Source organism: Apodemus sylvaticus, chromosome 1, assembly GCF_947179515.1.
Source record: "Apodemus sylvaticus chromosome 1, mApoSyl1.1, whole genome shotgun sequence".
Taxonomy (NCBI): Eukaryota; Metazoa; Chordata; class Mammalia; order Rodentia; family Muridae; genus Apodemus; species Apodemus sylvaticus.
Genome location: NC_067472.1, coordinates 21,444,493 through 21,502,761, shown reverse-complemented (window position 1 = coordinate 21,502,761; position 58,269 = coordinate 21,444,493). Strand labels below are relative to the sequence as shown.

At 39.8% G+C, this 58,269-nt stretch overlaps 1 protein-coding gene and 1 pseudogene across 2 annotated transcripts; one reads left to right on the top strand and one right to left on the bottom strand.

The window, feature by feature from the left end:
- Positions 1-25,451: 25,451 nt before the first annotated feature.
- LOC127676629 (uncharacterized) lies at positions 25,452-25,548 on the top strand (annotated as a pseudogene).
- A 10,012-nt stretch (positions 25,549-35,560) lies between these two features.
- LOC127676783 (cytochrome P450 2C70) lies at positions 35,561-57,451 on the bottom strand. Of its 2 annotated transcripts, XM_052172315.1 has the most exons (9): positions 57,284-57,451; positions 55,117-55,279; positions 51,566-51,715; positions 47,677-47,837; positions 45,700-45,873; positions 44,693-44,834; positions 42,097-42,284; positions 38,696-38,841; positions 35,561-35,951 (listed from the first exon to the last, which is right to left on the bottom strand). In XM_052172315.1, the coding sequence occupies exons 1-9, from the start codon at positions 57,449-57,451 to the stop codon at positions 35,774-35,776; spliced, it is 1,470 nt and encodes a 489-aa protein (XP_052028275.1). In that variant the 3' UTR covers positions 35,561-35,773. The 2 variants fall into 2 exon arrangements, with proteins under 2 accessions (XP_052028275.1, XP_052028276.1); XM_052172316.1 differs by lacking the exon at positions 45,700-45,873.
- Between the last annotated feature and the right edge of the window lie 818 nt (positions 57,452-58,269).

Genomic DNA, 58,269 nt, shown 5'->3' with positions numbered 1-58,269 from the left:
ACTAAGGAATCACAAAGGGAGACAACCTTGGAGATAGAAAACCTTGGGAAGAAATCAGGGGCCATAGTCGCAAATATCAACAACAGACTACAAGATATAGAAGAAAGAATCTCAGATGCGGAAGATACCATAGAAACCATGGAATCAACAGGGAAACAAAATGCAAAAAGCAATAAGTTGTAACCCACATCCAGGAAATACAGGAAACAATTAGAAGACCAAACCTAAGGATTATAGGCATAGATGAGAGTGAAGATTTACAACTTAAAAGGCCAGCAAATATCATCAACAAAATTATGGAAGAAAACTTCCCTAACTTAAAGAGAGAGTTGCCCATGAATATACAAGAAGACTGGACCAGAACAGAAATACCTCCTGTCACATAATAATCAAAACCCCAAATGTACTAAACAAAGAAAGAATATTAAGAACACTAAGAGAAAAAGGCCAAGTAACATATAAAGGAAGACTGTTTAAAATTACACCAGACTTCTCACCAGAGACCATGAAAGCTAGAAGATCCTGGGCTGATCTCATGCAGGCTCTAAGAGAAAACAAATGCCAGCCAAGACTACTATACCCAGCAAAACTCTCAATCACTGTAGATGGAGAAACAAAGATATTCCATGCTAAAACCAAATTTACACAATATCTTTCCACAAACCCAGCCCTACAGAGGATAATAGGTGGAAAACACCAATATAAGGAGGAAAACTACACCCCAGAAAAAGCAAGAAAGTAACCTTCTTTCATCAAGCCCAAAAGAAGAAAACCACTCGAATATAAAAATAAAATCAAAAATAACAGGAACTAATAATCACTACTCCTTAATATCTCTTTTTTTCAATATAAAATAGATCTTTATTTTTTTATTTTTTATTCGATATAATTTTTTATTTACATTTCAAATTATTTCCCCTTTTCTAGCCCCCCACTCCCCGAAAATCCCATAAGCCCCCTTCTCTTCCCCTCTCCTCCCACCCACCCCTTCCCAATGGAGTACTATTCAGCCATTAGAAACAATGAATTCATGAAATTTTTAGGCAAATGGATGGAGCTAGAGAACATCATACTAAGTGAGGTAACCCAGACTCAAAAGGTGAATCATGGTATGCACTCACTAATAAGTGGATATTAACCTAGAAAACTGGAATATCCTTAATATCTCTTAACATCAATGGACTCAATTCCTCAATAAAAAGACATAGATTAACAGACTGGATACATAAACAGGACCCTACATTTTGCTGCTTACAGGAAACACACCTCAGGGTCAAATACAAACACTACTTCAAAGTAAAAGGCTGGAAAACTATTTTACAAGCAAATGGTCTCAGGAAACAAGCCAGAATAGCCATTCTAATATCAGATAAAATTGACTTTCAACCTAAAGTCATCAAAAGAGACATGGAAGGACATTTCTTACTGGTCAAAGGAAAAATCCACCAAGAAGAACTCTCCATTCTGAGCATCTATGCTCCAAATGCAAGGGCACCCTCATTCGTAAAAGAAACATTACTAAAGCTCAAAGCACACATTGCATCTAACACAATAATTGTGGGCGACTTCAACTCTCCACTCTCCTCAGTGAACAGATCAAGAAAACAAACTAAACAGGAACACAGTGAAACTAATTGAAGCTTTGGACCAATTGGATTATATATATATATATATATATATATATATATATATATATATATATATATATATATATAAATTTAATCCTAAAGCAAAAGAATATACTTTTTTTTCAGCACCTCATGGTACCTTCTCCAAAATTGACCATATAATTGGTCACAAGACAGACCTCAACAAATATAAGAAGATCAAAATAATCCCATGCCTCCTATCAGATCACTATGGAATCAGAGTGATCTTCAATAGCAACAAAAACAACAGAAAGCTCATTTACACATGGAAACTGAACAATACTCTACTCAATGATACCTTGGTCAAGGAAGAAATAAAGAAAGAAATCAAAGACTTTTTAGAATTTAATGAAAATGAAGGCACAACATACCCAAATTTATGGGACACAATGAAAGCAGTGCTAAGAGGAAAACTCATCGCCCTGAGTGCCTCCAAAAAGAAACTGGAGAGAGTATACACTAGCAGCTTAATGGCACACCTGAAAGCCCTGGAACAAAAGGAAGCTAATTCACCCAGGAGGAGTAGAAGACAGGAAAACATCAAACTCAGGGCTGAAATCAATCAAGTAGAAACAAAGAGAACCAAAACAAGAATCAACAAAACCAGGAGCTGTTTTTTTGAGAAAATCAACAAGATAGATAAACCCTTAGCCAGACTAACCAAAGGGTACAGAGAAATTAACAAAATTAGAAATTAACAAAATTAGAAATGAAAAGGGAGATATAACAACAGAAAGTGAGGAAATTTAAAAAATCATCAGATCCTACTACCAAAGTCTATATGCAACACAACTGGAAAATCTGGAGGAAATGGACAATATCCTAGACAGATACTAAATACCAAAATTAAATCAGGAACAAACAGATCAACTAAACAGTCCCATAACACCAAAAGACATAAAAGGTGTCATAGAAAGTCTCCCAACCAAAAAAAAAGCACAGGAGAAGATGGTTTTAGTGCAGAATTCTACCAGACCTTCAAAGAAGACTTAACACTAATACTCCTCAAATTATTCCACAAAATAGAAAACAGAAGGAATACTACCCGACTCGTTCTACAAAGCCAAAATTACACTGATACCAAAACCACACAAAGATCCAATAAAGAAGGAGAACTCCAGGCCAATATCCCTTATGAATATCGATGCAAAAAATACTAAATAAAAATCTTGACAATTGAATCCAAGAACACATCAAAATGATCATCCACCACGATCAAGTAGGCTTCATCCCAGGGATGCAGGGATGGTTCAATATAAGGAAATCCATCAATGCAATCCACTACATAAACAAAATCAAAGAAAAAAACTACATGGTCATTTCATCGGATGCTGAAAAAGCATTTGACAAAATTCAGCATCCTTTCATGCTTAAAGTCTTGGAAAGAACAGGAATTCAAGGCCCATACCTAAACATAGTAAAAGCAATATACAGCAAACAAGTAGCCAACATCAAACTAAATGGAGAGAAACTTGAGGCAATTCCGCTAAAATCAGGGACTAGACAAGGCTGCCACCTCTCTCCATATCTTTTTAACATAGTACTTGAAGATCTAGATAGAGAAATTAGACAACATAAGGAGGTCAAAGGGACACAAATTGGAAAGGAAGAAGTCAAACTATTACTATTTTCAGATGATATGATAGTATACTTAAGCGACCCAAAAAAACTCCATTAGAGAACTCCTACAGCTGATAAACAACTTCAGCAAAGTGGCTGGTTATAAAATCACCTCAAGCAAATCAGTAGCCTTTCTATACGCAAAGGATAAGCAGGCTGAGAAAGAAATTAGGGAAATACCACTCTTCACAATAGCCACAAACAATATAAAGTATCTTGGTGTGATCTAACCAAATAAGTAAAAGATCTGTATGAGAAGAACTTCAGGTCTCTGAAGAAGGAAATCGAAGAAGACCTCAGAAAATAGAAAAATCTTCCATGTTCGTGGATTGGCAGGATTAATATAGTAAAAATGGCCATCTTACCAAAAGCAACCTACAGATTCAATGCAATCCCCATTAAAATCCCAACTCAGTTCTTCATAGAGTTAGAAAGTGCAATTCTCAATTTCATCTGGAATAATGAAAAACCCAGGATAGCTAAAACTATTCTCAACAGTAAAAGAACTTCTGGGGGAATCAGTATCCTGCACCTCAAGCAGTACTACAGAGCAATAGTGTTAAAAACTGCATGGTACTGGTACAGTGACAGGCAGGTAGATCAATGGAATAGGATTGAAGACTTAGAAATGAACCCACACACCTATGGTCACTTGATCTTTGACAAAGGAGCTGAAACCATCCAGTTGAAAAAAGATAGAGCTGAAAAAATGAAAAAAATGAAAAAAAAATTGATACAATGGAGCTGGCTCAACTGGAGGTCAGCTTGCAGAAAATTGCAAATCGATCCATTTTTATCTCCTTGTACTAAGCTCAACTCCAAGTGGATCAAGGACCTCTACATAAAACCAGACACACTGAAACTAATAGAAAAGAAACTGGGGAAGACCCCTGAGGACATGGGCACAGGGGAAAAGTTCCTGAATAGAACACCAATAGCTTATTCTCTAAGAACAAGACTCAACAAATGGGACCTCATAAAATTACAAAGTTTTTGTAAGGCAAAGGACACTGTCAAGCAGACAAAACATCAACCAACAAATTGGGAAAGGATCTTCACCAACCCTACATCTGACAGAAGGCTAATATGCAATATAAACAAAGAACTCAAGAAGTTAGACTCCAGGGAGCCAAATAACCCTATTAAAAATGGGGTACAGAGCTAAACAAAGAATTTTCACCTGAAGAACTTCAAATGTCTGAGAAGTAGCTTAAAAAATGTTCAACATCATTAGTCATTAAGGAAATGCAAATCAAAACAACCCTGAGATTTCACCTTACACCCATCCGAATGACTAAGATTAAAAACTCAGGAGAGAGTAGGTGTTGGCGAGGATGTGGAGAAAGAGGAACACTCCTCCACTGCTGGTGGCAATGCAAGTTGGTACAATCACTCTGGAAATAAGTCTGGATGTTCCTCAGAAAATTGGGCATAACACTTCCAGAGGACCCTGCAATACCACTTCTGGGCATATACCCAGAGGATTTCCCAGCATGCAATAAGGACACATGCTCCACTATGTTCATAGCAGCCCTATTTATAATAGCCAGAAGCTGGAAAGAACCCAGATGTCCCTCAGTGGAGGAATGGATAGAGAAAATGTGGTATATTTACACAATGGAATACTACTCCGCAATTAAAAACAATGAATTCATGAAATTCTTAGACAAATTGTTGGATCTGGAAAATATCATCCTAAGTGAGGTAACCCAATCACAAAAGAACATACATGGAATACAGTCACTGATAAGTGGATATTAGCTCAGAAACTCTGAATACCCAAGACACAATTCACATATCAAATGACTCCCAAGAAGGAGGAAAGAGAGGCCCCTGGTCCTGAAAATGTTTGTTCCAGCATTGTAGGGGAATACCAGGACAGAGAAGTAGGAGAGTATTGATAGGAGAATGGGCAGAGGGAAGAGAGCTGAAGAAACTTATGGGGAAGGGGGAACCGGGAAAGGGAAAATCATTTTGAATGTAAACAAAGAATATTGAAAATAAAAAATTATAAAAAGAAAAAAAAGAAGCATATACTTTCTTCTCAGCACCTCATGGTACCTTCTCCAAAACTGACCATATACATGATCACAAACCAGACCTCAGCAGATATAAGAAGCCTGAAATAATACAATGCACCCTTATCAGATCACCATGGACTAAGGCTGGTCTTCAATAACAAATAAAAACAGAAAGCCAACATATACATGGAAACTGAACAACATTCTATTCAACAATAACTTGATCAAGGAAGAAATAAAGGAAAAATTAAAGACTTTTTAGAATTTAATGAAAACAAAGGTACAACATACCCAAACTTATGGGACACAATGAAAGCAGTGCTAAGAAAACTCGTAGCTCTGAGTGCCTCCAAAAAGAAACTGGAAAGAGCATACACTAACAGCTTAACAGCACAACTGAAGGCTCTAGAACAAAAAGAAGCAAATACACCCAAGAGGAGTATATGGCAAGAAATAATCAAACTCAGGGCTGAAATCAGCCAAGCAGAAAGAAAAAGAACTATACAAAGGATCAACCAAACCAGGAGCTGGTTCTTTGGGGAAAAAAAACAAGATAGATAAACCCTTAGGCAAACTAGCAAGAGGGCACAGAGACAGTTCCCAAATCAGCAAAATCAGAAATGAAAAGGGAGGCAGATAATGAGGAAATCCAAAAAAAATCAGCAGATCCTGCTACAAAAGCCTATGCTCAACAAAAGTGGAAAATATAGATGAAATGGACAATTTTTTAGACAGGCACCAGGTACCAAATTTAAATAAGAATGAATGATCTAAACAATCCCATAACACCTAAAGAAATAGAAGCAGTTATAAATACTCCTAACCAAAAAAAGCCAAGGACCAGATGGGTTCAATGCAGAGTTCTGTCAGACGTTCAAAGAAGACCTAATACCAATACTCTCCAAACCATGCCACAAAATAGAAACAGATGGAACACTACCCAATTTGTTTTATGAAACCACAATTACTCTCACACCTAAAACACACAAAGACCCAACAAAGAAAGAGATCTTTCGACCAATTTCCCTTATGAATATCAATGCAAAAATACTCAATAAAATTCTTGCCAACTGAATCCAAGAACACATCAAAATGATCATCCATAATGATCAAGTATGATTCATCCCAGGGATTCAGGGATGGTTCAATATACAGAAATCCATCAATGTAATCCACTATATAAACAAAATCAAAGAAAAAATCCCACATGATCATTTCATTAGATGCTGAAAAAACATTTAACAAAATTCTCTTCATGATAAAAGTCTTGGAAAGATCAGGAATTCAAGGCCCATACCTAAACATAGTAAAAGAAATATACAACAAACCAATAGCCAACATCAAACTAAATGGAGAGAAACTTGAAGCAATCCCACTGAGATCAGGGACTAGACAAGGTTGTCCACTCTCTGCCTACCTGTTCAATATAGTTCTTGAAGTCCTGGCCAGAGCAATTAGACAACAAAAGGAGGTCAAATGGATTCAAATTGGAAAGGAAGAAGTCAAAGTATCACTATTTGCATATGATATGATAGTATTCTTAAGTGACACACACACACACACACACACACAAAAAAAAAAAAAAACTCCACTAGAGAACTCCTACAGCTGATAAACAACTTCAGCAAAGTGGCTGGATATAAAATCAACTCTAGCAAATCAGTAGCCTTCCAATACTCAAAAGATAAACAGGCTGAGAAAGAAATTGGGGAAATGACTCACTTCAAAATAGTCACAAACAATATAAAATATCTTGGGGTGACTCTAACCAAAGAAGTGAAAGATCTGTATGACAAAAACTTCAAGTCTCTGAAGAAAGAAATCAAAGAAGACCTCAGAAAATGGAAAAATCTCCCATGCACATAGACTGGCAGGATTAATATAGTAAAAATGGCCATCTTGCCAAAAGCAATCTACAGATTCAATGCAATTCCCATCAAAATTCCAATTCATTTCTTCATAGAGTTAGAAAGAGCAATTCTCAAATTCATCTGGAATAACAAAAACCCCAGGATAGCTAAAACTATTCTCAATAGTAACAGAACTTCTGGGGGAATCAGTATCCTGGACCTTAAGCAGTACTACAGAGCAACAGTGATAAAAACTGCATGGCATTGGTACAGTGACGGGCAGGTAGATCAATGGAATAGAATTGAAGATCCAGGAATGAACCCACACACCTATGGTCACTTGATCTTTGAAAACAGAGCCAAAACAATCCAGTGGGAAAAAGATAGCTTTACAACAAATGGTGCTGGGTGAATTGGCAGTCAACATGTAGAAGGATGCAAATTGATCCATTCTTTTTCTCCCTGTACAAAGCTCAAGTCCAAGGACCTCCACATAAAACCAGATACACTAAATCTAATAGAAGAGAAAGTAGGGAAGAACCTGGAGCACGTGGGCACAGGGAAAATTTTCCTGAATAGAACACTGATAACTTATACTCTAAGATCAAGAATTGACAAATGGGACCTTATCAACTTGCAAAGCTTCTGTAAGGCAAAGGAGACTGTCAATAGGACAAAACAGCAACCGACAATTGGGAAAAGATCTTTACCAATCCTACATCTGATAGAAGGCTAATATCCAATATATATAAAGAACTCAAGAAGTTAGACTCCAGAGAACCAAATAACCCTATTAAAATATGGGGTACAGAGCTATACAAAGAATTCTCAACTAAGGAATACTGGATGGGTGAGAAAGACCTAAAGAAATGTTCAACATCCTTAATCAACAGGGAAATGCCAATCAAAACAACCCTGAGATTCCACCTCACACCACTCAGAATGGCCAAGATCAAAAACTCAAGGGACAGCAAATGCTGGAGAGGATGTGGACAAAAAGGAACAAAAGTCCTCCATTGCTAGTGGGTTTACAAGTCTGTAAAACCACTCTGGAAATCATTTTGGTGATTCCTCAGAAAACTGGGCATAGCACTACCTGAGGACCCAGCTATACCACTCATGGGCAGACACCCAGAAGATTCTACAACATGTAATAAGGACACATGCTCCACTATGTTCATAGCAGCCTTATTTATAATAACCAGAAGCTGGAAAGAACCCAGATGTTCTTCGACAGAATGGATACAGAAAATGTGGTACATCCTCACAATGGAGTATTACTCAGCTATTAAAAACAATGAGTTCATGAAATTCTTGGATGAATTCATGAAATGGATGGAGCTAGAAAATATCATCCTGAGTGAGGTAACCCCAATCACAAAAGAACACACGAACAGTATGCACTCACTGATAAGTGGATATTAGCCCAAAAGCTCAGAATACCCAAGATACAAACAACTCACAGACCACATGAAGCTCAAATTGAAGGAAGACAAAAGTGTAGATACTTTGATCCTCATTGGAAAGTGGATTAAAACACCCATGTCTCATAGCCAACCAATAGAATGAGCATAGGGTCTCCAATGGAGCAGCTAGAGAGAGGACCCAAGGAGCTGAAGAGGTTTGTAGCTCTGCAGGAGGAACAGTAATATGTACCAACCAATACCCACCCCCCAGAGCTCCCAGGGTTTAAATCACCAACCAAAGAGTACACAAGGAGAGACCCGTGACTCCAGCTACTTATGTAGCAGAAGATGAGCATTGGAGTACTACTCAGCTATTAAAGCAATGACTTAATGAAATTCTTAGGCAAATGGATCGAACTAGAAAATATCATCCTGATAGAAGTAACCCAATCACAAAAGAACATACATGGTATGCACCCACTGATAAGTGGATATTAGCTCAAATGCTCAGAATACCCAAGATACAAGTCGCAGACCACATGAACCTGAAGAATAAGAAAGACCAAAGTGTAGATATTTCTGTCCTTCTTAGAAGGGGAGAAAATTACTCATGAGAGGAAATATGGAGAAAAGGTGTGGAGCAGAGACTGAAGGAAAGGCAATCCAGAGACTGCCTACCTGGGACTCCATCCTATCTACAGTCACCAAACTAGACACTATTGTGGATGCCAAGAAGTATGTGCTGACAGGAGCCTAATATAGCTGTCTTCTGAGAGGCTCTGCCAGAGCCTGACAAATATAGATGTGGATGCTTGCAACTAACCATTGGACTTAGCACGGGGACCCCAATGGAGCAGTTAGAGAATGGACTGAAGGAGTTGAAGGGGTTTGCAAACCTTAGGAAAAACAACAATATCAACCAACCAGACGAGCCCCCCCCCCCACAGAGTTCCCAGGGACTAAACCACCAACCAAAGAGTACCCATGGCTCCAGCCACATATGTAGCAGAGAATTGTCTTGTCAGGCATCAATGGGAGGAGATTCCCTAGGTCCTGTGAAGGCTCGATGTCCCAGTGTAGAGAAATGCCAGGGTGGGAAGGCGGGAGTGGGTTGGTATGTGGGGGAGCACCCTCATAGAAGCAGGAGGAGGAGGCAGTATGGGATAGGGGGTTTCAAAAGGGTAAAACGGGAAAGGGGATAACATTTGAAATGTAAATAAACTATCCAATGAATTTATAAACAAATAAATAGCAATACTGAATAATTTTCATTATCTGCAATGTAGTAAAAAGTAATGAACCTTAGTATAAAGCAGGGAAATTAAGAGAGGAGTATTAGAGTTCAAAAGCACAAGAACCATTAAAACTTTGTGAAAGTCTAAGTTCTATGACATTTAGAAATATGTGTCATTCTTCTGGAGTGCTGTCTGTCATGCTAGGTCCCTTTTAGTGAGTGCTCCATAGCCTCAGTAATAGTGTCAGGCCTTGGGACCTCCCCTTGAGCTCCATCCCACTTTGGGCCTGTCACTGGACCTTCTTTTGCTCAGGCTCTTCTCCATTTCCATCCTTGTAATTCTTTGAAACAGCAACAATTAGGGGTCAGAGTTGTGACTGTGGAATGCCTCCCCCCTCAGCTGATGCCCTGTCTTCCTGCTGGAAGTGAGCTCTCTAAGTTCCCTCTCTCTACTGTGGAGCATTTCATCTAAGGTCCCCTTCCTTTCAGTCCTGAGAGTCTCTCACCTCCCAGGTCTCTGGAGCATTCTGAAGGGTTCCCACAACCTCCTACCTCTTGAAGTTGCCTGTTTCCATTCTTTCTGATGCCCTTGGGGCTTCAGTCCTTTTCCCTCACCCAATACCAGATCAGGTTCCCCCTCTCCACCCTCCTCCCACTCTCCCTCCCCCATCCACTTTCTTTCCCAGGTCCCTCTTTTCCTCCCCACTTGTAATTGCTTTCTTCTCCCAAATGGGACTGAGGAGTCCTCACTTGGGAACTTCAGATTGTTGACCTTTTTGAGGTCTGTACTGTATCTTAAGTATTCTGTCCTTTTTTTCTATTTTTGCTAATATCCACTTATTAGTGAATATATACCATGCATGTCCTTTTGGGTAAATGAACCACATTTTTGGTGCCCATTCTTCTGCCTTAGTTCCTGGGTGCAGATGGTGATCAGAAGGATCCTGTCCCAGCTGTTGACTGTTCCTTTGCCCTGTGCACCCCTGGCTGCTCTCTCCCAGAACGGTTATTGGAGAGAATGTGGAGATCTAACCTCTGGGTCTGGGAATGAGAGCACCCCTGAGAGACCAGCTCTCTCCTGGTGGAACCTGTGCACAGGGGGCTGTGGAACAGCCTTAGCTCCTGGGTGCAGAAGGAGACTGGAAGGATCCTGTCCCAGCTGCTCCACTGTTCCTGTGCCCTGTGCACTATTGGCCAGTCCTTCCTTAGACAGTCACCAGAGAGAAAATGGCAATCTCACCTCCAAGCCCAGTTGGTTTTCTTCTACCACATGCATTCAGGGATCCAAACTCAGGTTTGACAAGTTTCTTTGTCAAATGAGCCATTTTACTATCCCTAAAATGTTTAGAATGAGCAGAAGGCTTCACACATGCTAGGAAAATGCCCTACAGCTGAGCTGAATTCCAAGCTAATTACTCTGATTTGTAATGGTCCCATTGGTGTTGTTTGGTTTTGATTTTCATTTATATAATTGATCGATTGACTGACTGATTGGTTGGTTAATTGATTGATTGATTTTTGTGATAGGGCTTCTCAATGTAGCCCTGCCTGTCCTGGAATTCACTAGGTAGAACTCATAGATCTGCCTGCCTCTGCCTCCCAACTGCTGGGATTAAAAGTGTTCACAACCGTATTAGTCCCTATAGCCTTTTTATCAAAGGCAAACACTACACCTCACCCAACCTCAGCCCTACATGAGGGCATCTAGAAGGAGGCAGAAGATACAGTTGCTCCAGGCATCCTGCCTCAAACACAGCAAACAGCTTCTCTCACCTTCTGGCTGAAGGTGCTTGTCTGCCTTTCCTGTCAAAAGGGAAAGGAAGAGCAGCAACTGTTCATACCTGAGCCATGTGGGCAGGTAAGCGGACTACAGGGGGAACAAGTCAGCAAGGGGCAGGAAGTTAACATCTTCCCATAGCTCACTCACTCAGCTGGAAAACCAAAAAATAAGAGAAACCATAGAAAGGTGGAAGGAGAGAAGGCAGGGAAAGATGAAATTCCTCCTTGTTAGGAGAAGCCACATCCTTTTCTGGAACTAAGAGGCTGAAATTGGGAGCACTAGAGCTGTGCTGAGGCAGCCCTCATTCTCAAGCCTACACTGCCACCTGCTGGCTGCCAGTTGTTTTCTCTTACTTGAAAAGCCAATCCTGGAAATTGGAATTCTCTTTGCTCCTGGTCTCCAACTAGAAATATTCCCAAATATCTCTTCTTCCAGGAAACCCTTCGTCCACATTTCCTTTGTCTGTTTCTGAAGATGAATGAAAATCAGCTAATTAACACACATCTGTTTTTCTATACATTTCAGCACCACCATGCCCACAGAATCAAGGCCATGGTCCTAACAACAGCAATTGTGAGGGCTCATCCAGATGAGGTGAATTAATGTGGAACTAAGCACCGCCATTCCTCACTCTGTACTTCCTGACTGTGGACCCAATGTGAAGCCACATTCTGATTTTATCACCCTCCTTCCTTGCCAATAGTTTATATTAACTGTAACCATGCCTGGAGTTAGGGTTTCTATTGCTGTGAAAAGACACCATGACCACAGTAACTCTAATAAGGAAAGTACTTTATTAGGACTGCCTTACAGTTCAGAAATTTAGTTCATTATTGTCATGGTGGGAAGCATGGTGTAACACACAACATGATGCTAGAGAGGTAGCTGAGGGTTCTACATCCAGATCAGTAGGTATCACGAAGACAGTATGATCTATTGGGCCTGGCTTGAGCATCTGAGATCTCAAAGCACACACTCACACACTTACACACACACACACACACACACACCAGAGGCACACTTTCTTATACAAAACCATACCTACTTCAACAAGGCCATGCTTCCTAATAGTGCCGCTCCCTGTGAGCCTATGGGGGCCATTTTTATTCAAGCCACCACAATCTAGGAGACAAAGTACCCCTTTTCTTGCTTTAAATTGCTTTTATTAGGGAACTTGCCACAGCGACAAAAAAAAAATGTGGGAATATTAAAAAATGGTTCCCGCTTGTGCTTGTGCCTCTGCCCCAGCAACCTGGCCAGCCATGCACTGGTGGGCAATGGTGGACCTGTTTTTATTTCATGAAGACTGACTCAGAACTCCACAATCTCTCCACCTAGCTTGCTAGGTTCCAACTGGCAGGATGCAACACCTAAAACCTAAGCTTGTAAGCCTTATTAAAATCTGATCCCTCTGGTGGAGAATCCTTGCAGATCTGCCATGATACCTGGGAAACTCTAACAGCCACATCTTACCCATATGGTGTTCCCATTCCAAAAGGGCCTTAACTCTCTCCAGCTTCCTCTCTTCCCCTGTCCAACCCGGAAGTCCCGCCTATGCACCCAATGATTGGCTCCTTTATTCATTATGGGATTGGTTCACAAGAACAGCACCAGGCCTATCCACAACAGAAAAGTAATAATACTCTATGTCAATGTGGAATGAATGTTTGTAAATAACAAAACATTTGCACTTTTTTTTCCGAGTGAATATTTCTTTTCTCTGGATTTGACATTTTGTATCAAAAGCCAGCTTTGACATTCAGGGTAATCTGAAGCACAGCATAGAGTTAGAAATTACCTGGAGCCAATGAGAATGCTCCCTGTGGAGCCAATGTAGAATCCCTTTGGGAACCAAAAGAGGCCAGTGGGCAAAACTTCTTTGGGGACCACAAAAACTGGTTTAAAACAGAAAGAAAGAGAAAAAGAAGAATAGTTTCACACCCACATACACCACACACACTGGATGATGAGGCAAACTTCAACAAGTTCTAATGAGCATACTCCAACAACTGTATTTTTTTTCCTCCCACAGCTTATATACATACCAGCAAAATCTTTCACGTAGTAAAGAAATTACAATGTGGTTACGTTTTATTTTTCTTTTAGTAAATGATTATGAAAAACCAGTATGTTGCCCAATATCTTAACATGAAAAAACAACATTATGTAGTACAAGAAAACAAATTATTCCCAAGAACCCATGAATATTCATAACAAGCAACTTGTTGTAGAATCACGAAGTGTGAGCAAGCAAGGTAATTTTTTCAACCAGGTTCTGTTAGTGGTAGGCAGTAATTTGTGGATACAAAGAAAGGATCGATTATTTTATTATTAAAAAGTAATCTTATGAAAATCTTAAAAGATTCACAAATTTAAACATTGATATAAAAAAAACAATCAGTTGTGTCTACTTTAACTCCTCAGGGTACATATCTACTCATCAGCAAATTTTTATTAAATCATATCAGGAAGCTGAGGGCGAAAACAAATACAAAAAAATTAATCATTGACAGTCCAACCTCAGTAAGAGGCTAATTGTTCTTGTCTCCTGACCTCAAAAAGTCCATAGCTCAATTAATAAGAATGCATATTTATCACCAACCAAAGAGTACACATAGAGGTACCCATGGATCTAGCTGCATATGTAGCAGAGGACAGCCTTATTGGACATCAAAGGAAGGAAAGGCCCCTAGTCCTGAGAAGGCTAGATGCTCCAGTTTAGGGGAATGCCAAGAGGGAAGAGGGAGTTGGTAAGTTGGTGAGCAGGGGAAGGGGGAATGGGATAGGGTGTTTTGGGAGGGAAACCAGAAAGGGGATAATATTTGAAATGTAAATAAAGAAAATGTCTAATAAATAAAAAAATAAATTAAAATTTTAAAATATTTAAATTTAAATTTTAAAAAAAACTGTGTTTTTCTGATTTTCAGATTGTTCCCTAAGATTTTATGCATCAAAGCCACTAACTAAAACATCTTAACCTGGCTTCACCAAACAACTTTTCCCAAATTCTTTCTAAGGGTAGTGATCATTTGGTAACAATCTATTTTCTCTAAATTCTGTCCAAGCTCAAGCAGATTAACTACAGATTGAGCCGACTGAGAAACATCAAGCATTATTATTGTGAATGCCAATGACGCTGCCCAGGGAGTGGCCGGAAGCCCCCTAAGAATCTTCACACAGCACATAGATTAGAAAAGATATGAAGCCTGCCAGTACAACAAGCAAAGCAGTGCTTCACAACAGCAAGACGTCCTCGTGACGTGAAGTCCCAGGGACACATAGTTCTCGGGGCACTGACTCTCTGAGCCACGCCCATCGTAGCTGTGCTAACCTATGAGCCTCATTCCATAGTTCTAAAACTATTTGTTGTTCCTCTCACACAAGCTTTGACAATTGGGGATATTTTGTATGGGACTAAATGACTGTACAGGTGATTATATTGTGTTGGGAACAGGCAAAGGAATTTGATCTCTTAAGTACTGTCCTTTTGATTTCAGACTCCATTTTACCCAAGCTGACCAAACAACAGTAGTTCCCCCAAAGCATACCTGTAACCAACTTGTTCTCTAACCAACAATAATTTTCCCAAACATAAAGCCTGTTCCTAACAACAGAAAGAATAAATGGATGTGATTGGTTGGGCAAAAACACTTTCCTTCAAGGTCAGTTGACAATGATGGAACACTTCGGAGAGTCCCTAATCCCCAAGTTCTGATTGGTAAAAATTATAATTGTAACTTGACTCAGATACTTGCAATGTTTACGCTTATAAACCCTGCTCCAGCCTCTGCATGAGGCTGCCAGAAAAACAAGGCTCCGGAGTCCTTGTCTGGGGGCCCTGATCGATCAGCAACTCCCCTTATGTGGTGTGAGTAATAAAAAATTTTGCTATTTCAAAAGCCCACTGGTGTGTGCTCTTCCTTTCCTTGTAGTGCACAATTGATACAGTGTAACAAATTTTCTTTTTTTTAATTCGATATATTTTTATTTACATTTCAAATGATTTCCCCTTTTCTGCCCCCCCACTCCCTGAAAGTCCCATAAGCCCTCTTCCCTCCCCCCTTTCCTCCCATCCACCCCTTCCCACTTCCTGTTCTGGTTTTGCCCTATACTGCTACACTGAGGCTGGAAAGAACCCAGGTATCCCTCAACGGAAGAATGGATGCAAAAAATGTGGTATATATACATAATTACTATTCAGCCATTAGAAACAATGAATTCATGAAATTCTTAGACAAATGGATGGAGCTGGCAGATATGTTTCTTAACTGAGTTAGTGTCAGGTAATCAGTCTAGCTGCCTTCCTTGGCCCAAAGCCACATTTTCAAATTATCATCGCCTTACTATACCTTGATATCTTATATATTTTCCTTTATTTTTTTGCTTCCTCAGATTTGTGTTAACTATACTTGGTTTCATAAATACAAGTTTTAGAACCAACTTGTCAATTACAACAAATATTTTAACCAGGTGGTTAAAATATTTATGATGTTATTTTATGGAATATTATGATGGTATTTTAACCAGGAGTTTACTGGATCTATGGAACATGCTGAGAGAAGAGGTTATTAAAGGGCACTTAGCTTTCAAATTATAAACAAAACAAAATAAAACTGATTCTTCTTTAATTTACCTAGCAGTGGTTGATTTTTGAAATATAGATGAGCACAAAAAAAAATTTAGTGTGTTTATTGAGTCACCCTACATGGCTTTTTCAGTAATATCATCTAATCATTTCCTTAAGGTGAAGAAATGAAGCCCATATTTGATATTTATTACCTTGAATCCATTTTTTATGTCCACTTTGTTTAGTGTTTTTCTTAAGAAACACATTCAGCCTTTTGCCTGGTCTTATTGTATCTTGTTATATCAAGTTCAGTTAATATCACTGGAAGGCCTGCCTTTCCCTCAGGGAAACTGAGAAGTAGATGTGACAAAGAGAGAAGGTAGTGGAGGGGCCAGGAAGAGGGGAGGGTCAGGATGAATTATATAAAAGAAGAATAAATAAAATCAAAATTTAAAAATATGTGAGAGACTGAACCATCAACCAAGGGGCACACATGGATCCAGCCAAATATGTGGCAGAGGAAGGCCTTGGGCATCAGTGGGAGGAATGGTCCTTGGTCAGGTAAAGGCTCAACAGAGGCCCCAACAAAGGGAAACCGAGGGGGGAGGGGAAGTGTGCAGGGGGAGGGGCATATATACGTGGAGGCAGGGGGAGGGAGAAGGGGTTGGGGGTCTTTGGGGGAGGGGCGGCTAGGGAAAGGTTTTTATCACTGGCAATGTAAATGAAGATGATATTCAATAAAAAAAGAAAAAAATTAAATAAAAACGTGTGAATTAGGCATCCTTACTATGATGTCCTTGGTTTAATATTTACTTGATGGATTCTCTGATATAATTCTGTAAATTCTCTTTTTTTATATATTATCTCCAGTTACTAAAGGTTTGGCTCAGTCAGGCTTCATCTCAGCTAATATTGAATGAGTATTCATTACAGGCTGCAAACAGACTCTTTTCTACAAGAGACCCTGTGTACATAATGGGACTGTCTGCAACATTCATGCAAGCACTTTACAATCTTGCCTTAGTTTTTTAGCTCGGTGCTTGCACAAACTCTCAGTTACCAGACCCCTGTGAATCTGCTGTCGCTTTTACTGTGAAGACTTTTAGTTATCTTATAAACATCTTCAGCTGTTGCCCATGATTTCAAGCACTCACAATGTTTACAAACTGCCTCTGATTGACTACAGCATATGCCCTGGAAGAAAAGGCTGTTGAGCTGTGGAAGTGCAGAATCAGGTTGACTAGAAATGCTCTAGCATATGACATCTTTCAGAGAATCACAAAATGATGACATGTTGACTGACTTTCTTGGGACAGGCTTGGAAAATGCACCACTAAGTGTTTTATGTGGCTCTGAGGTTGCAGGTTTTCCTGAGACTGTGAACTGAGCCCTTTCTGGGCTACCTTGATGCTGTGAAGAAGGAAAAAGACAAGGACTTTGTGTTGCATAAATACTTGCAGACTGGTGAAAGCTTTGGCTAGTTTCCAGTGTCTAAATGGATGCTCAGATTTTACTGTGCTCTTCATTTTATATAGCAGAAAATTTTCATGTGTCTTCATTCCACCATTTTACTACTCTCCAGTGTACTGAGAGGAGCTGATATGATCAAGATCCATTGTCTGTATATAAAATTTCCTCATAATAAAAATAAATGTATGTGATATAGAGAGTGAATACCCTCACTTCTCAGTTTTATAAGTATTCAATACTTCACCATTAGTCATAAAAATCTGGAAATCTCTTCATTTGTTCTTCGTTTTCTGAGGGTGTGGGTCTTAAACTTTGAAAAGATATCCAAGGTGTTATAAAAGATTTATTGACATTTCAATAAATCAATTGGATTGGAGTTCTCTTGTATTTTCTTCTCATTATACATCAAATAATGCAATGGTAATTTGAGCCTCATGGTGCCCAATGTTTATTATCAGAAATCAGAATGAATGTAGGAGTAGATCAATGCAACCCATGAATAAAATTATTTAAATCAGGACTTTGACTTGGAAAAACTCTTCAGTGTCATATCTAATCAAAATCCTAGGATTTATTGAACTCAACGTGTTTATCTTTCTACAGATGCTCACAAGATTCCATTTTATATTTTTGCCTAATTCTGAGAACCTGACAAACATTCTTTCTGTCTTAACATCCCAGAATTATATTTTATAGTCAGCTCTTCAGCTTCTCCACTCCTGGTATCAAATTAGCAGTCATTTCAAATCTAAGGTTAGATCAAATATTGGACTTCTCAACAAGAATGTCCCAAAAATAGTGATCTCTTTGTTTTCACAAGGACTTACAAAATCTATCATTGATGTTTACATGCAATACAACAATGGTGTGGTAGTGCTGGTGGTGGTGGTAGTGGTGGTAGTGGTGGTGTTGTGTGTTTGTGTGTGTGTGTGTAGGGGGTGAATTTTTGTGGGCATGCGTAGGGGGGAGTATATGTGTACATGCACAGGTAAGTGCTAACAGTGTCACAACAGAGAATCAGAACAGACACAGACATATATATAAAACTATTTCTAGAAATTTATGTGAAATGTTATTTGCAGAGAGTAGAATTTTTGCCCTGAAAATGTCACTGAAAGGCAACTAAAGAATTCAATTTTCGATCCCGAGCGGCGGCGGTGGCAGTACAGCAGTGGCTGGTCCAGCTGAAGGGCCATCAGCAGTGGAACCAAGGCGACACAGGGCCCAGTTAGGCCCTGCGCCCATGACCACTGACCTTCGCTGACCAGCCAGGCGGCAAGCAGCTGCGGTTTTGCGGCACCTTTCGCTGCACGGAAGCCACTTCAGAACTCAGCCTCCCGACAGTCAGGAGAGGCTCACCTCCATCTTGGTTTCAGACTCCAGAGACATTGGACAGACTGAGGTACACAAACATAATCCGAGGCCAACACCTCGGGGGTCTGAGCCCGACGGGCGTCGGCCTGCACCCAGGCCCTGGGCTGTTGGGGGGGCTATCGGGGAGCCAACCCAGCCAGGAGGTTTTTTGCCCGGGGCCTGGGCGCGCACAGCCAGTTTGACTGCAGGACGACAGAGAGCTCTGGCGGGCAGAGCCATAACGGGCATAGCCTGAGGCTAACAAAGCGGGGGTCTAGGCCCCAAAAGGCACAGGACTGACCCCAAGAACTGGGCGGCTTGGTGGGCCATCTGTGAGTCAACCCGCCCAGGAGGTTGTTAGCACAGCAGACTCTCCCGGCGCTTTCGGGGAGCGCGGGCACACACGCCCGCCATCCAGGTCACCTGGCAGACCCAATTAGCAGCCATAGCCCTAGGGGAACTTTGCTCGGACCTTGGCCTCCCAGGCTTTTGCCTGGACTCAGGGCCTGGGCAGCCAGGCTAACCTTGTGTGCGCCAGCCTGGTTGGGGGATCAGCTTCCCAGCGGAGTGAGCAGAACACAGGGGAGATCCCGGCAGCATACACCTTCGGCGCTCCCTGGGGGTGCACAAGGGCTCCATCTGGTCCACAGACACAATCTGGGGCAAGGCCTCAGGCGGGAGCCCTCAGCTCAACTCTCTCCGCTTCCGGATCCAGATTAGCCTGGGCGGCCGCACCACATCTCCAGATCCTGCAAGAGGCTAGCGGGGCTTCCGGGCAGGCAGCTGGGAGAAGTCGGTGTGCTCCAGTGAATCCAGGGGGCCCCAGCGGGAGCCTTCGGGTACCTGCTTCGGGATCTGACCAGCCTGGGCAGCAGCACCCTGTCTACAGGCAGTGCAGGGGGTAAGCTGTGCACCAGAGGCCAACTGGGAAGGGGCAGCTTGCACTGGTGAGTCCAGCACTGACAAGACCAAGTAACACCAGTGAGAACTAGATGGCAAAAGGCAAACGCAGGAACATCACTAACAGAAATCAAGGCAATATGGCAACATCTGAACCCAATTCTCCTCTACCAGCATGTCCTGGATACCCCATCACACCAGAAAAACAAGATTTGGATTTAAAATCACTGGTCATGATGCTGGTACAGGAACACATGAAGGACATACTTAAAGAAATTCAGGAGAAAATGGATCAAAAGTTAGAAGCCCTTGCAAGGGAAACACAAAAATCATTGAAAGAAATCCAGGAGAATACAAAAGCCAACAAGGAGGAAACGCAAAAAAACACTTAAAGAAATACAGGAGAACTTTGGTCAACAGGATGAGGTCATGAAAGAGGAAACAGAAAAATCTCTTAAAGAATTACAGGAAAGCACAAACAAGCAAGTGAAGGAGCTAAGCAAAAACATCCAGGATCTAAAATCAGAAGTAGAAACAACTAAGAAAACTCAAAGGGAGACAACTTTGGAGATAGAAAGCCTTGGGAAGAAATCAGGGGACAGAGATGCAAATATCAACAACAGAATACAAGAGATAGAAGAAAGAATCTCAGATGCTGAAGATTCCATAGAAACCATGGACTCAACAGTTAAAGAAAATGCAAAATGCAAAAAGCTTGTAACCCAAAATATCCAGGAAATCCAGGACACAATGAGAAGGCCAAACCTAAGGATTATAGGCATAGATGAGAGTGAAGATTTACAACTTAAAGGGCCAGCAAATATCTTCAATAAAATTATGGAAGAAAACTTCCCTAACCTAAAGAGAGAGATGCCCATGAATATACAAGAAGGCTACAGAACTCCAAACAGACTGGACCAGAACAGAAATACTTCCCGTCACATAATAATCAAAACACCAAATGTTCTAAACAAAGAAAGAATATTAAAGGCAGTAAGAGAAAAAGGCCAAGTAACATATAAAGGAAGACCTATCAGAATCACAGCAGACTTTTCACCTGAGAGTATGAAGGCTATAAGGTCCTGGGCAGATCTCATGCAGACTCTAAGAGAACACAAATGCCAACCAAAACTACTATATCCAGCAAAACTCTCAATCACCATAGATGGAGAAACTAAGATATTTCATGACAAAACCAAGTTTACCCAATATCTATCCACAAACCCAGCCCTACAAAGGATAATAGGAGAACAACACCAATACAAGGAGGGAAACTTCACCCTGGAAAAAGCAAGATAGTAACCTTTCATCAAACCCAAAAGAAGTTAAGCAATCAAATTTAAAAAATAACGTCAAAAATGATAGGAAGTAACAATCACTATTCCTTAATATTTCTTAACATCAATGGACTTAATGCCCCAATAAAAAGACACAGACTAACTGATTGGATACGTAAACAGGACCCTACATTTTGCTGCTTACAGGAAACACACCTCAGGGTCAAAGACAAACACTACCTTAGAGTAAAAGGCTAGAAGACAATTTTACAAGCAAATGGTCTCAGGAAACAAGCTGGAGTAGCCATTTTAATATCAGATAAAATTGACTTTCAACCCAAAGTCATCAAAAGAGACGCTGAGGGACACTTCTTGCTGGTCAAAGGAAAAATACAACAAGAAGAACTCTCAATCCTGAACATCTATGCTCCAAATGCAAGGGCACCCTCTTTCGTAAAAGAAACTTTATTAAAACTCAAAGCACACATTGCACCTAACACAATAATTGTGGGTGACTTCAACACTGCACTTTCCTCATTGGACCCATCAGGAAAACAGAAACTAAACAGGGACACAATGAAACTAATTGAAGCTTTGGACCAATTAGATTTAACAGATATATATAGAACATTCTATCCTAAAACAAAAGAATATACCTTTTTCTCAGCACCTCATGGTACCTTCTCCAAAATCGACCATATAATTGGTCACAAGACAGACCTCAACAAATATAAGAAGATCAAAATAATCCCATGCCTCCTATCTGATCACTATGGAGTAAAAGTGGTCTTCAATAGCAACAGAAACAACAGAAAACCCACATACACGTGGAAACTGAACAATACTCTACTCAATGATACCTTGGTCAAGGAAGAAATAAAAAAAGAAATTAAAGACTTTTTAGAACACAATGAAAATGAAAACACAACATACCCAAATCTATGGGACACAATGAAAGCAGTGCTAAGAGGAAAACTCATAGCCCTGAGTGCCTCCAAAAAGAAAATGGAGAGAGCATACATTACCAGCTTAATGACACACCTGAAAGCCCTGGAACAAAAAGAAGCTATTTCACCCAGGAGGAGTAGAAGGCAGGAAATCATCAAACTCAGGGCCGAAATCAATCAAGTAGAAACAAAGAGAACCATACAAAAAATCAACAAAACCAGGAGCTGGTTCTTTGAGAAAATCAACAAGATAGATAAACCCTTAGCCAAACTGACCAAAGGGCACAGAGAAAGTATCCAAATTAACAAACTTAGAAATGAAAAGGGAGATATAACAACGGAAACTGAGGAAATCCAAAAAATCATCAGATCCTACTACAAGAGACTGTACTCAACACAACTGGAGAATCTGGAGGAAATGGACAATTTCCTTGACAGATACCAAATACCAAAATTAAATCAGGACCAACTAGACCATCTAAACAGTCCCATAATGCCTAAAGAAATAGGAGTCATAGAAAGTCTTCCAACCAAAAAAAGCACAGGACCAGATGGTTTCAGTGCAGAGTTCTATCAGACCTTCAAAGAAGACTTAACACCAATACTCTTCAAACTATTCCACAAAATAGAAACAGAAGGAACACTACCCAATTCCTTCTACGAAGCCACAATTACGCTGATACCAAAGCCACATAAAGATCCAACAAAGAAAGAGAACTTCAGACCAATTTCCCTTATGAACATCGATGCAAAAATACTCAATAAAATTCTTGCCAACCGAATCCAAGAACACATCAAAACGATCATCCACCATGATCAAGTAGGCTTTATCCCGGGAATGCAGGGTTGGTTCAATATACGGAAATCCATCAATACAATCCACTACATAAACAAACTCAAAGGACAAAACCACATGGTCATTTCATTGGATGCTGAAAAAGCATTTGACAAAATTCAGCATCCTTTCATGCTTAAAGTCTTGGAGAGAACAGGAATTCAAGGCCCATACCTAAACATAGTAAAAGCAATATACAGCAAACTGGTAGCCAGCATCAAACTAAATGGAGAGAAACTTGAAGCAATCCCACTGAAATCAGGGACCAGACAAGGCTGCCCCCTTTCTCCTTATCTTTTCAATATTGTACTTGAGGTACTAGCTCGGGCAATTCGACAACATAAGGAGGTCAAAGGGATACAAATTGGAAAGGAAGAAGTCAAACTATCATTATTTGCAGACGACATGATAGTCTACCTAAGTGACCCAAAGAACTCCACTAGAGAGCTCCTACAGCTGATAAACAACTTCAGCAAAGTGGCAGGTTATAAAATCAACTCAAGCAAATCAGTGGCCTTCCTATACTCAAAGGATAAGCAGGCTGAGAAAGAAATTAGGGAAATGACCTCCTCCACAATAGCCACAAACAGTATAAAGTATCTTGGGGTGACTCTTACCAAACATGTGAAAGATCTGTATGACAAGAACTTCAAGACTCTGAAGAAGGAAATGGAAGAGGACCTCAAAAAATGGGAAAACCTCCCATGCTCATGGATCGGTAGAATCAATATAGTTAAAATGGCCATTTTGCCAAAAGCAATATACAGATTCAATGCAATACCCATCAAAATCCCAACTCAATTCTTCACAGAGTTAGAAAGAGCAATTATCAAATTCATCTGGAACAACAAAAAACCCAGGATAGCTAAAACTATTCTCAGCAACAAAAGAAAATCTGGGGGAATCAGTATCCCTGACCTCAAGCAATACTACAGAGCAATAGTGTTAAAAACTGCATGGTATTGGTACAGTGACAGGCAGGAGGATCAATGGAACAGGATTGAAGATCCAGAAATGAACCCACACACCTATGGCCACTTGATCCTCGACAAAGAGGCTGAAAACATCCAATGGAAAAAAGATAGCCTTTTCAACAAATGGTGCTGGTTCAACTGGAGGTCAGCATGCAGAAGAATGCGAATTGATCCATCCTTGTCTCCTGTACTAAGCTCAAATCCAAATGGATCAAGGACCTCCACATAAAGCCAGACACTCTGAAGCTAATAGAAAAGAAACTGGGGAAGACCCTTGAGGACATCGGTACAGGGAGAAAGTTTCTGAACAGAACACCAATAGCGTATGCTCTAAGAGCAAGAATTGACAAATGGGACCTCATAAAATTACAAAGTTTCTGTAAGGCAAAGGACACCATCAAGAGGACAAATCGGCAACCAACAAATTGGGAAAAGATCTTCACCAATCCTACATCAGATAGAGGGCTAATATCCAATATATATAAAGAACTCAAGAAGTTAGACTCCAGAAAACCGAACAACCCTATTAAAAAATGGGGTACAGAGCTAAACAAAGAATTCTCACCTGAAGAACTTCGGATGGCAGAGAAGCATCTTAAAAAATGCTCAACTTCATTAGTCATTAGGGAAATGCAAATCAAAACAACCCTAAGATTTCATCTTACACCAGTCAGAATGACTAAGATTAAAAATTCAGGAGCAGCAGGTGTTGGAGAGGGTGTGGAGAAAGAGGAACACTCCTCCACTGCTGGTGGGGTTGCAAATTGGTACAACCACTCTGGAAATCAGTCTGGCGGTTCCTCCAAAAACTAGGCACCTCACTTCCAGAAGATCCTGCTATACCACTACTGGGCATATACGCAGAGGATTCCCCACCATGTAATAAAGATACATGCTCTACTATGTTCATAGCAGCCCTATTTATAATTGCCAGATGCTGGAAAGAACCCAGGTATCCCTCAACAGAAGAGTGGATGCAAAAAATGTGGTATATCTACACAATGGAGTACTATTCAGCCATTAGAAACAATGAATTCATGAAATTCTTAGGCAAATGGATGGAGCTAGAAAACATCATACTAAGTGAGGTAACCCAGACTCAAAAGGTGAATCATGGTATGCACTCACTAATAAGTGGTTATTAACCTAGAAAACTGGAATACCCAAAACATAATCCACACATCAAATGAGGTACAAGAAGAAAGGAGGAGTGGCCCCTGGTTCTGGAAAGACTCAGTGAAACAGTATTCGGCAAAACCAGAACGGGGAAGTGGGAAGGGGTGGGTGGGAGGACAGGGGAAGAGAAGGGGGCTTACGGGACTTTCGGGGAGTGGGGAGCTAGAAAAGGGGAAATCATTTGAAATGTAAATAAATTATATCGAATAAAAAAATTTTAAAAAAAAGAATTCAATTTTCAGCATTTTTGATCCAATAGTTTGAATTAACTTTTTATAAATAAGTTAGACGAATAATTACATAATATTTAAAATAATATTTAGTATTGCAAAAATAACTTTGTATTTACTATTGAGTGCCCATTACACAGCAAACAAGCCACTTATTCTATGGGGCTCACTTTAGCACAAAATTGGAAAGATACAGAGAAGATTAGCATGGCTCATGCATTTAAATGACATGCAAATTAATGAAGTTTTCTATATTTTTAAGATACACACATGCACATGCACACACACACACATGCACGGGCACACACACATGCCACACCACATCATTGTTTGCATGTATACATCAATGATAGATGTTGTAAGTCCTTGTGAAGACAAAGACATCAGTATTTTGGGGACATTTTTATTGGGAAGTCGAATATTTCATCTAACTTTAGATTTGAAATGACTGGAAGGAAAACTGCAACATGATGATGTTAAATACACCCAAGAAAACACAGGAAACAAATACCACATCAGCAAAAATTAAGTGAAGCCTAGCACATTCACACACACACACACAGTGTACCAACAACAACAAGAAAATAACAGGAATAAACACTAATGAATAATGACTAATATTCTGAACATCAACACAATCAATTCCCCAATAAAAAGAATAGACTAACAGAAGGCATGCAAAAACAGATTAAAAAAAAAAAACAGATCCATCATTCTACTGCATACAAAAAACACATCTCAACATCAAAGATAGAAATTATCTCAGAATAAAGAACTGGAAAAAGATGGTCAAAGCAAATGAACCCAAGACACAAGCTAGTGTAGCCATACTAATATCTTTCTAATATCTAATAGATTTTCAACCAAAATTAATCAAAAGAGATGTGGGAGTATACTTTATATTCATTAAAAAAATCCACAAAGATGGTATCTCAATTCTTCACATTTATACCCAAAATGCAAGAGTATAGATGTACATTGATGAAAGAAACATTACTAAGTTTAAATCACGCATTAAAACCACACATTAATAGTGAGAGACTTCATCATTCCCCCTCTCACCAATAAACAGGTCAACCAGATATAAACCAAGCAGAGAAATAATGAAACTAACAAATTAACAAGCATTATGACTTTCATGGACCTAATAGATATCTATAGCACATTATAACCAAACATAGAATATACTTTCTTATCAGCACCTCATTGAACCTTCTCCAAAACTGGCCATATACATGTCACAAAACAAGTCTCAACAGATACAAGAAAATAGAAATAACCTCCTATATCTTATTGGACCACTGTGGCTTAAGGTTGGACTTCAACAACAACAGAAACAAAAGAAAGCCTGCAAACCCATAGAAACTGAAGAACTATCTACTGGATGAGCACTGGGGAAAGGAAGAAAGAAAGAATAAAGTGAAAGACTTTCTAGACTCACAGTGAAAATAAATGCACAACATATCCAAACTTTGGGGAGACGTTGAAAGCAGTGTTAAGAGGAAAGTCCATAGCATTAAGTGCCTCTATAAAGAAATTAGTGAATTCTCATACTAGCAACTTAACAGCACACATGTAAGTTCTAGAATAAAAAAGAAGCAAACACACCCTACAGGATGAGATTTTTAGGAAATAATCAAACTGAGGAATGAAATCAATAAAATAGAAACAAAGAGAATAATACAAAAAAATAAACAAAACAAAGAGTTGGTTCTTTGAGAAAATCAGCAAGATTGACAAACCTTATTTAAACTAACTAAATGGCACAGAGAGAATATCCAAATTGGCAAAATCAGGAATGAAAAGGGGGACATAGCAATAAATACCAAGGAAAACTTCAAAAAACTATACTACACAAAATTGCCAAATCTAAAAGAAATGTTCAACTTTCTTGATTGATACTACTAACCAAAGTTAAATCAATATCAGATTAAAAATAAATCATACTAAGTGAGGTAACCCAGTCTCAAAAGATCAATCATGGTATGCACTCACTGATAAGTGGATATTAGCCCAGAAACTTTGAATACCTAAGACATAATCCATATATTAAATGATGTCCAAGAAGAAGGAGGAGTGGCCCCTGGTTCTGGAAAGACTCAGTGCAGCAGTATAGGGGAATACCAGAACAGGGAAGTGGGAAGGGGTAGAACAGGGGAGCAGAGGGAGAGAAGAGGCTTATGGGACTTTCGGGGAGTGGAAAGCCAGAAAAGGGGAAATCATTTGAAATGTAAATAAAGAATATATCGAATAAAAAGAAAGAGAAATATTTGCTGTACACGTCTCTGGCATCTTGTTAATTGGTTGCCATCCCCAAATAGTGACCTCCCATTCTATTCACTTGTTTGTCCTATTGTTCCAGTTTAAAACACAACTACCTAGCATATATATAACAGTCCCCATGTGCCACAGGATTGCTTTACACTAATTTGTCTGATAAATTACTTGCTATTTAAATTTACTTGCTAATGCTCTTTGTCATTGATATTAACTCTAAATTTAAACATTTGTCTTAATGTAGCCTCTTCTTGTTATTGTTTTGTTTCAAGTGACAAAATGCAACTTGAAGATGAAAGTGCTTATTTGTCTAACCATTCCAGGTCACATTTCATCATGGAGGGAAGTCAGGGAAGGCACTCATTATAATAGAGGATCTAGGAAGGAACACAACTCAATTTCTGGACTATGCACTCTGATACTTATTTCTATTTCTTTTACACCCCCAAATCAACTGAAAACGTTTCTATCATCTTTATTGAAAAACATAAGCCCCTATCACAGCCCATTTTTTACCATTAAAACAAATAAACAAAAACTTTTTAAAAAAGAATATATAGAATAAAAACTTAAATAAAATTTAAATGTCTATAACCCCTAAAAATATATATAAAAAAAAGAAGAAGAAGAAGAAGAAGAAAAGAAAAAGCCTCCTAACAAAAGACAAACAAAAAACCCACAGAGCCAGATGATTTTAGGGCAGAATTCCACCAGAATTTCAAAGAAAAACTAATACCAAAAAATCCTCAAATAATTCCACAAAATAGAAACACAGGAACATTGCCAAATTCATTTTATAAACATTGCCACAGTTACCCTGATACCTAAAGCACAGAAAGACTCAACAAAGAAAAACAATTTCAGACCAATTCCTTCATGAAGATTGATGCAAAAAATACTCAATAAAATACTCACAAACCAAATCCAAGAACACGTCAAGAAAATCATCCAAGATGATAAAGTAGGCTTCATCCAAGAGATGTTGGGATCATTCAACCTTTGAAAACCTGTCAATGTAATTCACCATATAAACAAACTGAGAGAAAACAAACAAACAAAAACCTCACGATCCTCTCATTAGATGCTGAAAAAGCCATTTAAAAAATCCAACACTTTTTCATGACAAAAGTCTTGGAGGGATCAGGGATATAAGGCACATAGCTAAACAAAATAAAGACAATATACAGAAAGCCACAGGTAACATAAAATTAAATGAAGAGAAACTTAAAGCAACATCACTAAAATCAGAGATAAGACAAGGCTGTCCACTCTGTCCATATCTATTCAACATATTACTTGAAGTTTTCTCTAGAACAATAAGACAACCAAAGGAGATACAAACTGGAAAGAAGTCTAAATATTACTATTTGTGAATGATATGATAGTGTACATGAGCACCCCCCAAAAAATTCTACCAGGGAATTCCCTCAGCTGATAAACACCTTCACCAAAGTGTCTAGATACAAAGTCAACTCAAAAAAATATCAGTAATCATTCTATATACAAACAATAATGGGCTGAGAAAGAAATCAAGGAAACAACATACTTCACAATAGTCATAAATAACATAAAATATCTTGGTGCAAGTGAAGTGAAAGATCTGGATGGCAAGAAATTTAAATCCCTGAAGAAAGATCTTGAAGACCTCAGAAAATGAAAAGATCTCCCATGTTCACGGACTGGTAGGATTAATGTAGTGAAGATGGCCATCTTTCAAAAGCAATCTACAGAGTCAGTGCAATTTCGAACAAAATCTCAATACAATTCTTTACAGACCTTGAAAGAACAACAGCCAACTTCATGTGAAGAACCAAAGAGTCCAGGATAGCCTTTTTTAAATCCTGTACAATAAAAGAACTTTTGGTGTTATCACCATCCGTGATTTCAAACTCTACTACAGATCAATACTAATAATAGAATAAAAGCTGACAGGTTGATCAATGGAATTGAATAGAAGGCCAAGAAGTAAATCTACACATTTATGAACACCTGATTTTTTTATAAAGAAGCCAGAAATACACAGTGGGAAACAGAAAACATCTTCAACAAATGGTGCTGGTCTAACTGGATGTTAGCATGAGATCAAAAATTCAAGTGACAGCTCATGCTGGCAAGTATTGGAGTAGGAGGAAAATTTCTCCATTGCTGGTGAGAATACAACTCTGTACATCCACTTTGGAAATCACTAAGGCAATTTCTCAGAAAACTGGGAATTGATCTAGCTCAAGACCCAGCTATACCATTCCTGGGTGTATACCCAAAGGATGTTCCACCATACCACATGAACACTTCCTTAACTATGTTTATAGAAGCTTTATTCATAATAGCCAGAAATTGAAAACAACATAGATGTCCCTCAACTGAAAAATGGATGAAGAATGTGTGGTATTACTCAGCTGTTAAAAAAAAATGACACCATAAAATTTGCAGGCAAGGTTTGGAGAGATGGTTCAGTGGCTGAGAGTACTGACTGTTGTTCCACAGGTCCTGAATTCAATTCCCAGATCACAACTATCTGTAATAGGATGCCCTCTTTTAATGTGTCTGAAGTCAAGTGCAGTGCACTCACTTATAAATAAAATAAATAAATCTGTAAAAAAGAAGCTATGCACATTTCTAATTCCAATATGCCTTTATTTTAAAAATGAAAATCTTTTTTAAAAAAAAGAAATTTGCAGGCAAATGGATGGAACTAGAAGAAATCATCCTGAGTGTGGTAATCCAGACCCAGAAAGATAAACATGATATGCCCTTAATTATAAGTGTATATTAGCCATAAAGTAAAGGATAATTACACTATAATCTACAACACTATAATCACACACCATATATAATATATATAATCACACTATATTCTCTAGCATGTAATAAGGATACATGCTCCACTGTGTTCATAGCAGTCCTATTTATAATAGCCAGAAGCTGGAAAGAACCCAGGTGTCCCTCAACGGAGGAATGGATACAGAAATGTGGTATATATATATACACAATGGAGTACTATTCAGCCATTAGAAATAATGAATTCATGAAATTCTTAGACAAATGGATGGAACTGGAGAACACCATCCTAAGTGAGGTAACCCAGTCTCAAAAGAATACTCATGGTATGCACTCACTGATAAATGTATAGTAGCCTAGAAGTTTGGAATACCCAAGACACAATGCACATATCAAATGATGCCCAAGAAGAAGGAAGGAGTGGCCCCCAGCCCTGGAAAAGTTCAGTGCAGCAGTGTTTCGGAATACCAGAACAGGAAGTGGGAAGGGGTGGATTGGGGAACAGGGGGAGGAAAGAGGGCTTATGGGACTTTCAGGGAGGGGGTATCCAGGAAAGGGAAACTCACTTGAAATGTAAATAAAGAATATATCGAATAAAAAAAAAAAAGAAAAAAAGACCAAAATCTAAACTCTAAATTGTGTTAAACATGTGGATGTTAATATATAAAATATGCTTTCACATAAAAGCTGGCAACTATTATATATTTTGAATGTGTGCACTTCATTAAAATGTTTGCTTTGACTATTAAAGAAAAGAAATTTGCAGGCAAATGAATGGAACTAGAAGAGATCATCCTGAGTGTGGTAATCCAGACCCAGAAAGATAAACATGCTATGCCCAATTATAAGTGTATATTAGCCTAAAGGATAATCATACTTTAATCCACAGACCCAAAGAAGCTAAGTAACAATGAGGGCTCAAGAGGAGAAATATGAATCTCACTGTGACAGGGAAATAGAATAAACGTTGCAGGTGGATGTGGGGAGGAAACTGAATGGGGGAGGTGGAGTTTAGAGCAGAAGGAATCAGGTGATAGGAAGAGGGAGTGGGAAAGTATGGAGAGAGACAACCGGAATCAGGAGGCATTTCTGGGTTGAGCTAGAAACCTAGGGCAATGGAAACTCCCAGGAATCTATGAGGGTCACACTAGCTAAGTCTCCTAGCAATTGAGGATATGGAGCCTGAACAGGCCACCTCACATAATCAGGCAAGACTTCCAGTGGAAGGATTGAGATATTAACCTAGCCACAAAAAGCTTAGACCTACAATTTGTCCTACCTACAAGATGTGGTGGGGTATAGATGGTAGAAAAAAATTATGGGAGTAGCCAACCAATGATGGTTCTAGCTTGAGACCTATGCTATGAGAGGGAACCCACCCCTGATATTGCCCAAAAGGCCAAGAGCCAGAGACTGGATAGCCCAGAAACCCATAACAGAACCAAAAATGAATGGAAAAAGTCAATGAAATGATTCCTAATGATATTCTATTATATATACTCTTAGATTAGGCTCTAGCCCAATTGTCATCAGAGATGCTTCAAACAGAGACACAGACAAACAGATACAGAGACTCACAGCCAAACATTGGGTGGGACTTGGGGAATATCTCTGAAGAGGAGGAAGGATTGTAGGAACCAGAAAGGTCAAGGACAACACAAGAAAACACACAGAATCAACCAATCTGAACCCATAAGGGTTCACAACGACTGAACCACCAACCAAGGAGGAGCCTGCAAGGGGATAACATAGGCCCTTCACACATGCTACAATTGTGTAGCTTGGTCTTCTTGTGAACTCCTGACAGTGAGAGCAGGAGCTGTCCCTTACTCTAGCCTGCCTTCAGGACCCTTACCTCCTACTTGATTGCCTCATCTAGCTTTAATAAAAGAGGAGGTGCCTAGTCTTATAGCAATTAGATATACCATGGCTGTTTAGTATCCATCATGGCCATAACTTTTAAAGAGAACAGAGGAGAAGTGGATGGGGAGGTGGGAAGAAGAGAGGTGTGGCAGGGAGGGACTTGGGAGAGTAGGCATTTTGCCTTGACTGAGCATCAGAGTGGAGCTGGCTCTGGAGATATGGGAGCAGGTCCTGAGAGCATGAGAGCAGAAGAGCTGGCCCTGCCTCCTGTCAATGGCTGCACTGGATGGCTTACCATAGCAGTGCTGGAGAGCTGGCCCTGCCCCCTGTCAATGGCTGCACTGAATGGGTTAGCCACAGCAGTGCTGGAGAGCTGGCCCTGCCCCCTGTCAATGGCTGCACTGAATGGGTTAACCACGGCAGTGCTGGAGAGCTGGCCCTGCCCCCTGTCAATGGCTGCACTGGATGGTTTAATCATGGCAGTGCTGGAGAGCTGGCCCTGCCCCCTGTCAATGGCTGCACTGAATGGGTTAGCCACAGCAGTGCTGGAGAGCTGGCCCTGCCCCCTGTCAATGGCTGCATTGGATGGTTTAATCATGGCAGTGCTGGAGAGCTGGCCCTGCCTCCTGTCAATGGCTGCACTGAATGGGTTAGCCACAGCAGTGCTGGAGAGCTGGCCCTGCCCCCTGTCAATGGCTGCACTGGATGGGTTAACCATGGCAGTGCTGGAGAGCTGGCCCTGCCCCCTGTCAATGGCTGCACTGGATGGGTTAACCACGGCAGTGCTGGATAGCTGGCCCTGCCCCCTGTCAATGGCTGCACTGGATGGGTTAATCACGGCAGTGCTGGAGAGCTGGCCCTGCCCCCTGTCAATGGCTGCACTGGATGGTTTAATCATGGCAGTGCTGGAGAGCTGGCCCTGCCCCCTGTCAATGGCTGCACTGAATGGGTTAGCCACAGCAGTGCTGGAGAGCTGGCCCTGCCCCCTGTCAATGGCTGCACTGAATGGGTTAACCACAGCAGTGCTGGAGAGCTGGCCCTGGCCCCTGTCAATGGCTGCACTGAATGGGTTAGCCACAGCAGTGCTGGAGAGCTGGCCCTGCCCCCTGTCAATGGCTGCATTGGATGGGTTAACCACAGCAGTGCTGGAGAGCTGGCCCTGCCCCCTGTCAATGGCTGCACAGGATGGCTTACCATGGCAGTGCTGGAGAGCTGGCCCTGCCCCCTGTCAATGGCTGCACTAGATGGTTTACCATGGCAGTGCTGGAGAGCTGGCCCTGCCCCCTGTCAATGGCTGCACTGGATGGGTTAGCCACAGCAGTGCTGGAGAGCTGGCCTGGTATGGATAAGGGAAAGCAGACAGGCTGACAAGCTCAGCTGCCACCCAGGATCCAGGTTCAGGGCTTAAGCTGGCCCACCCAAAGATCTCCATCATCTGTGAACTGTTGCCACACATGAAAATTCTGGTACCACTGATCCAAAACTGCAGGATCTCTGTGACACAGGACAACAGCAGGATAACCAGGAGGAGTCCAGGACTGATGGTGTCACAAAATCCAGAGACCTCAAACCAAACCAATGACAGTACAATGATCATTTGAAAGTGATGAGATGTTTTTCCTGCTTACTTTTGCTTGTTGTTGGGTTTTGTTGCTGCTGCTGCTGTTTGTGTGTTCTTTATTTGGTGTGGGGAGGTTATAAAGGCAGAGGATGAATGTGAGGGAATGAGGAGATGAGTGGGACTGGGGTGCATGATGTGAAACTCAGAAAATAAAGTTTTTTAATTTATTTATTTTTTTACATTCCATATTTTACTCCCCACCCTCCATGCACCCTCTGACTAGTCCACATCCCATACGTCCTCCCCACCGCCTTGTCTCCACATGGATGTCCCTACCCACCACCCCACCTGATCTCTAAACTCCCTGGAGCCTCCAGTCTCTTGAGGGTTAGGAGCATCATCTCTGAATGAACACAGACCCGGCAGTCCTCTACTGTATGTGTGTTGGGGGCCTCATATCAGCTGGTGTATGCTGCCTGCTTGGTGGTTCAGTGTTTGAGAGACCTCAGGGGTCCCGATTAGTTGAGACTGCTGGTCCTCCTACAGGGTCACCCTTCTCCTCAGCTTCTTTCAGCCTTTCCTTAATTCAACCACAGGGTCAGCAGCTTCTGTCCATTGGTTGGGTGTAAGTATCTGCATCTGACTCTTTCAGCTACTTGTTGGATCTTCCAGAATGCAGTCAAGCTAGGTCCCTTTTTGTGAGTGCTCCATAACCTCAGTAACAGTGTCAGGCCTTGGGGCCTCCCCTTGAGCTGGATCCCACTTTCGGCCTATCTCTGGACCTTCTTTTCCTCAGACTCCTCTCCATTTTCATCCCTGTAATTCTTTCAGACAAGAACAATTGTGGGTCAGAGTTGTGACTGTGGGATGCCTCCCCTCCCTCATTTGATGTCCCGTCTTCCTGCTGGAGGTGGCCTCCCCTTGGTAGGCATGATTTTCCCTTGTTATCTCTGTGTGTGCACACACATCTACCTATGTGTTTACATACATAATCACACATATCACTTATGAAGAAATCTACAAGAGAAATGTAGCAAGTTATGGAAAAAAGTATATATGAAAACTTTCAAGAGATTATTCTCCTAGATAATGACACAGGAATGAGTTGCCTGTGATTCACTTCCTTCATCCAGAGACTTCCCCACCTGGGGATACATCCATACACATTCACCAAACCCAGACACTATTGTGGATGCCAACAAGTGCTTGCTGACAGGAGACTGATATAGCTGTCTCCTGAGAGGCTCTGCCAGTACCTGATAAATACAGAGGTGGATGCTCTCAGCCAACCATTGGACTGAGCACAGGGGTCCCAGTGGAGGAGCTAGAGAGAGGACCGAAGGAGCTGAGGAGTTTACAGCCCCATAGGAGAAACAACAATATGAACCAACCAGTACCCCAGAGCTAATCCACCAACCAAAGAAGGGACATGGAGGGACCTATGACTCCAGATGCATATGTAGCAGAGGATGGCCTTGTTGGACATAAAGGGAGGAGAGGCCCTTGGTCCTGAGAAGACTCCATGCCCCAGTATAGGGGCATGCCAGAACAGGGAAGGGGGAGTGGGTAAGTTGGTGAGCAGGGGGAGAGGGAATGAAATAGGGTGTTTTTGGAGGGAAAACCAGGAAAGGGGATAACATTTGAAATGTAAATAAAGAAAATATCTAATAAAAAATCACAGAATAAATTCTGATGGATAACTTTTACTAAAACAAGACATGAGATTGATAATACACTTTCCATTAGAAATGCCCGCAAACAAAAATGTGGCTAATGATCTGACATACGCTGCAACAAAAATTTTATTAGTGCTGAAACAGTGAAGTATTTTTCACATATGAAAACTGGAACTGGTTCATAAAGAATTGATAAAAATATACAATAATTCAGAGGTAGCATCCCTGCCATTCAGGAAGGACTACCAGATGCAGGTAGAGGACAGGAGGACGTGTTTGCTCACAAGTAGAAACAGGGTCTCAGTCATCCGTGTGAAAGACTCGCAGCTTCAGATTGGAATGAAACAGAGCTCATAGTATGGCGGCACAGACAATAAGCCAGTTTGAACTGGGGTGGTATCAATGTCCTCTGGGTTGACCAGAGGTTTTAAAGTAAAATGCTGTAAAATGTTGGTCAGGATTAAAAACATCTCCATTCGGGCCAGACCTTCTCCAATACAAGCTCTTCTTCCTAAAAGGAACATGTAACTGAGAAGTCATTGATTCTGCATAATTCTGATTCTGCATTAACACACATAGAAAATATGTTTATGAGTTGGTAAGTAACATAAACTAATTACCTAATAACTGTATTTTCTCACTGTCCTGATTTCTTTCCTTTCCTTCCTTTCCTCAGGACAAATGCCTTTTCCTTTCTTCTTTTAACCATTTTTTGTTTTTTATTTTGTGTTTTATTTTCATAAACTAGTAATACATATATATATGTGTGTGTGTGTATATATATAATTTTAACCCTTCCTGTGCCCCACCCACTCACTCCTAAATTCATGACTATTTTAATCATTCTCTTTTTTTTTCCTGAGACAGGGTATCTTAGCATAAACGTCCTGGTTGTCCTGGAACTCTCTTTGGAGACCAAATTGGCCTTGAACTCAAAGATATCCACTTGCCTCTGCCTCTGCCTCTGCCTCTGCCTCTGCCTCTGCCTCTGCCTCTGCCTCTGCCTCTGCCTCTGCCTCTGCCTCTGCCTCTGCCTCTGCCTCTGCCTCCTCGAAAGCTATAAGATTAAATCCATATGCCACCATACATGGCTAATTATTCTTGTTACATATATAAATATGTGTGTATGTATGTATACAAAAAGAAATCTTACTAAGTGCATTTAGTGTTGCTCATATGTATTTTTATATTTTGTTGTTAATTATTTCTTTATGTACATGAAAATACACACATATAATAAATTTTGGTTTCACTCAATATCTCACACATACCTCCTAAATTCCTCCACACCATCATCAAACTAAGTTTTTATCTCACTTTTATGTCTACGTGGTTCTTTGTATTGTTTTTGCTCTATGACAGAGTTTAACCAGGAACACTTCCATGAGCATGGGTGTGAGGCATGGGCACGAGCACACCAGCATACACACACATGCATACATACTCTCACACATGTATACACACCCACACACAGAGTATACACACTCTTACACAAGCATACACACTCAAACACACAAATGCCCCTATAGCAATTTATATATTACAAAAGTGCCCTTTTCTCTTACCCCCTAGGTCTCAGTACCTTATTTCTACTGATATGCTTTCTAAGGGATAACTCAAGTGATACATCTGCTAAAAGAAAAATAATCTTAAACTGGACACAAGCAGGTGTAAAAACAAATGCTACAAAGTGGTTGCAAGTGATTACTGGAATCTAACTTCATCCTGCTCTTTCAACTTCCCAAGACCCGAAGTCCCAAGGCAGATAGGCAGAACCAAGCTTATCAATGACACATTCTAGTCACTTCTCTGAGTAAATGGACAGCTACTGTTCTCTGCCTCTTGTCTGTGTCCCTTCAGATTCAGCTCAGATGCCATGTGGTCTGTGTAAACTTCTTAAATACTCTTAGATACAAAAGTAACACGGTGTTTGTTTGCCATAGTAATGTTTCTCATGCAAAACAGTGTCTGTGAAATTTGTTATTAATTACTACATTTAAGTTTGTTATTAAAAAATTCAATATAAATTCTGAGGACAAAGTCTTAGTTCTTTTAATGATGCCTACAGAGTAGAACAAAGCAGGCCTTTGGCACATGAGAAATCAATAGGAACCTCACATGATAGACAATCCAAATTACAGCAAGTAAGACAGAAGTTAGACAGCAGGGTGGCTTTCCACCCTTTGAGGGCTTCCCTGAGCAATTCACAGAGTGGACTTATGATGACAACAAGCACTGCCCAACACACAGTTCTTACAAAACTTGAAGCAAATCTACTGTTTCTGTCCATTTTAGTTAGCACTCAGGAAGGGACCTTCAGCCTCCACACCCTGCCAGCATTGGTAACCCTTCCTTTCTGCATTTGGTTGTTATGCATCCTATAGCCAAGAAGTAGCTTTCATTGACTCCATTAGCCTAAGAGTTAGCTCCTTCAGAGGTTCTGAATAAACTCAGAGGATTGGACTTTGGGAGTTTGTTTCTTCCTTTGGTTTAACACTGCCAGTCCCTGGCTCTAGATGCAGCCTATATCACTCTACAATATATGAGTTTACAGTGGAGGAAACTGTGTCTAAACAGGAGAGGGTACAGCCTCACCAAGTTATTGGGCCACTACAGCCTTTTGCTTGTGTGAGTCTTGAGGACTTTTCCATACTCTGTCACTTCCTCTGTTAGCATGGGAGCAGTCACTTCCTTAAACTCCTTAATCACACATTAGGGTGGAACAATGTTTCTTTTCTGAAACCATTTCAAATTGAAAGAAGATAATTAAATGGTACTTTCTACAAGCAATTTATCTTATGGTCTGATCATTCAGCCTGGTGTCCTTCCAAAACACCAGAGTCGCAACTACTCTCTCTGGGCTTCCCTCAAAGGACTGGAGCATGGCACATTTTCACAGAATAATCTTTTCCTGTTCATTTATCACCTCTGTTTCTTTCCCACATGATACCACTGGATCTGAGCACTGAGCTGTTACATGTAAGGTGTTCCTTGGGTTTACAGTGACTGGTTCCTCTGGGTGAAGAGGAAGTCCTAACTAGAATGGGATTTCTTCCAGTAGGAGCTCTTGAGAAGTTCAGCAGGAAGCAGAATCAGTGGGTGGAGTCTCTAATCCAGTAAGAAGCAGCAGTCACCTCAGCAGTGCTGCCTCTAGCCTCATGGAAATAGCGATTCATTCCACCCATGGGATTCTTCATGTGCAGCACTGCTCACCTCACCTGGGCCCTAACACATATGAATACAGAGTTTACTTGCCTACTGAGAAGGCCACGAAATAGTCACTCTTCTTGAAATTCCCTTTCTCATCCAGAAAGTGGCCAGGATCAAACTTCTCTGGGTTGGGAAACTCTTTCTCATCATGCAGGACAGAAGTCAGGCATGCCATAACGCCTGTGCCCTGACAGAAAGAAAGCAAAAGCCATTTATGAAGGAGGACATGGAATTTGAAAACAATGCAGACATCTCTCCTTCGATCTCTTTGCTCTTGGACGAGCACACTGAGACACAAAACTGAAGTCATTTGTTCCATGTCAAAAGAGCACATCAATGCCAACCCTAACAGGTCTAGATCCTACAATGCTCATTCAAGGTCTCTCTGTCCATTGATTTCATAGCCATCCTCACTAGTCTATGGTCTGACGCCAGCAGGTTGCAGAAATAACGTGCTCTTTGGAGTGGATGAATCTTGATACACATTCAGCTTGTCATCTCACAGGGCAATGCCACTGAAAATTCATCTCAATTCAGCAGAAGAGGGGGTGGAAAGATTGTCAGAGCCAACAGGGTGGAGGACACCAAGGAAACAAGGCCTTCTAAACACAAGAGGACTTACATGCCATATAAATTCACAGAGACTAAGGCAGCATGCACAAGACCTTCACAGGTCTTAGCCAGATTCCTTCATAGTGCCCAGAGGAAAAGGGAACACAAACCCTAGGCCTAACCCAAAAGCTATCTCAAATTAACAACCACTCATGTGATAAAAAAAAAAATATAGTGTTTTCCAACAGGATCTCACTAGGAAAATATATGCCACTAGGGCAAGCCTGATGCCAAGCAGAAGATGGCCAACAGAAAAAAGAATTCAATGGTAATTGGGATGGTTTCTTTTTTAGTTTGGTGTGGTGTGCTGTGGTATGGTGTGGTTTTGGGTTTATTGTTGTTGCTGTTGTGGTGGTGGTTGGTTGGTTGGTTTTGTTTATTGTCTCTTAATGCTTTCTCTGGGAATTTTTTTACTATTAGGTCTGTGGTTTATATATTATGGTTTCTGGTTTTGTGTTTTTATGGGAATTCTGTGTGCAATTTGTGCATCTCTCCATCTGTGTGTCTTTCATGTGCTTTTACTTTGTCACTTTTTCTCCTGTTGGTTTTGGTCTATTCTTGCTTGTTTTTGTTGTTACTGGGTTTTCTCTCTCTCTTTTTTTTTTTTTTTTGCTTCGTTTTGTTTTTGTTTTTAGTTGCCTGTTTATTACCTAATGGGAGAGAAAAAGAAAGAGGTTTAAATTGTGTAGTTAGGGAGGTGAAGAGATCTGGGAGGAGTCAGAGGAAGGAAAACTGATTGGAATATATTTTTTAAAATCTATTTCAATATAAGAGAAGAAAATTAAATTTTTCTCATTGACTTTGGAATGAAATGTGAATCATTTTCAAAGCCTCCTTGGCAGTTTCTTTAACAACCTTCAGTTCCATCAGGGAAGCAGCTCGAAAGAAGTTCCCATCGTCAGCATGAAAAAGGAGAAATGTGAGCTGTGAGGAATGAAAGCTTATTTTTCAATGTAAAGGGAAGTAAGCTTGTCTGGACTTAGAGCAATCATACAAAACTTCTAAATATAGCTATTATGAATATATTTGAGCACTTAAAGGAATCATTGTAAAAGAATATACAGGAGACAAAGCATTTCTAAGTCACATGAGTTGTCATGAATATAACCAAGTACTACAAAGTATCAAGTTATTCATAAATGGAAATAATAAAGGCATAAATTCTATAATTTAAAAAAATCAGATTGAAATTTGACTACATGACACTGAAAGCATTAGAAGACTAAACATCAAGGCATGGATGTAGAGACCTGTAAACAGGAGTCAGTTGAGTCACTCTACCTGATGGTCTCAAGTCCAAATACACACACATGTGCTTAGAGTAAAACTTTGGCAAAACTACAAATAGTCTGTAACATGGAAGGTTCTTGAAAAAAAAGAAGCTACGAAGTTGGTTTTCCAATATCGTGGTATTATCCAGAGGGCAGGTTCCAGGAGAAAAGGTTTGAATGATTATATCTTGGCTGTATGGTTTTAGTCTCCCTGCTTAAAGAACCGGTGACTTATACAGTCTCAGCTGCACAGTCTATTTTATATGTGATAATGTTTTTAAAAATAATGGGTTTTCTACCCAAATTGAAAACCTTGCTTTGCAGATGCAGTTTATTCTGTTAGGAGCACACAAAGCCACAGGGGTGTTTTAGGCCCTGCAGTGTGTTTGTTCTTAATTGATTTTATTCTAAAAAGAAAAGTTTCAATAATTCCAGTTATACAATCTGGAATAAAATGCTTAGAACCTTTTATAAAGAAAGAACCAGTGACAAGCTTCCCGTGTAAGATTCACACAGAGGCCAAATGGGAGAGGGGCACATCCCAAAAGCAGAATGACCAGAGTAGGAGAGCCCTAAACTTTCTAGGTGAGATCACCAACATCTCTAAAGACATCATGAACTAGGCATGTTTGCATCTAACAATAAAATGACTAATGGATTACTCAAAACATGCCCTCATACCCCCAGCCAATACAATTTCAGGCAGAGAGATGTTATGTCTTCATCACCAGTAAACTTGGAACCCAACTAATGGTCAATATTCAATCATATTATTCAATTGATTCAATCAATATTCAATCATATTAATAATGTAGAGGCCAGGGAGGTGTCTCAGGAGAGAAAGTGCTTACCAAGCAAGTACGAGGACTAGGCATGTGTTTGTGGGGCTTCCTAAAACTAGCTGTGCAAAGTTTCAAATTTGTGAGTTAATTGGAATAAAGTGATTTTATTTATTGATAAAATACTAAATGTTGGTTAAAACTAAGTAGGAAATAGCAGCACAAGTTTGCAAACTCCACTGCTCAGCAGGCTGGAATTGGAATGTTATTTTGAAGTCCAAAATAAAACCAAGTCTCAAAATAAATTACATAGACTGATATGTACATAAAAACAATACCAATGTATAAGGTATAAAACCAACCTACTGAGCTTCATAAGTAAGTTCCCCCAAAGCAAGAAAGAGGAAAGATATAGTTAAATTGTACTTCTCCCAAGTAAGTCAAACAGAAAATATGGAGGGAGGTGGAAATACACAATTGTGTTAATTGATAAGAATAGTAAAGCCTACTGAATATCAAGGATGTAGACATCAGATTGGATTAACAAATGTGAGTGGTATGGACATATCAGGGAACTGAAAAGTTTGTTAGAACACAATCATATTAGAAAACTGTATCAACAAAAGTCAGGCAAAGAAGCATAGAGTGGGAGGGTCGTGATGCAAGGGTTGTGATGCAAGGTTATGAATCCTTGCAGAAGGTCAGGCTATCTGTAATCACATTACTTAACTATTGACAGGTAAACTGACTGATGAGGAACACAGATGAAATGCATCTCACCTTGGGAATGTGGTATCCTCTGAACTCCACATCCTGCGTTGTCATACGAGGCGAGGGAATGGGAACAAAATTAATGTATCTCTGGATCTCATGCAGCACAGCATCGGTATAGGGCATGTGGTTCCTGTCCTGCATGCAGGGGCTCCGATCTCTACCAATCACACGAGCGATTTCTTCCTGAATTTTAGCTTATAGGGTAGAAATCATGGTTTTTATAAAATGAAAAGGAATTATCTCTTATATGATTCTTGATCATTTTCAACTTATGATAGGAATTAGAGCTAAATTCCTCTATTTTGCAAGAGGAGAAAACCTAATATATAGATGATAAGATTCTGTATATGAAATACTAGTGGATCCACCATATAAAATGCCTAGAGATTATAAACACTTTCAGCAAAGTAAAATAGAAAGTTAACATATGAAATCAATGCCTCTTCCATATGCCAGTAACAAATATAATGAAAAACAAATGCAAAATAAACACATTAAGAATAGTGTCTCACACACACACTCACACACACAATACAACATGTAGTGGGAAAAAAGAGCAGCCTATTCATTAAATAGTATTGAAAAAACTGCCTATCCATTTGCAGAAGAATGAAATTATATTCATACCTATCACTATATGCAAATAAAATTAATCCAAACTAGATCAAAGCCTTTAACTAAAGCCTGAAATTCTGATGCTTCTAGGAAAAATATCAAAGATGCCCTTCAAGAAGTAGGTGTAGGCACAAAGTTTCTGAACAAAATTCTTATTACAGGGCACTGGCCTCAAGAATCAACAGACAGAACTAAATAAAATCAAAAGATTCTGCATAGCAAAAAATAAAACCAAAACAAAATCCTAATGGCATAGTTAACAGAGAATCCCCAGAATAGGATAACCTTTACCAACTATTCAGACGGGATTAAGGTTCAGAAATGACAAAGAACTGTAAAAACTAAACACACACAAGAAATCTGCCAATCTGCACGTCAACAGATGAAATGATTATAAATTACTCATGAGAAATAAAATAGCTGGATAAATAGTATTTGTTTAGGTGTTCAACATCCCTAGTCATCAGAAAAATGCAAATTAACACTACCTAATGAGTCTTTTTTTTTTTTTTTATTTGATATAATTTATTTACATTTCAAATGATTTCCCCTTTTCTAGCCCCCCCCCACTCCCCGAAAGTCCCGTAAGCTCCCTTCTCTTCCCCTGTCCTCCCTCCCACCCCTTCCCAGTTCCCCGTTCTGGTTTTGCCAAATACTGTTTCACTGAGTCTTTCCAGAAACAGGGACCACTCCTGCTTTCTTCTTGTATCTCATTTGATGTGTGGATTATGTTTTGGGTATTCCAGTTTTCTAGGTTAATAACCACTTATTAATGAGTGCATACCATGATTCACCTTTTGAGTCTGGGTTACCTCACTTAGTATGATGTTCTCTAGCTCCATCCATTTGCCTAAGAATTTCATGAATTCATTGTTTCTAATGGCTGAATAGTACTCCATTGTGTAGATATACCACATTTTTTGTATCCACTCTTCTGTTGAGGGATACCTGGGTTCTTTCCAGCATCTGGCAATTATAAATAGGGCTGCTATGAACATAGTAGAGCATGTATCCTTATTACATGGTGGGGAATCCTCTGGGTATATGCCCAGGAGTGGTATAGCAGGATCTTCTGGAAGTGAGGTGCCCAGTTTTCGGAGGAACCGCCAGACTGCTTTCCAGAGTGGTTGTACCAATTTGCAACCCCACCAGCAGTGGAGGAGTGTTCCTCTTTCTCCGCACCCTCTCCAACACCTGCTGTCTCCTGAATTTTTAATCTTAGCCATTCTGACTGGTGTAAGATGAAATCTTAGGGTTGTTTTGATTTGCATTTCCCTAATGACTAATGAAGTGGAGCATTTTTTAAGATGCTTCTCCGCCATCCGAAGTTCTTCAGGTGAGAATTCTTTGTTTAACTCTGTACCCCATTTTTTAATAGGGTTGTTCGGTTTTCTGGAGTCTAACTTCTTGAGTTCTTTATATATATTGGATATTAGCCCTCTATCTGATGTAGGATTGGTGAAGATCTTTTCCCAATTTGTTGGTTGCCGATCTGTCCTCTTGACGGTGTCCTTTGCCTTACAGAAACTCTGTAACCTTATGAGGTCCCATTTGTCTTAATAAGATGCCATCTCACCCCTCTCAGATTGCCTATCTTTAAGGAATCTGGCAACACACACTGCTGTGTGAAGAGGGGACCCTTATACACTGCTAATGGGAATGTAAATTAGTACAGCCATTATGAAAGTGACTATGGAGTTTCCTCAATAATTTCAAAAGAGATCTATCACACGACCCTTCCATATGAATCCTGGACATGCCTCCCAGATCCGCATATGCTATGATAGACACATTTACACATCGTTGTTTGTTGATAGCAAAGAAATGGAGCCAGCCTAGATGCCCATCAACAGATGAATGAGTGATGAAAATGTAGTGCGCATAAAGAATGGAAAGATTTTCAATGTCTACTCAAGGAAAGACTGGAGCAGTTTCTAGTGCTGTCTGCCTATTTCTACTGGACATTCCTCTGTCCATCTGATCATACCTGCGACCTCTGGGTACTTCAGCAGGAGCAAAAGTCCATATTTGATTGTGGAACTTGTTGTCTCTGTTCCTGCTCCAAAAAGATCACCAATGCTGACAACCAGGTTGTCCATGGTAAACTCAGACTTTTTGTTGTGTTTTTCCTAATAATTGTAGATGAGAGAAATTAGTTTTGTTTGTCTGTAGGTTTGGTTGGTTTAAAGGCTTACAGGTAATAAAATAATACGATATGATGCAAGCATTTTGTATAAAAAAAAAAGGCTAGACATTAGCTCAGGTTTCCATCACACAGTTATAACAAAATCAAAGGGACAGAATTCCAAGGTTTTTCTTGCTACTTACTTCTCACCCACTAGGGAAATTGATTCCTCTGTCATCTTTTTTAAGTGTAATGTATATCAAGGCACTTAGAAACACCATCAGTTCTAGACCCTGTTGACTCTTTGCTATGCGTAAAGTCTCCAGGACTACACACATACAAACTCTATAGCTATGTTTAGCTCTTCATTCTGCACATCCATCACCATAACTCAAATTAATGTCACTTTTTCAAAGTTAGCTCACTTGATGTCCACAGTTACCATCCTCCAGCATAATTATCCTCCTATTGCTCTAAATTGGAGTTTCCTCAAAGCCTAACTCAACTGCAAAGAGTTCCCAGAGTCTCCTTAAAGAAAACTCCTGTGTTTCCTAAGTCATGATGCCTACTGTTCATGGATATTCATTTACATAGAATGGCATGTTCTCATCACTCTTGAATGGGTGTGTATGTGTTTTCATTTGCCTCAAAGTAAAGAACTAACCTAGAACATGCTAAACATAAATTTTCTAATTCTGAATAAAATGAGAATCTTAATGATCCCTGAATATTCTATATAATTTGCCTAAGAGATTGGTTTCACAAGCAAGGAATAGGTCACTAGAAGGAACATTAGATGGAACATCCCACATTCACCAAGATGACATGAGCTGATTCAGAACACCCACAAATATGGAGGTCACTTGTACCTTTTCCATTTTAATCAGGAAATAGTCAATAAAGTCCTGAGGGTCACTGAGGTTCAAATATTTTTGATGCCTGTTTATTTCCGTCAAGATGAACTTTTTCTGTTCAGTCACATCTTTCAAGAATTTGTTATGGATTCCAGGGAGATGGTATAAAATAGGGAAGGCACTGCACAGCTAAAAGAGAAACAAATGTATTAATACAATCAGCAAGCCTAGTCCATAGCTAGGTGTCCAATACTTCATAAAGGTGAGTTGCATATGCCTCCCTGTGCTTCCTATATGCCTGGCATTTGGAGAAACAGGCACAGCACGGATCAAAAGATCAGATCTACCATGTGCACAGCCTGTTCAACAGCTGCTCCAAATCACATTTTCATTCCTGACAACAGATTTTCCAGAGGAATGTGTGGGCTAATGCTACCATCCCCTCTGTCCTGTTGAGAATACTGAGATGTGCAATGACTAGTCAAAAATTCTAAGACAACAAACTCGTGATAGCAGAGGTAGAAGCAGTCTGTATCCCAGTTTACCCTGTGCATATTTCACCAGTCACATGGAAAAATGGCAACACCAATAGACATGCTAAAGTGGAAGTAGAAATCTCAAGAGGTTCCACCCCTATATGAGTAAAGACTGCAGAGAAAGGGAGAATAAGTCTCTGGGGATGTCTCCTAACTGAGGATGTCTCCTAAGTGGTTATCTAACATCAAGTTATCAGCCTTGAAATATATACATAAAGGCAACACTTAACAAACTAGGCAGGTTTCACTAATATATTGATGTGAATCTTTGTATATATGTAACAAAATTTAAAGAAAAAACCTTGAATTTGCAAGAGAGCAAGGAGGGGTCAAGTGCATGGGAAAAACTGGATGGAAAAAAAGGAAAAGAAAAATGATGTGATTATAATCACAAATATGTGTGTGTGTTTCTAGCTATTTAAAAATCTGTATTTTTTTAATTTAGGAAAAGTATAAAGTAGGGACATTCTATACCCAACTGCCATATTATTATGAAATATTACTTATACCCTTTTAATAAAATAACACAAGCCAGAGCTGCTTTGGATAATATGCTTCATAATGCTGGTATTCAACTTCTTGCTCCAATACTGAAGTGGATAAACTATTTGCTCTCCATTGCCCTTGTTTTGTGAACATGTTTTGCCCTTATAATCTATAAAGACAGGTGTTGTTCCTGGTCATACAGCATAGGTCAGAAACATCTTCTGACCATGCACCGCAGTAAGAAATGCATTCTGTAGCCAAAATCTCTATCCCCAAACATTGGGCAAAATCAAAAAAAAAAAAAAATAGTGCCATTGTTGTTGTTGTTCGTGTTGCTGTTTTCCAAAAGAAATGCTTTGATAAAGTTGAAGCCCTCTTGATACTACATTTTTTCTATTCTATTTCATATCATCTTTTACCCTTAAGTTTTAAATGAAGCAGATAGTTCACAAAACAGTTAGGAAATATAAAAAAAATAAGAATGAATAATAAACAGCCTAGAAATTTTGTGAACAAAAGGAAACCTAAAGATATCTAAACCATCTTGATATATTTTTGGTTGGCATTTTCTTTGCAATTTTCCTGTTTTCTTTGTTCTGTCTGTCTGTCTGTCTGTCTGCCTGCCTGCCTGCCTGCCTGCCTGTCTGTATAGAGATGTTTATGACAAGGTATCCCAAGATGGCCAGAACCTTACTATGCAGCCTAGACTATATCACTATACCCAGCAACTTAGTGGCCTCTAAAAAAAAAAAAACAAAAAGCAGTAAACTAATATTGGATCTAGAGAGATGGTTGTGAAGTTAAGAACATGTGCTGCTGTTACAGAGGCCCCAAGTTCAGCTCTAAGCATATAGATCATATAGATCACAACCACCTATAACTCCAGTTCCAAGAGATCAAATGCCTTCTCCTGGAGGGTGAGAGAACAGACTAGGGTACATAATATTTTCACATATGAATAGAACCGAACCTGGGCCCAAGGAGATGCTAAAATTTTAACTTTTCTATGAAAATTATCTATTACTTCTTGGAATGTCTCATCATTATAGTCAAAACGATGCTGGAAAATGACAGTGGCGATCACATTGCAGGGGACACAGGCCAGAAGGAAGCTCGGGTCGCAGGGAGACCCTAGAACACAGGAAATTAGTAGTTAACGTACAATCCACACACAGGCTTTACATTTTCAGATTGAAACTGTTAGGAATGTGAGCTACCTAGTGAAGAATCATCCCTGTGACCTCTGCAGACCTGAGAGAGACTTTATTCTGGTTTTCCCCCAAAAAAACTATCTGATGTGCTCTATCTAATTTGCAGTCTCCAACTGTGTCCTGCTTTCTGCTTTGTGCCAACCCACCCCACTTTCTTTTTATTTATTTTCTTAACATTTCTTAACATTCTCTTCTTTCTACCACACTCCTAAAGTTCTCATTCTGAAGAGGACAAAACATGAAGATAGATCATTTGAAAATATGTATAAATGTGTGCAACTTAAATCTAAGTGTGGATCACAGTGCCTACACAAACCTTAATAACTTAATTTTTTAAATCAATGTGTTTTCTTCTAAAAGCTTTTACGGTTCATTAAATCCAAAACAGCCAGTGTGTGTTAAACGTTTTAAGCTTGGGAGTGAAATATTCATACTCTCATCACAGCACATCTTACATTTGCAACTCGTCTATTTTCCCAGGAAAATTGAAGTGCAGAAAGTGGGGCAGTTGGTGGTTACTCCAGTGAAGGGGAATGCAGGGGTGGGGAGGCAGATGTGGGTGGGTGGGTGGGTGGGTGGGTGGGGGAGCACCCTCATAGAAGCAGGGGGAGGGGGACAGGATAGGGGATTTCAGGGGAGGGGAACCGGGAAAGGGGATAACATTTGAAGTGTAAATAAAGAAAATATCCAATAAAAAGTTAAGAAAATAAATAAAAAGAAAGTGGGGTGGGTTGGCACAAAGCAGAAAGCAGGACACATAGGCTGAGATTTGTTGTGGGGAAAAAAAAGAAAGAAATACAACCCTTTCTATTTATGGGAGAGCTAAGAAATCAAGTCAGAGCCTTCTGGTGTTAAAGGAAGTGAAAAAATTCACTTTCTAATTGTCTTCTAAATACAAATCTCAATTACTTATTTAAAATTAATTTCTAATTATATCATACGTGCTAATCCTTACATTTCACAGAAGAAATATCACCTTTTTTTCAACAGATAGATTGGATTACAGAGACCCACAACTAGCTGAAGTTCAGAGAATAAGTGTTGTGATATACCCAACCCTAATGGATACACTTGCAGTGCACAGCTAAAGCTCAAGGGAAACCATAGAAAAGGAAAGATACAGTGGAACAGCCAGCTGACAGGGACATCTGCTGCTATAGAGTAACCCTTAGTCATGATGGGAAATGTACCCATGGACTCTCAGCAATGTGGTTTCCTGAATAAGAGAAGCATGATGACACCAGTTGACATGGCAACCAAGACAGGGAAAATTCCACATATTCCTATCTCTAGGTAAGTTTAAATTTCTATATTGATTAAGAGGTTGGTCTAGGCTGAGGAATCCCTGAGTTAGCCCAGTCTATAAGCAATCAATGGTTGCTGAGAGTGGGAGAATTATTCTTCCAAGGATAAACTCCCACAGAGGTTTCCCAATCCCAGTAGTCAGCTCTGGCCCTCTTGACACGTGTGCATACAAGCAATGCTATATAGGTTCAATAGGTCATGTATACATATGTACATATATGTATGTATACATGTAGCAATAGCAACAAAAGAAAGAACAAATGTGAATTGTGGGTGGGCTGGAAGTGATATAGCCTAGAACTCATGTATCAAATTCTCAAAAAATATTTTTTGGGTCTGACATACTTCCAGCTTTCATAACACAAATTCTTAAGTGTTGTTTTCCATATAATCCAGCATGAAATAAAGACAGCAGTCATTGGAGTTGAGGAAAATCAACAGACACAGGAAACATACAATGCATTTAACAAAGCCCACTTAAAATAATGCAAATGGGCTTTTCTTACCTGATGGTGATAGAAAGTGCAAATATACTCAGATGCTTGAAAGGATATATGGTAGTTCAGGGAACTAGAATGGGGACTAAAAGACCCTTTAGCACAAGCAGAAAGGTCAACCCATGCTACCATGGCCAATACAGGACTCTTCATCCTACACCCACCTCTTAATCAATGTGGGAATTCAAAGTATGAGCCCTTCCCTGAACTTTTCCAACCATTTGCAAGCCAACTACAGCATCACCCTGATCTCCAGAAGTATCATGAACCATCCTTATGCTATCAAGAGAGCAACATCTGCCCAGGGCCTCTGTCTTGTGTCGATCATCACAGTACAACCTCAAAAGGACACAAGCAGCTGGGTATAAAAATAAAAGTTACAGAGACAATAGATATATGCAACCTGTAAAGAAACGTCCAGTTCTTACATCTCTTATTCTCTCGCTCTCAGCTTCTCTCTTACCCCTTCTTGGGCTCTCCTCCCCTCCCCCCTCTCTCCAAGTGGTCATATCCAGCCTCTCCTTCTCTACTCTCTCTCTCTCTCTCTCTCTCTCTCTCTCTCTCTCTCTCTCTCTCTCTTTGTGCCTTTCTCCACCTCTACTACCCCCTTAACTCCATCCTCCATGCCCTGAATAAACTCTATTCTATGCTTAAAAAAAATTAAAAAAGAAACTTCCAGTGTTTAGAGCTATGCAAAATATTATTCTAGTAAACTGACAGAGCATTCAAAGATCTGCAATGACTTCCAGACTGTAAATTTTATGTTACTAACATCCATTGAAGACTGAGATAAATCGCTACTAATGTTCTAAAATCCATCAAAAATTAAACACATGAGGATTATCAAGACAATGTATTTGAAAATGAACTCAAACAATAGTATATACAGTGCATGGTGTATATTCTTTTCCATTTCTGCATGTCTGGTGCATGACTTGGTACTATATATCACCCAAACAACTTTTACTGACCCAATCACTTCATTCCCACAAATTATCCTCAGATTAACCAGATTATACAAACACTCTCTGTAATAATCGCATTCTATGTAATACCAAAAAAACTGGTAAATATGCAATTAGAAATTATGGAATATTGGTTTAAATGTAATAATCTCCACTGAAAATAAAGTAGTATGTTAATGATACTTTTACAAAACATTTAGATTGTGAAGTTATATGGACATGCACACGCACACACACACACACACACACGCACACCTGTGTGTGTGCGTGTGTGTGTGTGTGTGTGTGTGTGTGTGTAGACCCTGTCGTTATTCCCTTCTGCCTGCTCTCCAGTCCATTCTTTCTCCTTCACCATATCCCACACCTGCATGTGCACACACACTCATGCTTTGTACTGAGGCAGTTCCATCATTTCATACTTTCCCATGTGAACAATTGTACCTAACACTTTACACAATTTGGTCACCCTGTAACATTTCTTAAAAGGTTATTAGAAAACTTTCTTACTTTTCAAAGTTAATGCAACCAAGATGGATAGTTTTCTTATGGTGTGGATAGTTTGTCAGTTAGACGTAGACCTGTTGTTAGATATGGCCTGCCAATGTAAAGAGACTTCCATGTCTAACTTAAAAACTCATTTCCTGTTTGTTTCCTTCCATACTCTCAGGAAAAGAAGAACCATGGATAATACTGAAAGTTAATTGCACAAAAGTTGGTCAGTGTGGGTCCTAGAAAGACTGGCATCATAACCACCTCATTTCTTACTGTTGTCATGGGAGCAGAGTAGCCTTCAATTATATTCTGACTCCATGTTTATAAAGCGCCTATTTGTAATAAAAATTCATCTTCCCTATCTGCTAATTATAGAAATAGATACATACCATTGGTTTTTCTCAATGCATCCAACAGATAAAGGACTTCCTCCTGAATCCGGTCTTCAATAGTTTTCTTTCCCAACCCCATAGACCTTAAGACCATGAGGGAGAAACGCCGTGTTTGCTTCCATGTTTCTCCATTGCTGAAGACAATGCCTGTTGGAACAAAAAAATCTGTCATCATGAATTCTAGTTGAGAGTACTAGTCTCAGGATATAATACTGACTCTTAGGCAGGCATAGAAGACGTGATTATCAGCCCCTCCTTACCTGTCACCTCTCTTAGTGCAATCTAGTATTTGACCACCAGGGTTCTAGATTTCACACGCTGAAGAGCATAATTCCACTTATTTTAACTTCTCAAAAAACCTAAGAATAACTCTGAATCTTTGGCCTCCTCCATTTTGCTTACAAGAAAGATATCAGCAAAGTGTTTCTTCTATAATCACATAGGTAGTAAACTGTAAGAAGATAGTCAGGGCTACCTTTTTCTGCTTGTGAATTTTAGAAATATCAAGGGATGATTCTCCAGAAAAATGAATACTGGGTTATAATCAGGTGGTTAAGTGATTGCTTAGTATGTTCAAGGCCATGAATGGAGACCAGGGGGTGGGTCCAGAAACTTCAGCTTTGAAAGAGACCTCACAACACTGTTCCTCAGGTAAAGGGTATGTATAGTAATTGACAAGTTCCTCTTTGTGGATTAAAATTCACTCTCGACTTGCTTAAATTCTTGCATGTACTGCGAGATCTTTTAATCTAAAAAGTTCAGCAGAGATTCTCTAGGTTAAAGACAGGATCAAGGTAAAAGATAAGCCCATGAAAAATAAACTTGTGAGGGAAGTTTCAGAGAATGATGCAGAGCAGCACTTTTTCCAGAACTCATTTCTCCATCAGAAGACTGGACAGCTTTATACCAACTCCAAAACCCAGTAACTGATATACACTTGATTTCTCCAGCTAGCACAGTTTCAACTTGGGACTTGTCTGCTATAAATTAGTAGAAAATAGCTACATGATAAGTATAAGCCTTAATAAGAATATTGAATATTCCTCTTTTCTTAGGTTATTGACATGTCTTATAATACACCCTCCTAATCTTGAGCAGCAGACCAGCCAGCCTCATCAGCCATACCACCATGAAAGACAATAACCGGTACTCTGCAGTGTGTGGTGTGAGGTCATGGTGATTTGTAGGTTAACTATTGTAACTACACTTTCAACTTAAACGAGTTTTAGCATAGGTAGGTTTGCTGGGATATCTCATTGTGACTTGAGAGACATTGAGAAACATCTGCACTTAAGTTTCAAAAAAATTTTCAAGTGGTTGAAGAAGTTTCCTGGGGGAAACTGTTTCTTCCGCTCTCAACATTTCGCAGTTGCTTAAAGTTCGTTGTGTAGAATTGAAGCCTACTGGACTTTTTCCCATCTGCCTCGGCATGTCTAGTGGTGACAGCCTGTTTCACCTCGTGTCTGGGAAGTCATGTTGGTGAGACATATAGCTTCTGACACGGGAGACACATTCTCCCACCAAACTCCCAGATCCCGTGGCTCTCACAGTCCTACCACCTGCTTTCTACAATGTTCCCTCAGGGTTAGGGGCAGGAATATTTTGTAGATGTTTCCACTGGCACTGAGCACCGCAACTCTGTATAGTGATTTTTTTTTTAATTCAATAAAACTAGTCAGCCCTGAAAACATACATACAAGTAACATTATATAAATTTAGCAGGTTATATTTAGGAATAAAAGCATATTCTTAAAAATAAATTATATATTTAGGTTATAAATACATTATGTTTGTATAAATACATATTGTTATATTATATATTATAAATATATAATATATTGTATTATAAATATATAATGAATATCTTTATTATATATTAATATTACTATATTCATATATACAAATAAAATGTAACATATAAATATATATGCATATATATGTATATATATATATATACAATCACTGCAGAGAAGCTGTGAATTTGAAAGTCAGCAAGAAAGAATATATAGGAGGATGTGAAAGGAATAAAGGGAAAGAGTAAATGTAATTATATTTTAATATATTCTATATTTTATATTATATGATATAATATATTGAGATTATAATCTCAAAAATAATTTAAAAGGAAAAGAGTATTATCAATATCAATGCAGTGCATAAACACTGAATGGCAGTGGCCCTCTTCTGGAGAGAGCATGGTTGTGTCTTTTCTCTCATCACACTAGATTCAAATATTCCTTACAATTTCTAAAGATAAAAAAGTGTATATAAGTCTGGAAATGTTCATATCTATGCTTATTCCCATACTATACATACTTTTTAACATATCTAGATCCATACATGGACCTTGAATCCGAATATTTGGTGGCTAAGATATTTTGTTGCTTCCTTTCTTGTCTTTTGTCTCAGTTTCTTAACCATTATTCTTTTTTTAATTTTTGTATTGGTTATTTTATTTATTTACATTTCAAGTGTTATCTGCTTTCCCAGTTTCCCCTTCCAAAAAACCCTATCCCACCCCCTCCCCCTGCTTCTATCAGGATGGTCCCCCACCCACCCACGCACTCCTGCCTCACTGCCCTAGCATTCCCCTACCCTGGAGCATCAAGCCTTCACAGGACCAAGGGCCTCCCCTTCCATTGATGCCAGATGAGGCCATCCTCTGCAACAAATACATGGGGTCCCTCTGTGTGTATTCTTTGTTAACTGTTATTCTTACTCACTATACTATAAAATGTGTGTGTCCTAGGCACAGGCTCAAACTTAATGCTTCATGGGAACACTGTGTGTTAAATTTTGAAAATGGGCTAATGACCCCTTTCTAACACCACATTTCATTAATGATTACTAGGGGTCAAAAGGAGGGGGGAAGGGTGAGGAAAAGGAGCCAAATTCACCAATGGATGCTGTATCTGTGTACAGAAATATCACACCAAAGGTGACTAAAATCTACTAATGCATGCTAGTCAAGATAAATGGAAACATAAAAAAAAGAAGTCATATTTACATGAAAATGAAAGAAGGTATAAATTATTTCAAGTAATAGAATCTAGACTTTTAAAAACAAATACATTTTTTCTGTTATAGAGAACCTAGAGATATATGTTTGTGTGCATGTGTTGTGTGCATGATGTATGTGAGCATGTCTGTGCACATGTGTTTCTCTATGTATGGATGTGTGTGTGTGTGTGTGTGTGTGTGTGTGTACATGTGAAAGAAGAAATCCCATGAGAGAGGAATAAGACATCCAAGAGGAGGAGATGAAAAGAGCGGGTAATGTGTGCACACAGAGATGGGGCTCCTGGGGAGAGGAAGGGAATCAGTAAGAAGGACAGAAATGGGAGAGGGCAGTGGAATGGTGACAAGAGCAGAGGTTGCAAGAAAAACAAATGATATAAGGAAGTGCGTCTCACGTGTCACCTTTAAGTTGTTCTGAATTCTTACAGTCATTCATGGACTCATAAGTACTTCCAGTTTCTCCATTTTCTTCCCTATTTAGCTCCATTGCCATTTTTACAGTCAGAGATGCGCCCAACAACGAGCCATACCTAAACCTCTGCTGATTCTACTGAGTAACGATGATTCCGTTTTATCAGAAAACTCATCTCCTCGGTCAATCAGAGTTTCCTTCATTGCTTCGTATCCATGCAGCACCACAGTGGGCTTCATACCGAGATACACAGTGAACACTGGTCCATACTTTTTTGCTAGCTGAAAACAGAGCAGTGTGAACAGTGAAGGTGATATTTTCATCCATACCAAAGAGACATTTTTTATTGGATATTTTCTTTACTTACATTTCAAATGTTATCCCCTTTACCAGTCTCTGCCCCCAAGACCCCCGATCCCATCCTCCCTCCCTCTGCTTCTATGAGGGTGTTCCCTCACTCACCCACCCACTCCCACCTCCCTGCCCTGGTATTCCCCTACACTGGGGCATTGAGCCTTTACAGAGCCTTTATACACTGAGCCTCTCCTTCTTAGAAGGGGGAACAAAATACTCACAGGAGGAAATATGGAGACAAAGTGTGGAGACTGAAGGAAAGGCCACCCAGAGACTGCCCCACCTAGAGATCTATCCCATATACAGTCACCAAACCCAGACTATTGCAGAGGCCAAGAGCTGCTTGCTGACAGGAGCCTGATATACCTGTCTCCTAAGAGGCTCTGCCAGAGCCTGACAAATACAGAGGCAGATGCTCACAGCCAACCATTGAGTGAGCACTAGGTCCCAATGGAGCAATTAGAGAAAGGACTGAAGGAGCTGAAGGAGTTGGCAGCCCCATAGGAATAGCAACAATATTAATCAACCAGACCCCCCAAGAGCCCTCAGAGACTAAACCACCAACCAAGGAGTACACATGGAGGAACCCATGGCTCCAGATGCATATATAGCAGAGGATGGCCTTGACAGACATCAATGGGAGAAGCCCAAAGAGACATTTTAATACTCACCTACTCACTGATTTTAAACCCAGTAGTTAAATAAGAACCCACATTTAAGTAGCTATTACCATTAATGCAGACATTATTGCTACTGTTCTTCAGTGCAACAATATTACTACTGTTCTTCAATGCAACAGGGACTGTGATACATGTATGCTCAAATTTTACTTTGACCTTTTCCTGATAAACCTACATTTGCATCAGATTTCCCTTCCTGAGTTCAAGGAATTTGTCTCAGTCACCCCCACTGTACACTAATGGTCATCTCCTGCCACTCCTTCTCCACGTCATCCACACACTGATGGTTCTGCATTCTAACAGAATTGAGGACAAAGTAAGCTGGGCATGTCTGCTCTCCAGGCTGTACCTTCTACAAGGTTTACACCAGCTGCATGCACAGAGCATGTACCTAAGGCCAAACTCTTCCAGAGGTCCTGAGTTCAATTCCCAGCAACCACATGGTGGCTCACAACCATCTGTAATGGGATCAGATGCCCTCTTCTGGTATGCCTGAAGAGAGGGACAGTGTACTCACATACAATAAATAAATAAATAAATAAATAAATAAATAAATAAATAAATAAATCTTTAAAATAAAAAAAAACACTAAAGGAAAGGGGGTCTATAGAGACAGTTCAGTGGTTAAGAGCACTGAATGTTCTTCCAGAAGTGCTGAGTTCAATTCCCAGCAACCACATGGCCTATAACCATTAGTAATGGAACATTGTGCCCTCTTCTGGTGTGTCTGAAGACAGCTACAGTGTACTCATATTCATAAAATAAATAAATCTCTTTTTAAAAAAATAAAAAAGAAAGAAGAGAGAGAAAAAGAAAGGAAGGAAGGAAGGAAGGAAGGAAGGAAGGAAGGAAGGAAGGAAGGAAAGAGGGAGGGAGGGAGGGAGGTGAGGGAGGGAAGGAAGGATGAAAAAAGAAAGGGAGAGAGAAAGGAAGCAAAGAGGGAAGGAAGGAAGGAACAAGAAAGAGAGAAAGAAAGGGATATAGAGAAAGAATGAAAGAAAGAGAGAGAAAGAAAGGGAGGAAGAAAGAAAGAAAGAAAGAAAGAAAGAAAGAAAGAAAGAAAGAAAGAAAGAAAGAAAGAAAGAAAGAAAGAAAGAAAGAAAGAAAGAAAGAAAGAAAGAAAGAGAGAGAGAGAGAAAGAGAGAAAGAAAGAAAGAAAGAGAGAAAGAAAGAAAGAATAGAGAAAGAGGGATAGAAGGAAAGAAAGAAACAAACAAAAAAAGCCACTGAAATGAAACTAATCACACTTACCATGTCCATAGATTTGCTTAAATTTTTAACATCCACTTGCAAAATATTTCCAACAAGTGGTAAAGGAGTGGGGCCAGGTGGGAGCTTCCCTCTGGCACGGTGCTGATTCCATAGAAAAAGAAAAAGAAAACAAGAAAGCCAAATCCCGAGAAAGACAAAGAGAGCCATTAGCTCGCTGGGAACAAATACACTGAAAAGCTTATGCTCCAAGGGTCTATAAATGCAACTTCAGAAAGTACACAGTGTTTGGACTTTGAGTGTGACCTCTTTATCTTTAGTACACTTTGATCTGTTTCAACAAAACTGCCTGTTTCCTAACATTACTATTTTCTAATTTTAGAAATTGTAAAACAATGTTTGTCATTTCAATATAACTCTCCCTTCTTTAGAAGGCAGTATGGATGCCTATAGTTTTTCCTTTTTTTCTTTTATTCGTTCACCTCTCATATGCTACATTCTGACCACAATCTCCCTTCTTTCCATGCCTCCCAGTCTTCCCCACAACCTCACCTCTCCTCTCTTCCATTTCTCTTCAGGAAAGGGCAGACCTCCCAGGGATCTCAACTAAATATGACATAAGATACAGTAAGATTAGACACAAACCCTCGTATAAAGGCTGGATGGGACAACCCACTAAGAGGGAAAGGATCCCAAGAGCAAGCAAAAGAGTCCCTGTTCAGTCTCTGTGAGACCCTGTGGCCCCTGCTTAGTTGATTATGCAGGCCATGTTCTCCTGGTGTCCTTGGCCTCTGGTTCCTATAATCCTTCCACCCTGTCTTCTTCAGACTTCCCCTGAGCTCTGCCTCATGTTTGGCTATGGGTCTTTGCATCTGTTCCCATCACCTGCTTGAAGAAGTCTTTCTGATAATTGGGCTGTGCACCAATCTATGAGTATAGTAGAATACCACTAGGAATCATTTGGTTGACTTTTCTTCTTTTGGGGGGAAAGGGCAATTGTGTTTAGTTTTATCCTAGGTCTCTGGACC

Bases quoted from the DNA above. Each gene is read 5' to 3' on its own strand.
- LOC127676783 (XM_052172315.1), bottom strand. From the start codon at position 57,451: ATGGCTCTCTTTGTCTTTCTCGGGATTTGGCTTTCTTGTTTTCTTTTT. The intron at 55,280-57,283 runs GTAAGTGTGATT...CTCTGTTTTCAG, and splicing joins TAAGCAAATCTATGGACATG to CTAGCAAAAAAGTATGGACC. The intron at 45,874-47,676 runs GTTCGGTTCTAT...TTTCTCTTTTAG, and splicing joins TAGCATCTCCTTGGGCCCAG to CTGTGCAGTGCCTTCCCTAT.